Raw genomic sequence first — 72089 nt, 5'->3', positions numbered from 1 at the left:
CTTTATTCCTATTGTTTCCCTTAGTTGTACATTGTTGTATTTTGATTACATGTGAATTGTTAATACTTGTATTTTTTATTATAGTTTTTGTTTTTCTTACGCATTCACTAAGTTTGTGTTTCCTCCTGAACTTCATCTGTGTTGTTTTACTTGACACTTGTTCTTGGCGGTAGCCATATTGATTTGCTCCTCCTTTTGTGTGTGTTCTATCCAGTCAGGATAGAATAACGTTCATTTGTTGTGACTGGTAATTTTCCCTCATCTTCTATCAACTTCTTTATTTTTTGTAATTTAGATTTGATTGATTGAAGAATTATTGGTTGAATCGCCGGGTGGTAATATTTGTTTAGGTAACGATTTACATTTAAATTTATGATGAATTATAGAACCACTATTTGCCCGATTACTTGTTTTGATTTCGACGGGAAAGAGCGCGTGCCTAAAGTCTCCGGTCGGTTATTCTTCTATCCAAACCGTAGTTTGAATTCTACAATGGTTATTATTCTTTCCTTGCCTTGGTGATTATTATTCCTTTGTTATATCTTAATGTTTCTCCTTTGCTTTGAACTCTTTCTTTCATTTATCACACCATTGAGTTTTATTCCAACTATCTTATTTTATCAACTGAACTCTACTCATTTTATTCCTATCAATATTTACTTGTTTCTTACCGTTTGAACTGTTGTCACAATGTTGCTTCATCTCATAAGGTATATATATACAATATTCAGTCTATTAAATTTATTTACACCCTTGCTATACTATACGAATATGTCTTCAATATAACTTCCAATCAAACTCTTTCACGTAAGTGGTCTAAACCCATTAATTATGATTTTAAATATCACAGGTTGTAAGCAGCTGACGAGAACCAACGAAATAAAAATGAATTCATTCTATTCTACTAGAATGTTTGTTCTTGCTCTTTTCAAAATGATAAAGGGAACTATGTGTATGAAATTTCCACAGGTGTTCAATCACACACTCTTAACCGTTTTCCATAATATGATACCACGCTACTCAGTTTTCATTCAAATCATAAGTATTTATGTTTTCACTTGCTCTACAATGCAAGTGAATATGCATCGCACCCGTCACCATTAAGCTTCACATTTTCATGCCATTCTTTAAAATGATGGAGATTGATTAATTTGCTCAAAATCAAGCGTCAAAATTGCTCTAATTACGAAATGTGAAACGTCTGTTTATAAATATATTACGGCTTATAATCAAGATCGTCTTGCATCTGAAAATCAGCTTTGGAGAAAATGTCACCGCTCCCTATCGCAAAGCTACTCCGTGAATTTCGCTCCAATATCATCATTAAAATGTATACTTTATACTGTAAACTTGCGCTGTCTTCATTTTTCATGATGATTTCAATACGTCAAACTGTGTACAGTAACTTCACTGTTATGAAACGATAATCGAACTATTATGAAACAACATACGCATCTCAATAATGGTCACACACAGTCTTCACTGCCATCATTTGTAGCAGGTTTCAACTTCACTGTATTATACATCAACAAATATATGTCGACCGATTTAAAATTGTTTTCACTAGTTCTATTCTGAGATATCTGTGGACCTACTGCCATAAGGAACGTGAACATTTACTTCGTCGGATGGATCATATCCACTGAAGCCTTTATATTCTCTCATTGAACAATTTCTAATCATAATATGAAGGTGGAAATAGATGACCTGCAATAAAAAGTTTTGTGTTTTTCACACATCACATAGAATATCTTAAAAGAAACTTGAAAATAATTTTCATCGAATATCTATATGAGATATCCTATTCCATGTACAGATAACGATACTTTAAAATTCATGTTAATTCCTGTTATTTATGTGAGTGATAACACACAAGTTTTGAACATTACACATGTGTGGATGTTTCATGTCGTTGGTCAACCATTTGTCATTTGACATATTGCACAGATATATTTCAGTCTTCCTGTTTGAAATATAGCAGGAACACTACTATATTGATTATTCATGCTAGAAAGAGATATGTATTGATATAATCATCAACAAACGGATTCGTCCTTCACGATATCAATGTTTACATTCAATAACTCCTCCTGGCGTCCCTCCTGGGGCTACTGCCGGTTCCAAGCCCGGATGAAGGAGGAGGGTTGAGTATGGGGTTAGCGACCCCATCCCGTAGAAAACTAACTCGCTAAAAGACGCTAACTGGAAAAAAATCATTCAAATCTTTTAAACTCTGCCTCGGGAGTTAGAGGGTTTTCATTTAAATGAACTATGACGCCTCATGATGAAAGCTGAATTCCTTCGGAAGTCACGTGGCCGATGCCCCTTCTGACAACCAGAGTAACCATTTATTTGGGTACATAGAATGTTCGTACAATGTGGGAGACCTGGAGAGTCTTCCAAAGTGCTGCAGAAACGAGAAGATACAACCTAGAGGTGCTTGGGATCAGTGAAACATAATGGACGTAATTAGACAACAGCGAACAGCGTCAGAGGAGCTTCTGCTATACTCCGGCCATGAAAAAGAAAATGTCCTTTAATACACAAGACGTCGCATTGCTGCTGCCCAAACAAGCACAAAATGCACTAATAGGTTAGGAATCTCATAGACCAAGGATCATCAAAACCTCCCTCATAGCAAAGAAAGAGGGCATTCCAATGAACGTCATCCAATGGTATGCGCCTACCAACGACCACAATTAAGACGCTAAAGATCAATTCTACAATAGCCCACAGTCAATGATCGAGAAGTGTCCAACAAAGGACCTGACTGTTCTGATGGGAGATTTCAATGCCAAGGTTAGAATGGACAACATTGGATATAAATACATGATCGGACGACACGGACTAGGAGAAACGAACGAAAATGGTGAGAGATTTACAAAATTACGTGCCTTCAATAAACTGATCATAGGTGGCACTATATTCCCACATAAGCGCATTCACAAAGGCACATGAACTTCACCGGATCATACTACGCAAATCCAAATCGACCATATTCGCATCAACAAAAGTTCAGGAGGAAGATGGGAGACGTGAGAACCAAGAGGTGAGCTGGAATATCATCAGATCATCACTTCCTGCTCACCAAGATGAAAGTAAAACTCAAGAAGCACTGAACATTGGGGCGGACAATATCACAAAAGTTTGACACGGCTTTTCTTTGGCATACTGGCAAACTCAACAAATTGAAGATAGTCCTCAGCAATAAGTTTGATGGAGAGCAACTGGAAATGGATAAAAGAGGCAATCACTACAAAATGTCATGAGATTTCTGGTCACAAGAAGCACCATCACAAAGAATGGATCACTGTTGATAGACTGGATAAGATTCAAGGAAGGAGGAACAAGAAGGCGGTAATCAATACCAGCTGAAAAAAAGAAAAAGCCAAGGCACAAGCTGACTAACACATATAAGCGAACAATTGTTTTCAATTAGATCGTCATCAGGTTTTTCTCTAGTATACAAGAATATTTATACGAAAACGTAAGCCAATCAAGGCAATATGAGCCAATGATCACTATGAAATAGAATAAGTCTCTACACATAATGGGTGAAAGTACAAGTTCATAGTAGTAGGATGACAGGTGAACTCATAATAGTAAGAATAATAAAATACAATAACAAAACTCTTATCAAAAGTTAATCGTTGGCAACAGAAGGTCAAACAAACGTGGGTAAATAGACTAGGAATAGTCAACACAAAACATTAAAATCATTACGTAATAAGATGTGTGTAACTAATTAGATAGTAAAGAATACAAAGAGGCGAATAATTACAAACCAATAATCGATGTGGAAATAAGGTTGACGATAACACAAATAGAATAAAATAAATAAAGATAATAATAAAATTTAAATGATTAAAAGAAACAAGCTGACTACACAGAAGTAAACAAGCAAATGAAGAGGATCATCAGAATCGACAAACGTAAATATGTGAAAGATTTAGAATTGATGGCGGAAGAGGCTGCAAGAGAAGGAAACATGATACAACTGTATGACGCGACAAAGAAACTCTCTGGAAGTCACCGTCAACCAGAACGACCAGTGAAAAGCAAGGATGGCAGGGTAATCATCAACATTTATGTTATAAGTAGTATTATTGTTATTATTATTATTATTATTCACAAACATCTTATGGGTACATAAGTGTTGTGAAGAAACCATTTCGGGTTTCTTCAAAAAATGCAATAATACACAATTTTCAATAATGTTAGAATTACACTTGCCATATTTACAATTTTTTAGAGTAAATGGAGAAAATAAGGGAATAGAAATAAAAGAGACGTGAAATACACAATCAGTTTAATTGGCGTGTTTATGAGCATAAAACAAGAACAAACGACTATGTGTGTATCGTTAAATTAGTAAGAAAAAAATAATTAAGAAAAAACAACTTATTATCGCAGTAGGTTATGACGCTAGAATAAATGTTTGTGCAGTCACATAGTTTGGAGTTATGCGATGAATGTCTCAACTGAGTGCAATAATAATTAAGAATGATGCTATGAAAGTCACAATTAATTTCAAAGGACAGTCAGGAATTAAGATAAGAAGATATAAAATGAATATCTAATATGTCAGAGGAACAATAATGATATTAATAACAGTAATAATTATAGATACGAACATAAGCAGACTTCATATATCAAGATGAATAGAAATAAAATAAAATAGACGTGAAGAGATTTAAAGGTTTTATTTTGCTTGTCAGGCAGTTAAATAGATGACGGACCTTGTTTGTATAAATCATTATTGAATACATTGATATTCAAAAGGTGAAATAGTCCACTTTCGGAAAGAAAATCTTCAAGCAGAATTCTGAACCGGGTTGCAGTTTCACTGCAACGGAGGTTCACTGGAAGTCTGTTCCACATGGTTGAGTAGCGAATAAGGAAAAAATTCTCATGTAAGTTTGTGTGGGCTCTTCGAATCGCTAGAATATTCTTCTTATTGCGTAGATTGTTGGATGATATCATAAGGTATGAAGGGGTGGATACCGAAGAGTAGGAAATACCGTTAATAAGCCGGTAGATGTAGACAAGATTTAATTTGATACGTCTGATCCAAAGAGGTTCTAAGTTGAGTTGTTGACATTTTTGGTGATAGTCTTTGTTAGCAGAATACCCCAGAACAGCTTTGATGAACTTTCTTTGAACTCCTTCAATTTTAATCAGGTCATTATGTCTGCAATTACTGTAAACTAAAATACCATATTCAAGAATGGGTAAGATACATTTTCTGTATAGTAACAATCTCGATTCGATATTATTAACGTTTATCATTATCATTCCGATCAGCTTTCTAGCTTTGGATACTTGAGATATAATGTGCTCAAAAAAGTTCAGACTGTTGCTATACCTTAAACCCAGGTCACGAATAGTGTTGAAAGGTTTGAGTGTATGTGTGTGTACAGTCAGATGAAGAAAGTTTTAAAAGAAGAAGTTTGTGTGAGACACTGTCGAAAGCTTTACTGAAATTGAAGTAAAGAATTATCACTGACTGACCAACATCTCTTTTCTGGGTAATTTGATCAAAAAACTCTAGATGCGATGTGAAAAATGAGCGTTTAGTCATAAACCCGTGTTGGGATGGGCTGATCAGACTAGCCGAAAGTAAAAATGATAATTGCTGTTTGTGGATAATTTTTCCATGGTTCTTGAGAGCACGGATGTCAAATTAGTTGGTCAATAGTTAATAATATCACTACGTGGTCCTGTTTTGAATCTAGGGGTTATAAGGGTTGTTTTCCATACAGATGGATAGGTCCCATATTCCATGGATAGATTGAAAAGTTTCAAACAAAATAGTGGGAATTCTCTATTTCCATATTTCAAAAATGATGGAAGTATCACGTCAGGTCCACCATCATAAGACTTTTCCAGGGCAGCTATGGCCTGATTGATGTTGGAGGGTGTATAATCAATTTTCGACAGATGTCTGTATGTCAGCATTGGAAATGTAATGATGGAGTTTTCAGTTCCAGTTTTGTAGCACTGCGAGAAGTGCTTGCTGAATTGTTCGCATATAGTATTTCAGTCGTTAACAATGCTTCCGTTAACTATGATGAATTTAGTAGTGCCAAGGGAATTTGACTTTACACGGGATTTAAAAAGCCGAAGTATTGATAATCCTGGGCTTTTACTACGTACAGTTTTATTTTCTATATTCATAAAATACTTACGCTTAGATGAAGCATTTCTGTTGATTAATTTAAGTATACTCTGAAGTGCATACACATCATTCTGCTCGTAGTAGCGGCATTTTAATTTTCTCAGCTTTCTTTTAAAAGTATTTTGGCCCCTATTAGCATTATAAGCCACACGGCCAATAACTGGAGCAGTGCAGTCAAGACAATATATCAGGTTGTGGTATAGATTGGAAAGCGCAATGTCAACATTATCTGTGGTAAAATAAGTTTCCCATGGTAAACATTGAATGAGAGTTCCAGTCCGTTTCCATGTTTGTTGATCAAAATGTCTGCTTTGGTACATCAATGAAGCTTTACAGTTCAATTGTATGGCGTTTAAAAAGTGAATAATACTCAATACAACTCTATGGTCACTCATAAAAAACTCATGACTGGTATGCACTGAGATAGAGTCTATGTTGATTATGAACATTAAATCAAGTGTATTATTCCCCCTGGTTGGTTTTCAGACCTGTTAAACCCATCCACAAATTTCTAATGTTTCAACTAGCTTGTTATATCGACCTAGTACCGGAGTCAAGCCCCATGTAATTTTTGGCAGATTAAAATAACCTCCGATGATTTTAAAAGTATGCGGTTGGTGCGATGCAATGGAAAAGATGTTTGTTAGTGATCTATCAAACGTAGTATCCGCATGAGGTGATCTACATATGCATCCCACCAGTAAATAATTTTGGGATCCACAGTTTACAGTAACCCAAGTGGAGTCGTCTATAGCATCAAGGGATTTATCCTCAAATTTGCATGCTTGAATATCTGAACGGACATAGATAATTGTAACGCCTCCTATTCCATAACATCTCTCGGTTCTAAAGAAAACGTAGTTATCTGCACTCAAGGAATGATCGGATATAGATGAATTACACCACTTTTCCGTAATAAGTACAATGGTTGGATTTACAAGGAATAAAAGAGTTTTAAGATGAATAATTTTATTGGACAGAGAGCGTGCACTGAACGAAAGAATAAGAAACTCAGAGTTATCATAGTGAAGCAGGTTAGAGTATAAATCGCAATTGGTAGTTCCATGAATACTCGTAGTATTAGCGAAGGTAAAAGTTGTGTTGCAAGGGAAAATAGATTCAACCACTTTGTCATCATGTGGAATATGTTTACCGTTGCCGGCAGGAAAGCCGGCGGAATTACAACAAAAATCTTCTCATTGCTATTGGATACAACATCTGATAAACGCATAGTGTACATTTTGGGAGCCGGACCAAGAAGGCTATCAGTTCTATGTGTGCGGCCACGTGGCCAATTACAATTCAGATAACTATTTATACCTGACGTATGGGTAACGTGTTTAGGACGTTTATTTCCAAGGTTTGTGGTTGATTTTGGCTTCTTCATAAGTTGGAGAGGATTGTGTGCTGTTAAAAATACTTGCGATGATTTGCGAGGTTCGAATATATCAACGTTAAGTGCGTGGTCAGTTATATGAATGTTATGATTAGTTTTCCTGTTGTCCGTTGCACAGTTACTGTAACTGGGTGTTGCACTAACAGGGGTTTGGACTGTGTTATCCCATTCGTCATGAGCACAACTACTTCGGGTTGAGTCTAAGTCAACATTCTTAAGAGGATGGACACCACCTGCATCGGGATTACTTTCTTCTAGGTTTTGAACTTCAGAAGATTCAGAAGAGTTTTTCGGTGGCGGCATAATTGTAAAGCTAGACGTCCTCTTAGAACCGTACTTAACTTGACGACCATTAGGATTATGATGCGTTTGAGAGTTTGACGCTGGTGGTCTGTAGCTATCTCTTCCTGCTTTTCGCTGGCATGGCGTTTTATCCTTGAAAATCTGTTTTTGCCTCAATGAATTGGAGGAAGTTAAAAATTCACTGGCGTCTACAGATGAGTTGAATTTGAACAATATAGGTGAGTGCACACCAGGATGTCTTTTTTTAATCTTGTGCATACACCTGGTACGTGTGTCATATTGCTGGCTTTAAGCAGACTAGATTTGATATTTTTAAGGGCATGTTTATCCGGTATATCAAACACAATTGCATTGCTAGATCGTCTTATTCTTTCAAATACCTCTGATGCAACACGATCTAGGAAAATATTTATGTCATTAGTTTGATCTGGAGTCTCTGTGAGGTTGGGGTTGATGAGATATTAAGCGGATTGGAAATGTTCATTTCTACTTGCAACTCTTTTATAGCATCCTTATTGTTGCAGTTGCGATTATCATCACTGTTTACCAGCAGAGTTTTCAACATGTCTGGAATGGAGACAACTGGTAAAAGCTTCTCTACTTCCGGATGAACGGAGTGGCTCGTCTCGTTGAAACTGTCGGAAATCGTGTCAGTAGTGGTGTTAAATTGTGTCGTTATCCTACTTTTAGCTGGACGCTTAGAAGCAGAGGTCTTCATTTTATTTTGTGGCATGATAAGAAAGTGACGTATAGCAAGTGTATTGAACAGAATGTTGGAAATAGAAAGGGGTGAAAAAAAATCAATTCCGAGGGCTCAAGTTAGTCTAAAAATCGAAATTTATGTTTTAACCAAGAGTGAATGTATCGTGAGGATTAGTGGTGTCAAAAACAAAAGATGACAATGGCAGGATGATGGTAGTGGAGATGAAGTATTTATGTCAGTATCTGTGTGGAGGCAAAATAGAATATAAAGGAGCAAGTTGTATAAATTTTAACATATATATGAAACGAAAGATAGCTTTATATAGTGAAGTAACTCAGAAATGTCGATAATTAGTATCAAACAATCAAAGGGAGTACGGTATGTGATACATATATAAACTGAAAGTCCGTATTAAAAAAAAGGGAGGTGCAGAGATGAGTAGTTTAGAAGATTATTACCGTCTAAGATTAATAGGCTGCTTCATGAACAAAGATATGAAACAGCTTTTTGGAAAAAAAACATACTGTCCAAAAAAAAAACTATGACAGACTCACCGAATGGGACAGGTAATTTCGGAAATTAAATGATTTATAGTATCCAAATACGATTTAAATGATAGTTCATAAAATAGTGATTACAGTCCTTTAACATACACCGTTATAAATATTTCTTGATATTAGGTAGAGGTTTGAATAGATCGTGTAGATACATAAAGTACGTGGGTTAAAGCATCCAAATACGATATAACCATATATTCCTTAAGAAATAGAATACAGATATGAAATGCAAATGTTCGTCAAATATGATTATATATGGTTTCAAAGTGACAGAGTATAGTTTGATCGTATAGTCAAAATGAATATATGTAATTATATGATTATGAATTATTGTATAAATACGATCATAAATACCATACGTTAAACTCAGATCTTATCATATGGCATGACATTCCTAGTTTATATGTTAATAGATAAGAATTGAGTTATCTTCCATAATTCCAAGAACAAAAATCCATCCAGATCTGCGAGAATCCTAGAAAAAAGAAAAAGGAAGGCCTCGGCCTGCAAGTAACGTCCAGTCCGTAGCGCGCCAGCCCGTTTGCTTGATTAACAACGAAACAGGTGAGTAGAACACTTCGAAGAACTATTGAATCGACCCGCCACACCGAGCCCGCTCAACATCGAAGCTGCACCCACGCACGTCCCAATAGATGTTTGCCCGTCAACAATGGGAGAAATCAGCATGACCGTCAGGCATATCAAGAGTGGCAAAGCAGCAAGACTAGACAAAATTTCAGCAGAGGCACTGAAAGTAGATTTAGCGGTAACTGCAAGGATACTCCACATTCTCTTCAGTAAGGGTTGGGATAAAGAACAAGTACCAACAGACTGGAAAGAAGGACATCTGATCAAGATACCAAAAAAGGCCATCTCAGCAACTGTGATAACTACAGGAAACGTCTTCAACAGGGTATTGCTCAACGGAATGAAGGACCGCGTAGACGCCTAACTTCAAGACCAAAAGAGAGGATTCCGTAAGGAAACATCGTGTATAGACCAAATCGCAACTCTACAGATTATTGTGGAACAATCAATTGATCGGAATTCATCACTCTACATCAACTTCATTGACTACGAAAAGGCATTTGATAGCGTGGACAGAACAGCACTATGGAAGCTTCTTCGGCACTACGGCGTACATGAGAACATAGTCAGCACCATACAAAATTTCTGTGATGGATTAAACTACAAAATCGCGCATAGAGGACAGTTGACAAAAACGTTCGAGTTAAAGACCGGTGTTAGGCAAGGTTGTCTACTCTCACCCTTTCTCTTTCTCCTGATGATCGACTGGATAATGAAGACATCAACATCTGATGGGAAACGCGGGATACAGTGGACATCTAGGATGCAGTTAGACGATCTAGACTTCTCAGATGATCTGGTCTTTCTATCGCAATCGCAACAATAAATGCAGAAGAAGACGACCAGTGTAGCAGCAGCCTCAGCAGCATCAGGTCTCAATATACACAAAGGGAAAAGCAGGATTCTCCGATACGACAAAACATGCACCAATCCAATCACAATTGACGGAGAAGATTTGGAAGATGTAAAAACCTTTACATATTTGGGCAGCATCATTGATGAACACAGTGGATCTGATGCAGATGTGAAGGTGCAGATCGGCAAAGCAACAGCTGCAGAACATGTACAACTCAAAACAAATGTCAACCAACACCAAGGTCAGGATTTTCAACACAAATGTCAAGACAGTTCTACTGTATGCGGCTGAAACCTGGAGAACCACGAAAGCCATCATCCAGAAGATACAGGTGTTTATTAAGAGTTGTCTATGCAAAATACTATGGATCCGTTAGCCAGAAACTATTAGCAACAACCTACTGTGGCAGAGAACAAACTGGATCACAGAGGAGGAAGAAATCAGGAAGAAGTGCTGGAAGTGGATGGGACACACATTGAAGAAAGCACCCGACTGTATCACAAGACAAGCCCTCACATGGAATCCTCAAGGCCAAAGGAAAAGTGGGAGACGAAAGAACACATTACGCCGGGAAATGGAAATAGACACGAGAAAAATGAACAAGAATTGGATGGAAATAGAAAAGAAGGCCTAGGACAGAGTGGGTTGGAGAGTGGTGGTCGGCGGAGTATACTCCATTCGTAGTAACAGGCGTAAGTAAGTAACTAAGTAAGGTATCTTTTCGATTGACTGAACCAATATTCTCATTGAGATCAGTGACGAAGTAGAGATGGAAGACTGGTATAAAAAGTAGTGAAATTGAATGATTAACTGATCAGGAATGTGACTCTTGTAACGATAGAATAATAGCCACTTCAGTATCAATTAAGAGAAGACACCAAACAAAAAATGTTAGAACTAATGGTGATTTGCTGAAAAAAATAGAATGAAGACGTTTAGGTGAGGAAATGTTTCTTCTCAACAATATCAATTTTTGAAGTTGTACAAACCCATTTATAGGTAACAATTTTGTATGTAGTATTCTGTGGTAAAGTATAGTGCGTTGATTAAGTTATCGAAGATAGTCAAACTTGCTTGAGTGGAAGTCAATGAAAATGAAGCCGAACGAGCTATATACAAACTTTCATGAGTAAGGCGCTGTGAGTTGGAGGAGGAATTCAATCCATTCTCTATCTCAGTGAGACGCAGAATATGCAATGTAGACGAAATTGATGATGAACTGAATATAATCCGACAAACGCTTCTGAAATATTTTCTCCAACGCATGGGCATTGAAAGCAATCTGAAACCGTGATGTTAAGTCAGAATATCTCCCACTGTTGCAAAGAAAGTTCTGTTCTTGAATATTGAATTCAGGGGTGAAAGGGCATCTAAGACACCAAAGAACAAACGTACAAATCCTTGAAAAAAGTCTTTTCTAATACACAGCTCCAAACTGTTTTATCTACCATGAGAGTCATTCAGGGAAGTCTTAAGAATCATTCGCTACCTCTGGCCATCTCAATATTGATCAACAAGTTTGCTTACTCTCGTGAAGCAGTTTGTGGCTGTATCTGATGAACAAATATCCGAGCACCACTCTGTATGATTATCTAAAGGGATGAACAAATCAATCAACAACTCAGTTGTCAAACACAGTCGATTCAGTTCACATCTATCACGCGAACCTCAGTTCAAATTCCCTTACACAATAAATAGAACTGGCTCAAAAGGCTTTGGATGAGGCCGAAGCTATAGCAGGAGGAGAGGACTCACGTTTAATCTATTATTCGTCAACGGCCTTAGCACCCTATAGAATGATACAAATTAGAATTGCTGATTATTACTTTCGTCTTCCTCTTTACCTCCTTCTATTCATCATCATCTACTGAGTAGACAGTTATCTCCATCTTCTGTTCCATAGATTGTTGTTTTGAACACTGCCAATACTACTACACAACGTGGACTCTTTTTGACTGTTTGCTACGTCGACAAATGACGACACCTATTTTATTCAGCTTTCAAAGACTTAGGTTACCATTAAATAACACCCCTCCATTTATAAATTATTGCTTCAAATACTTGAAGGTTTTTGATTATCTCGACTATTCATATGCGCAACACAATTTCCTCTTGATTGATCCCCGCATAAATAAGCTTGATCATCTGCAATAATTCTGCAACACCCATCTCTTATATCACCCACTAATACATGCAAAAACATAATCTGGAAATACAATCGTGCAAATTCAGGAGTCGATATTGTCAAGAAGATAAGTTTCTTCATGAAACATGTTCATTAGTTTTATTGACAATTAGTGATATACAATGATACAGCAAAGCATGATTTCAGTTCCATAATGATTATCATCGATTGCTTGTTGATTTATCTATTTGTATTTCGTCTTCTCTACTTTGATCAAGCGGGCAATCATGTTTCACTTCTGTACTTCATTTGAAACCACAATGTATTTGGTAAGTAAAAGATATGGTTGGACGGATTTTGGAGATAACATCGGTCGACAGGAACACATTATTCTCGATGAACAGTCTTTACTTGGCTTGAACACATCATGTACTTCTAACGTCCTCCTAAATCTATTCGGGTAAGGGACTGTCACTTGACGATTCATTACTCAAGGTTACTTAGTTGAATATTGCACAAGATCATCGCATCTACCTCAATTCTATACATCTAATATGCGTTGTCTCACAAGAAATATTCTTTTGAAAAAAACACTGAAATAGTAGTGTAAAACATCTGAATATTTCTGATGACCTCAGTTGTTTGTAGAAATTTCAATGATTATACTTTCTCTTCATCTATCACCTCATTATATTTAATTATTCAAATCATATGGTATTGTCTATTGTGTCGTGGGCGTGATATGAAACTTTGTTAGAATAATGAATACTGCTTTCTAATTATGTGTTAATGTGACTGACAGTCATCTACATACACACAGAACAGAGATGAATGGAATTCTCATTTCACAAAACATTCCTGATTTTGTGAAAAGCAAGTAAATTGGAAACAAATATTTTGGCAGTCAATTCATAGTTAGTCTTGCTTCAGCTATGAATAAACACTGTAACCATTTACTATCTAAATTGAAGTGAGTTTAATGGTCGTTCTCTTCTAGAATCAGTTTGTTTTCACGTCCTCAATTTCTGAATTGATGGAACGTTAGTTAGTACCCACAATTCTATTCTATTAAGACAGTCTATAACATGCTAACACGGACTTTAAATTAGGACTGTATGGCAGGCATTGGGTGGAAAAAAGACAGGAGAAAATCATACAATAAAGGATATAGTTATTAGTTTTATTAACACTTTACTGTCTATATGCACTATCTGTTCTAATTAAACAGCTTTCCTCATTCCAAACATGACTTCCATTCCTTCATTTGAACTAACTTCACCTTGATCAGTATCACAACTCATTGTTCTCTATTACTGCATTCTCTCATCTGGAGCCACTGATCACATTTCACTGTAACAACGAGAGCTAGTATGAATTTGATCCAATAATTTATCATTCCTATGTCTGTCTCACTACAAAATGTTAAGCATTGTTTATCGTTCATATCCAAGTGCTTTGCTGCTCCTCGGTTTCTTATTTTCAGAATCTTGCTCTGAGGGCACCAACTATGGAACTAATGACATTTGGAACAAACTCGATGTACGCGGTTTTCCAACGTCATAGTTCACACCAAGTGCTCTACAAGTCTAATTTATAACACCTGCAAACTGAAGAAGTTGCGTTGCATAAATGATTAGCATGACCAACATCCTAACACAATTATGCCGAGATTGGATCTGGTGTGTAACGTGGAGGCCATGCCACTTTGGAAAATATTTTGTAGATTACTCAGTATATCTAAAGGAATGAACTGATCTTCACTTTTAAAGATTATATTTATTTAACAACCCTGCTTGAGATGCGTACGTACGTTTAGTCAAAATAACCGTTTCGCATCTCATCTGTTCAAATGCCTTATTAGTTATGACTTCTGAAAATCTACATAACACTTGAACCAGTATTCTTATCATTACTGTTGTCACCATTATTATGATGACTTAACAGTCGTGTCTGCAATTAGAGTTCATTGTATCTTTTAGTCAACCCTATGATTAACAAATTGAACTTGTTCACTGCGATTGATTGTCTACTGCATGTTCTGTCTTAATATAGAAGCAAACGTGCATGGTTTTGTGGAACAATTACAATTGATAAATCACTGAATGTTAGCCAACTTTTTATTTGTCTTATCTTTTAGTATTGATCAGATTTCAACGATGAATGAATTGTAAACATCTCTAAAGTACCAGAAGCTAGTTACGGGTCTAAATAGCTGGATGACTACCTGTCAGACTGTTTATTTGAATAGCACGAGTTTGAATATGTTTGGGAGCGTTAGACATTCATCACAATTTCAGATCGATTCAATATGTGATATGTATATTTGTCTGGAACTCATAATCCTTCCGTAGTTCTATGCATTGTTGTATGGCAAACATTTTATTGTAGGTAATAATTACATTATCCACAAACTCCTACACGTTCTTTTCGCATGGCTCGAGCTCATGACAAACATTCTCGCGCGCCATCGATTATCCTCAAATCATTGAGCCGGTATCTTATAGTGATAATGTCTAACTTCAACCAATATATGAAATTTTGCGTCTATCCTTCATTGTCTTATGTGAGTAACTGGCCCATACCTGACACACATCAACTACAATGATCACGGCATCCCAATCGAACTCAGAAAATTACCTCTTACTTTGATTGGCTCTTCTGAAATAAAACTCGACAAACTACGCAATCTTATACTAACTATTATGATTTCATCTGCAGATACCATGATTAGATTTATTATCATTTTTGCTAGTTCTACAAATTCTACCATTCGTGCCATAAATAAACCGCTTACCAGTAATGATCATAATACAACGAAGACAATTTAATTTTAAATGCGAAATCACAGTGTCTTCGTAAAATATGAAAACCGTACATGAAATACTTCATTCGTACATCTTCCGTCAGTTGTCCCTCATAAACTTCATCGTACCTTAGTTCTTTTTCGTTACAATTGCTCTTTAATATGTATATACGTTCTCTTCAACTCGATTTTCACATTATTCTGTTGCCAGACATTTTATTTTTGATTTGTATTAAACACTACTCATGTCAGCCAGCATAGGTAGTATACATCACAACAATACTACAACTTCTACTACTACAATGGAGCACGCTACTGATAAGATTCCTTACAAATAGTAGGAAGTGGAAAGCGACATCAAAGTTATCACCGGCCTTTGATTGTGAGTAGAGTTTTCGAATATCAAAAGCACGGTGTAGGCAGAACTCCTAGAGACCAGTCGTAAACCAAGTTCGGATCGCCAAAACATCACAAAGTGCAAATAGACTATGAGGCCTATGTTTATCTGTTATTCAGATGCCTTTTAATAACACTCAACATATATAAAACCTTTCCATATTGCTAACATTTGGACCATTACTACGACTGTAATGAACGAGAACGCAGGTGGGGACAACCAAGTGTATTTTGATACAACTTTACATAATTTCTTGGTAAATTCTTAGAACCATACAGTAACTTCTTCATTTGCAAAATGTGAACCAATTATCTCAGAATTTATAGTTCTTTCATCTCCATAACAATCAATCACTGTTCTCGTTCTCTTCTATTCAATTACTCCAACCTTCAGACTACAGGCATTTCACTTTCGATTGATTATACATAAAACTTATATCTGTCGACATCAGTAGCACACATCACGATGCTACTGCTTATAACAATCGTAAAACTACCAAAATCAATAGTCCCACTTATACTGTTACTACAACCACCACATCTACTGACACTACTAAAATTGGCGCTATCAATACTACTAAAACAAGTGCAATAATTAAAAGTAACAATGCTAATACTCTTACAACAACTCACACTACTACTACGACTATTAATAATAATACTACTGACGTTACCAGTAATATTACTACCATTACTAATACTTCTAATACTCATATCACTAAAAGCACTAACAAAACTAATGATATTACTACGCATTACAATACTTGCACCAATTGAACCACTACTGGAACTTCTACTACTATCAAAACTACCAATATAACATCTGTTATGAACGAAGACCTTGTTAGAGCAAAACATTTCATCATTTTAGAATGTTAAAGATTCCCATTGTGAAATTTAGAACAACACATATAAGCCTTAAAAATACTTAATAAAGACAAATAGACGGGATAGCCATGGGCTCGCCTCTAGGCCCGATTTTAGCTGATCTCTTCCTAGCAAAGCTAGAAAATGGATCTCTCAATGAGACTATTAAGAAACTTGATTTATATTGCCGATACATTGACGACACCTTCACCATCGTAGATCAAAACACTAGTGAAGAAGAACTCCTAGACCAATTCAACAGTGTTCACCCAGAGATCACTTTCACTGGTGAAAGCGAGCATGACAAGAAGCTGAACATCCTTGACGTCACATTAGGCAGACGAAGTGACGGCACACTAAGTTGAAGCGTGTATGGAAGAAACCCCTCTTCATGCCAATATACTCACTTCTGCAGTTTCACACTCATCCGTTACAAGAGAAATTTGGTCAGATGTCTCACCAGCAGAGCAAAAAAGATCTGTACAGTAGACACGATGTATACCCTAATAGTCGTTGTTGTACATAATTGAAAAGGTGAAGAAAAATGTCATAGCCACTTGTATACGACGTAATAGGTAATTGTATGTTCAATCGTGGAATAGATTGATTTCTTGTGTTCAATCTAGTCTATCAGTCACATTTGGGTTATGCTGAACGTGTAATGTGACAGTGACATGTGGTTTGTTCAGTTAAGTTACACAGTGTGTGGAATTATGATCTAATTTGTTATTGGTACCATTACAACAATAGACCGAATCCTTAAGTTGTGGGTATGTCATGATGTGACTGCCTAGTCTATATGATCTTACATGGAGTCACATCATTGTCTACTCTGACTAGTCGTATAATAACAATGCACGATCTAACGTTTGGCGCTTGTAAAGAACACATTTAGGCTAAATATAGAATAATATAATTACTATGATTAAAGACAAGTTATATAGAATAACCACTTCTGAAAGGTTGAGCCATACCGTGTGATTGCAGTCCTAAACATCAACGAGAAGACTCAACCAAACAAGACAAATGAATATTTGCAATATCCTTTCTCATAATTACGTGTGAGTGAGAATAATTATTAAATAAATAGTGTATAATGAAGTGATCATCAACTGGTAGAAAAACACCGAAGTGTTCTTCTTTTTCAAATCTGTCATCTTAGCAATGCTACGGTCGGACTGTTACTACTTTATTCAATCCACACTGTTTTTCAGTCTCACGTGAGTATACGCTCAACTAGTATGGTATTTTGACTGATCAGTTTATAACAATGATCGTTGTAAATTTCAAATAATATTTTCCCGTGGTGAGCCCACATCAAATTGAACATTCACAACGGATTCATTATTGATTGCAATGATCACAAAATCACATATACAGAATACTGCTCATTTCTAAACTAAATGCTGTAAAACTCTTAGAATATAATTCAGCTTTTATTCAATGAAAAAACAATTCACGTAAATATTACAAAAACGATTTCAGTTATTTAATCAACAGAATCGCCTCAGTCGATACGTTAACAAACAGAAAGTTGTATAAAACGTGTTCAAATAATTGAAACGGTTAACAAAATGTAAAGACGTTTTCGGATGAAATACAGAATGAAACAACTCGATCAAAATAATTAAAACAAACGATAAGACGTTTCTGTAAATCATGGTTTGCTCTTCTTTCTCTTATACATCCAAATAGCATAACCGATGCATATGACACAGAAAGCGACGACGACGACTACTGGTATCACGATATACAAGTAACGAGGTGTGTTATTATGTTTACTGTGTCCATTTGTTTCTGAAGTGGTGTTCTGAAAGAGAAACGAAACAGTAGCATTAATACTAAATATCAAATATTCACCGAACAAGGTTCAGTTTTTTGCAGTATTTTTCCGAAATTTCTCTTCAGCGTGAATTTCAGTGATTCTGCGCTTTAACAACTGGAGTCTACAAACTTTCACTATTTGTCCACACATAATATGCCATTTCCAACGGAATACGCTTCATCACTCAAACCGATTTCATCGGTGATTCATGGCAATTTACATTGACATACGCTTTCATATTGGATTTCTGAAGTCACTTTAAGCTCAGTGAGCTCAAAAATTATTATGACTCCATGCATTTGTGTTAAACAACGTTTCTGTTCATTGTTAGTTGTTACCATGAAATCAAAACGTATTCGTAGTAATAAAGTTTTCTTCCGAGTAATCGGATGTATAATGTGGAATATAGCAATGTTGCAAACAATCTATGAATCTGAACAATTACTTACTTTAACATCATAATCATCGCTGTTAATGCAGATATTAGCCTTTTCATACCAGATACATTTCACACTTGATGTTGTCGCATTTTGGCATTTTTCAATGGAATTGTGTATTGAACAACTTACTGTGACAAAAATTAGAGAGACGGCATTTCAAGTTATCAAACAAAAGACACGTGAATAACAAAACGTGTAACTGACATCAGTGTCATCATCAATCTATATCTTGTATACCGTTTCTGCATGTGTAAAGTGCACAATCAATTCGTGGGCTCACTGGCACTGACTATTTCGGAATCAGTGCACGAAAGTCAGCTGTTCTTATGCTGAAAACTGATTTTCAATGTTGTTGATTCAATGGGAAGACAAAGGAAGAGTGACTTTGTTTTTCAAATCATCATTGTGGCTTCCACAAGAACATTCTCCTCTACCTCTTATGTGATGGAAGTTTTCAAAATATATGGCCACGTTCTAGTCTGTTTAACGTCAGTTAGCACATCAGACTCATTGGATTAGTGAAAATAATATTTTGTTCGACAAATACTGAAGGCGATCTGAACACTAATGTATCGAGTCGTTCTTCCAGAATAGGAATGTTATTTCAATAGTCTAGCACATGGTGAACAGAAAAGTGTCGGCAGACACTCACTTTACACAATCATGAGAAAGGAAACAGTCTTATATTATGTAAATCGTCAGTAATTTTGTTACTGTACATATATATCGACTATGATAAATTGCAATTTGAAAGCGTGACTTGTCTACACCTTCGATTTATCGAACAAGCATGACAAAGCAGAGATTTTAGAAATGAAACTAATACCTTCAAGATGATCACAATAACATGTAGTGTTTCAATGATTTCAGTACCTCAAATAAATTGGATATCTTATATACTGAATGAAAAACTAACGAACACCTCCTCGATAATACACAATCTGTCAACAGAAGATAATCGCTTTCGAGCATTAAATCATCTCATCCATCGTTTCGTGGCGTGATTTCTATGTAAATTTGAAGAAAGTAAAGACTTCTGTACTAGTTCAAATTAAGTCCTTAATCATGTGGAATATCCAACAGCAAATCGACGTGTAATTATTAATAGCAAGGGAAGCGTCAACAGAGAAACAATACTGGATATCGTGAAATGGCTAAATAAAATTACACTTGGAATTTATGATATGATGAAACAGAAGTGATGTATTCAAGTGCGGAAATATTCAATGCTGATAAAATAATGTTGAACATACTTTCGATAGGTTTAGGCTTTGCTGACGTGTCACTTGTCATCAATTCTGCAGGAGTTGTTATTTCAGGTTCCCTCACATCTGTAAATTTGGTGAAAGTAAAGACTTCTGTAGTATTTTAAGTTGAGTGCTTACTCATTTGGAATATCCAACAGCAAATCGACGTGTAATTATTAATAGCAAGGGAAGCGTCAACAGAGAAACAATACTGGATATCGTGAAATGGCTAAATAAAATTACACTTGGAATTTATGATATGATGAAACAGAAGTGATGTATTCAAGTGCGGAAATATTCAATGCTGATAAAATAATGTTGAACATACTTTCGATAGGTTTAGGCTTTGCTGACGTGTCACTTGTCATCAATTCTGCAGGAGTTGTTATTTCAGGTTCCCTCACATCTGTAAATTTGGTGAAAGTAAAGACTTCTGTAGTATTTTAAGTTGAGTGCTTACTCATTTGGAATATCCAACAGCAAATCGACGTGTAATTATTAATAGCAAGGGAAGCGTCAACAGAGAAACAATACTGGATATCGTGAAATGGCTAAATAAAATTACACTTGGAATTTATAATATGATGAAACAGAAGTGATATATTCAAGTGCGGAAATATTCAATGCTGATTAAATAAGGTTTAACATACTCTCGATAGGTTCAAACTCCACTAATGTGTCACTTCTTATCCGATGTCCAGGAGTAGTTATTCTAGCTAATATCTGAACTGAAATACATTTTTTTAAAAACACTTAAAATTTTGATTTCCCGTGAATTAAATAACAATTGGTTTCATCATTTCATGTACCGTAAAATTAAGAATTAAACATTTTTGATTACAGATAGAGTGTTTTTCATACAAAATCCTCACAAAACATGCTCTACATCATTACTGATATGGAAAGCGGCCAGTGTTTAACTAGTAAATGAAAAATGATACAATTGAATTTCTGATTCAATTTAAAACATTCTCAGTGCAACATCTTCAAGAAACATGTTCAACTCGGTACAATTCTTTCGACATTTCAAATTACACATAGTCAACATTGAGATTTACTGTTCAAGACTAAGTAACATATTTCAACCGATCAATGTACACCGTTTGACCAAATATTTAGTGCATTGTCTCACATTTAATGACAAAACATTGTATCCCACCGAATCGCTTTCACTAAACGCTTATCTTGAAACTCAGCTTGATCTTAAGACAACACATGATCACTTCAGTATGGCATGAAGATTGAGCATTGTATAAAACAACTATCAGTTACACGTATCACTCTTTTGTTTCTGTTTGAGTAGTGATATGACTGAGGACTACAAGTGGGACTGTTTGTTCTGTGAGTGAATGAGCGGGTGAGTGAGCAAGTGAATAAATCAGTAGATATACGGTCTGTCAAATATTGTCGTTCATATATCGCTGTCTGGATCAGTCCGTCGTTAAATGTATGCGTAAGCATTCTCCAATAGCTATCCACAGTTTTACTGTAATGATATTCACACATCATTGTTCTATCACTCGGAATATTAGGTTAAGATAACGTCAGAAAGTGTGGATCACGAAATTCATTGTCTGTATAATTTATCACAAAACACTGAAACAGAACCATTACAAGTTCATCACAACAACGCAAATGGAATTTGTTACAGTGATAAGGATGACCGTTGTTGAATTAAAAACACATGTACTTTGATTTCAATACAGTGTTCCATTGTTCCAAGGACATTAGACATTTTCATTATTGGGTTTCACTAAGATTCTTTATCGGGTGTAACTACAAAAATTCCATTCAAGAATTGTCAACATATAATTGACGTTGAATATCGAGTATACAGTAATTTTTTGACAGTGATTTTACGAAACGTATTTCGACTTTATCCTTCACGATTATCCCCAACACTTTAAGTGCACTTTGATCGATTTGTCTTACATTCAAATCAACTAATCATTGTAGACTGTAATACAGCTATTGATGATAACTGTGAGCGAAAACTGCAAGTTACTATGTTGACATCCAGATGACCGTGTACGAATGGAAAGTAATATGACGTTAACAGAAAACTGTCGACATGGTTACTCTACATCAAAATACCAGCAGTAAATGTTACCTCCCAACTTTTTTCCGCACTGAATTGCACCTTGAATAGTAGAGGACAGTGGACTTCCATTTAGTTCAGTGGGGATCTGAAAAGTAGTATTGGAAGTATCAAACACTGACATTCAAAAACATTCACACTGTGAAACGATCAACAATTTAAACATTAAATCCATCAGAATATTCTGCAATGTACTTTACGAACAGCTTACCTCCAGAAGACGAAATAAATCTTGTCATAATATGACTGTTTTCGTGCTGTACTCTAAAGTACACTGTTTGTCCCTATCTGTCGCAAAGAGACATCATCGTTTCTTTTGATGACTCTTCAATTCTTATTATTCACTGTTTTTTGCAAGTGGTACATTAAAGTGTGTGTCATTAAATGATTAATAATAGTGTCACATAGTCCGTTTGCACATTACAAAAGTTGAACTCTTTCTGTCGTATTCAATGTATCTTGATACATTTGACATTAATGATACACAAGAAAGAGTGGGTTAATCTATAGTATTTGAAACAAAATTTTATTTCCATTCAATTGTACAACTCACGTTCTCATAATACAGGGATATCTTCCCACCGGAATGTATCACATTAGTTACCTTGGCTATAATACCTGCAAACAAAAGCCTATTGATATTTAGAATTCTTAGGGAATGATGATGAGCTTGTTACTGTTAGGTGTGACACTGTATATGCCTACTTACAAAAAATATCCAATTCAAGCAAACATATACCGTGTTATCTCAAATGTTTTCCTTCGTTGAATTCGTTATAAATAATATCAAGTGGACCTCATGCAAAACATACGAACACAACTTATTCAAAATGAATGTCAGCTGTTAAGTCTTCGGAACCCGAGAAGTATACAATTCTGCGCAATATTTTCTATCATTACTCCCAAATCAATCGACACTAAGAACACATGACTTGTGTAGTGGAGTGTTTGTTCACAAACGGAACTTCAGAATTTAATTACTCATTAAACACGTTTGTAAATCAATCAATCGACTGACTCCGACCATGACATTTACAAAGAACACAGATTTATTTGTTGAAGATGTGAAGTGAATAGTTTCAGACATATTGTACTGAGGATTTACTGATTTTATCGGGCAACAATTAAGAATGACTGTGTCGACGAATGTGGTCCGTGCAGAAAATGGCTTTGTGACGAACATACAACGCAATTTATTTGTTACAATAAACAGACTTCACATCAAGTTCCATTGAAGCCAGTCAACGATGATGAATCTGTGCATCAGTGTTTCCACATGTGAGATGGCATTGCAACTTCATTCATTCATTTATTACTCGTCAAGTCTAGTCTCTTTCAGTCTATGTTAACTGTTCTTCAAGTCATTATCATTGTGATTAATTGATCAATGGATTCCATGTGCAAGTCCACCCTCATTTTGCAGAAGCGTTATGTATTCCTACTTCTGTCAGTCATTGGGAAAAATTGAATTACTCAAACTGAACAGGCAGGTGTGAGCAAACACAATAAGTAGTTTTAAGTGTTAAGATTTCATATGATATCAAATGATCATTCAATGTTCGCTTACTTGTACCGCCAACCCGTATCTCATAATACCATTTGACAGCAATGAAATCATCTGAAAAAAATGAAAATCGAAAAGTGATTTGTATATCTGCATAATGAATATCTACCTCTTTTAATAAATATACATTCTAACAAAAAGTGTATTGGCAGACGAGTTATCACCTTCCTTCCTTCCTTCCGAGATTTGACTGAACTGGTACATTTAAGTGAACAATCATCGTTCGGTGATTGATTGTGTAAGGAAGGGCGTGTGTTTTAATGTCATTATTTTATAAACAGGATAATGTAAAAAGTGTTAAACATCCAATGGTCTACAGATAGCGACCAAGAGATATTTAACTTTCATGAATCAACTAAGTGTCAGAAAAGAGTTGGAAGACGTCAAGTATAATTTGACAGTTCATAAAGTCAATGACTCAAACTGACCTGTTGAACAACATTGCTTAGTGTTGCACGTGCGATCAATTTGATTCATTTAATCTAGAAAGACGTGTCGTGTCGATGAGACATCTTTCGCATTGTTGTTTAAATAAACTGGATAACAGCTCATTTTCACTCAGCAACCACATCGCTTAATTTATAATTTCTACTGAATCGATTTGTGTTTATTTTGTAGTGAATCCCTGTGTTTATTTGATATATGAACTTGACGGTAATGAATACGTGCTGTGAACACAGGTTCTGGTACCGAATCACAGAAACAATATAATCACTGTGAACTGGTCAGATTTCGTGTAATAATCAAGCTAAATACTGAACCATTTATGCACAACAAGTGTGTGAGAACAAACAAAAGAAAACATTATGGGATAATAGAAAAACTCACTGTTTTCTACCATCTCATTTTCAGGCAAAAGATCGCCGTAAACATTATTAAATATATATCCGATGTATTTTTCTCCGAATATTCTTATATAGCCTATGTTTAATGAAAACATACAATTTAATTGAAATTCTATAGTGGATGAATGAAATAGTTTGAAATGAACTGGAGACAAAAATGAATTTCATGAACTGTAGTTTGCTGTAGGACATCGAACGTTCGATAAGTTCAACAAGAAGAAAAGGAATCTATCAAAAGTTTTGAATGTTAGAAAAAGCAAAAAACTGATTCATTGAAGAAATTTTTTCAAACTTGATTCATGGAATGAATTGTGATTAAGAAAACTCAATAACAATTTTAAGTGAAAGAGAAAAAATTATCTTACCACCACGATGAATCTCAAATCTGGTGACGTTAATGCCGTAATATTTAAGCGAAAATTTCGCTTCAACATCCTGAAAGATGCAAACATAAGAATTAGTAGTTCCATTACAAAATGTAGTCAACTCACCTGATTAGTACTAAATTTTTTAAAATTGTCACTGACAATTGGATACGTCTGATATTGACTAATTTTTCGTGAGTAATAATAGTGATGAGACTGTGTATGTGCATTAGAATCTGACTGTATACTTACATATTTATACGAACCGTTTTCCGAAATCACATTTTCATATGTCGCTAATTCACGGTTTTCGCAGATATCCTGACAGTCGCAGAATTTGGAAAGTACGATGACCGATATCAACAGACTAAATAGAGAAGTATATCTAAAATGGTTGATATGAAGAAAACAATGTTATCTCGTTGAATCAGACTGAAATTCATATAGTACATACAATAACTTCGTGTGTTCGGTCAAAACTCACCTCATCTTTCCGTTCAAAATAGTATAATTATCTTACCAGTACTTGTTAGGTTTATATAGATTTTTCAGGTGTATGTTTGTTTCTTTCTGATTCTATGATTCAAAGTGACCATTGCAAAGATCTAATTTCATAAAATCATCTCTTCATTGTTAACCAATCATTTCGCTAGATGAACCCATTATTATCCAATATCTTTGTAGCTATCGAGGACATAGGCAGATATTTATCCACCATTGGTTGGAATTCCTGACCTCCATTGATGAAAATGCTTATGGATATGATTGGCAATACTTTATAATAAGTGATTGGTTTATTTGTAGTTCAAAATATATGCTCATGTGTTCACGAACAAACACTTTGTTACGTGCAATAATCTGTTAATTGGCTGTCAATGACGCATTAATTTGAATTGATTGGTTTAAATCAAAGTGGCACAAAATATTTCCATGGGATGTCAAAAACAACACTTTTACATTTGAACTTTATTTCGATTGAGAATATGAATCGAACAATGTTAGACTATTACTGAAAACCTGGAAGCGCTGAACGACTGTTTCATCCTAGTGTGAGACTCCCCGACAGTGGGCATTCACGATCCCGCACGCAGGATTCAAACACAGGATCTTCGGTCTAGCGCGTCAATGCTTAACCTCTAGACCACCTAGTTGGCACTTAACGGTGTCGGTCTCTAATTTCAACAAACTCACGACGATGTGCAACCACCCACCGTTGTCTGAGTTAGATACCTGTCTCTGGCTGGAAGGAATAGCTCGACTAGTCACGTTCGCTCACAAGAACTCTGAGAATTACCAGAAGAAGCTAGTTAACAGTGAGCAAATGATAATCATCAAGGTAGGGTTGTGGGATTGATAAGTTTTTCAAAGATATCAGAATCGACGTATGTTAGATAATGGTCCAGTGCTCTACGTTTCCAATGATAGGCTAATATTCATCGACACATGATTTCAATCGAGAGCTTAACAACACCATACTGCGAATATGGTTGCATATAATGATGATTCTAGAAGAAAACGACCATTAAACTCACTTCAATTTAGATAGTAAATGGTTACAGTGCATATTCATAGCTGAAACAAGACTAACTATGAATTGACTGCCAAAATATTTGTTTTCAATTTACTTGCTTTTCACAAAAGCAGGAACGTTTTGTAAAATGAGAATTCCGAGATGGTGGAGAAGATTTGTAGCTCAGGTGGATGATTTTGGTGGTGTTTAGTTCTCTGAGCTGGATGGTTTGGTCGTGGAGCTTTCATCGTTCTTCTGAACGACATCATCAGCACAAACTTCAGATAGAAGTGAAGTGTTCGAATTTCTCCATATGTGTTTCACAGCTTGTTCTGTGCACCTCGATGTTGATTGGTTCTTGTTGACCTTAAATTTATCATTGTTTACTTCTTTGTTTTGGTTGTGTCTCCCATTGGTTTGATTTTTGTTCCTATATTTATGCATGATTTTCCTGATTGGTTGATAAATTGGATTGATTTCAATATGTTTGTTGATTGCTGATTGCCCTGAGTGCCAAGCTTCTAAAAATTCTCTGGTGTTTTTGGAGTTTCCTCTGTCTAAGATTTCTACATTTTCCCAATCGAATGAATGTCCGTAGTTATCCACGTGTATTGATATAAGTGAAGAGATATCATGGCGTTTGACTGCTAATTGATGTTCATGTAGGCGTAGGTGGAGGGGGCGTCCGCTTTGTCCGATGTAGTGTTTGTCGCAGTTGGTACAATTTATTTTGTAGATGATGTTTGATTTGTTCTCCTTTGTTATTTCATCTTTTGGTTTGCATAGTATTGATTGTAATGATTTTGTTGGTTTGTGTGCCACACCTATCCCGAAGGTTTTCAGCAGTCTCGTTGTGGTTTCTGATATTCCTTGTATGTACGGTAGGGTGATCCTTTTGTTGATTTTTGTGCTTGATTTGGGTTGTGATGCTGTGTGCCGTTGGTGCTTTTTGATGAAGTTGATTGGGTAGCCATTCTTTTGAAATATGTCCCTCAGGTATTTCTCTTCATTTTTCCGTGCTGCCAGTGTGTTGCAGTGTGTCCTCGCCCTCTTGAACAATGTGTGTACGCAGTTGATTTTGTGAGCTCTTGGGTTGTTGCTGTTGTAATTGAGGATTTGATCTGTATGGGTCGGTTTCCTATATACTTGAGTTTCCAGTTTTCCTGTATCGGTTCTAGTGATTAATATATCCAAGAATGCTATTTGGTTGTTTGACTCTTGTTCCATTGTAAACTTGATGTCGTTGAAAACGTTATTGATCAGTTTGTATGTGTTTTCCAGTTCATCCATTTTGACGATGACAAAGGTGTCGTCTACGTAGCGAATCCAAATTTTTGGCTTGATCACTGGTAATATCGTGGCTTCTAATCTTTGCATCACTGCTTCTGCGATCAGTCCTGATATTGGTGATCCCATTGGTGTCCCTTTTGTTTGTTCGTAGATTTTGTTGTTGAATTGAAAATATGTTGTTAGGCATAAATCGATGAGTTCCAGTATACTTTTAATTTGAAGCGTCGTGTATTTGGTGAGATTTGTGTCGTTGTTGAGTAGCAGGGATATAGTTTCTTTTGCTAGCTGTGGTTCAATTGAGGTGAACAGTGCTGTTACGTCGAAGGATATCATGAGTTCGTCGTTGTTGATTTGAATATCCTTAATTTGGTCCAGGAATTGTGTTGGGGATTTGATGGAATGTTTGGCTGAATCTACTAGATGTCTCAGTATTCGTGAAATTTCTTTTGACAAATTGTATGTTGGCGTTCCGGGGAGTGCTACTATTGGACGTAGTGGGATGTTTGGTTTGTGTATTTTGGGTCTACCGTAGAAAGGTCAACAAGAACCAATCAACATCGAGGTGCAGAGAACAAGCTGTGAAACACATATGGAGAAATTCGAACACTTCACTTCTATCTGAAGTTTGTGCTGATGATGTCGTTCAGAAGAACGATGAAAGCTCCACGACCAAACCATCCAGCTCAGAGAACTAAACACCACCAAAATGAGAATTCCATTCATCTCTGTTGTGTGTGAGTAGATTACTGTCATTTACATAAACACATAATTAGAAACCTATATTCATTATTCTAACAAAGTTTCATATCACGCCCACGACACAATAGACAATACCATATGATTTGAATAATTAAATATAATGAGGTGATAGATGAAGAGAAAGTATAATCATTGAAATTTCTACAAACAACTGAGGTCATCAGAAATATTCAGATGTTTTACACTACTATTTCAGTGTTTTTTTCAAAAGAATATTTCTTGTGAGACAACGCATATTAGATGAGTAGAATTGAAGTAGATGCGATGATCATGTGCAATATTCAACTAAGTGATCTTGACTGAATCGTCAAGTGACAGTCTCTAACCCGATTATGTTTGGGTGGACGTTAGAAGTACATGATGTGTTCAAGCCAAGTAAAGACTGTTCATCGAGAATAATGTGTTCCTGTCGACCGATGATATCTTCTAAATCCGTCCAATCATATTTTTCAGTTACCAAACACATTGTGGTCTCAAATGAAGTACAGAAGTGAAACATGAATGCCCGCTTGATCGAAGTACAGAAGACGAAGTACAAATAGATAAACCAACAAGCAATCAATGATAATCATTATGGAACTGAAATCATGCTTCGCTGTATCATAGAATATCACTAATTGTCAAAAAAACTAATGAAGATGTTTCATGAAGATACTTATCTTCTTGACAATAAATTAAATTTTTGGTTGAGATCATCAACTGACTGATGTTAGACGACCAATGGAAACCTGGAAGCATTGAACAGCTGTTTCATCCCATTTGGAACTCCTCAGGAATGTTCATCCACGATCCCGCTAGCAGGAATCGAACACGCGGTCTTAAGTCTGGCGCGTGAACGCTTAGCCTCTAGACTAATGATCTGGTATCCAACGGTGTCAACATCTAAGATCAACTAATTCAATACTTGATATAATCTATTATTTATAATGTTTTAAAGTTTATTTTGTTTCTTTAATTGAATTAGCCGATGTAATTTAAAAAGTAGTAGATATGTACTTCAGTGTGCCTTGGATCTTGTCAACTTAACTAAAGATCAAACTCATAATCTATAGAAATGAACAAAACGTTTGTGAACATTAGGTAAACTTGAAATTAGCATCTACTATCGATCGGTAATAGATAAGAAATTATCCATAAACAATCGGAAGTCAACTCAGTTATTTTTAGTATAAAAATCATCAGTCCGAAACCTAGTAGAGTGACAAGTGAGTCCTAGTAATGAATTTCACACTGGATCAAAACAGCTAATCAATTAATGAATTCACGTGTAAAAGTAAACAATGGAAAGGTTTTAACCTAAGGTGGTGGTTGAAGGTAGTCAACAGAAAACCTTGGACCTAGGTTTTGTGCTAGTTGGCACTCGTTAGCATGGTATACCTGTAAATCAACATTAATATATAAAGCCTGAAAAAGCTCTAACTTCGTTGAAGTCATAAACTGGTCGATGTTAGGTCAAAATTGAAAACCTCCAATCACTGGACGGTCATTTCAACCTAGTATGAAACTCCTCAGCAGTGCACATCCACCATCCCGAACGCCAGAATCGAGCCCATAATCTTCAGTCTCGAAAGAGAATGCCTAACATCAAGATCACTAACTCACAATCCAACGACTTTAATGAACACCTTCAATCAGTCCACAATGAAGCGCGAACGTCTTCCATAACCTTTAGTCAGTAGCTGCCTCACATCTGACACGATTGAACCGCACTGGTTGAAACCTCTCACTAGAAGTCTTGAAATTTTCTCTCGAAGCTAGTCACTAGTGAGTACATGATGATTTTCAGTATCGGGTTGTAAAGACTGTTGAATACCATCAAAATCATGAACCGATCAACTTTAGACCACCATTTAAACCTGGATTTTAACTGTTTGCCTGTACAATCACTCCAGAATTTCAAGATTATTAGTTTTTAGTGATACGGAATTTTATTCATTTTGAAAAATATATTATCGGATATTAACTGATCGTTTAATGTGGTATAGTGTATTATTGTAGTCCTTACGACCAATGGAATTCTGATCAAATCATATTGTGATCAATAGGAGGTATATTATGATCGAAGGAAGAAATTTCAAGGTTCACAGATTTCATGACGGCGTATATCCGTCAAGAAAATATTTTTGTTTTCTGAGGGTGAATGATGCTCCACATGAAATGTGAACCCATATTATTGAGTGAATCAATCAGAAATGTTATCAACTGGGTGATTGTGTAATGGTTGCCCTATTTTGAAACGGAAATATTTTCAACTAACCAGATCCTCTTCCAGAGTTACTGCCGGTCCCAAGCCCGGGTAAAAGAGGAGGGTTGGGTATAGGGTTAGCTACCCCATCCCATGGAAAACTAACTTGCTAAAAAAACTCTAACCGGAAAAAATAATTCAAACCATTTAAACTCTGCCCTTGGAGTTAGAAGGTCTTCATTTAGAAGAACTATGACGTCTCGTGTTGATGGCCGACTTCCCTCGGAAGTCACACAACCGATGCACCTATTAACAACCAGCGTAACATGAATAGCGACTGGAAAGAACTTGAATGGATTGTCCTGGGTAGGGTTGGATGGAGAGTGCTGATGGGTGGCCTATGCTCCTCCACGAGGAGTAACAGGCGTTTGTATGTAAGTAACAGCTGATAGGAATACATGAAATAGAATTAATTCATTTTATTCTATAAGCTGTTTTGTTCTTGCTCTGTGTTATGATATTTTCAGTGATCGTACTCTAAGTAGTAAACAACATCATCTCATTCGGTCTGTAGTGACCTACTTTTACAGAGAGAACAAGATTAGTTTAGTGGAACCAATCTTCTCCACCATCTTATGTTAAATATTGATTTCAAATTCTTAGATTCGTTGAAAGCAAAAACTTATTACAATTGATGATTATCAGTATAGAGTTGTGAAGGTTGTTGAACTTTATGAACCGATCAATGTTAGATCAGCACTAAAAATCTGTAAGAATCGGATGACTGTTTCGTTCTAGTATAAGACTTGTCGTTAATGCTCGTCAACCCTGTAACGGGTGCTTATCTATAACAGTTCATGTAAAAATGATAAAGAAGAATCATGCGTTTAGAAAGGAAATTGTGTTTGTCTTGGTTTCTATGAATTAGATAACATAATAATGGTGATTCTATTGTCTCAAACAACACAGTCAATACCAGAAATTCAGTAATTAAGTAGACTTATTGAAATTGGTGTAATTAATTAAATAGAACTAATGAACATTTGATGATCAGAGATCAAATTTATATGTAATATACTCTTGTGGGCCAGGGTAATGTTACATTGGTTTTCAGGAGGACTATACACCATCTAGTCTTTCACTTGACAACCCATGTAGAATCCAAACTACGGTTTGGATGTTGAAAAATAACCAACCGAGGACCTTAGACACGCGCCTTTTCCCGTCGAAATCAAAACAAGTAATCGGGTAAATAGCGGCTCTAAACAAATATTATCACCCGGCTATTCAACCAATGATTGTTCAATCAATTAAATCAGTCACAACAAATGAACGTTATTCTATCCTGACTGGATAGATCACGCACAACAGGAGGAACAAATCAATATGGCTTCCGCCAAGAACAAGTGTCCAGTAAAACAACGCAGATGCAGTTCAGGAAGAAACACAAACTTAGTGAATGCGTAATAAAAACAAAAACTATAACAAAAAATACAAATATTAACAATTCAAATGTAATCAAAATACAACAATGTACAAATAATGTGATCAATAGGAATAAAGTACAAGTATATACATGGAGGGATTTTCACCAACACACAAAACATTCAAAATGGATCTTACAACCCATAAAGTGTAGCTCAATACCGTTTAACAGGAGAGGTAGACAACATGCAGGCTTAACCTGAGTAGTACAGTTCAATCACAGAGAACAAACCTCCATCAGAAAAATCTATTTCTATAATAGTCAATCCATTTAGATCATTCATTCAATTTTATAATCATCTAAAATCTTTTAGTACATGAATAAATCACTGATTCATTACTAGTCGACAGATTCATATTAGTCGTCATTTATTCAACCCTCTTTTCTTTTCTTTTTTTTGTTTTTTATCGAAACAGTTGAGTTACCAAATCGAACTATACCGGTAAGTAAGTCTTAACAACAACCACAACAACAACAACACAAAGAAAAGAAGAGAAAAAAAGCAGAAAAATGTGCTAACGGATCAACAATCGAATTCTAATGAATAAACCATAGAAGTAAATTCAACTTGGACAATATGTAGAAAAAAGAAAGAAAGAAAAAAGAGAAGAAATTGAGAAAAAAGAAAGAATTCTGGAGAAATCATTAAAAAAGAAAACAAAAAAGCAAAAACACAAAGATCTTTCAACAGAATTCACAATAAAAAGTTAATACCGGCTATCAGATATAGAATGCCGCTAATTCATATGCTCTTTTGTCTTTCAAGGGATGAAGAAGAATTATTGAATTTGTAAAAGATTTTGCTTTTCTTATTCAAATGTGGTTTATGGGATTTTCATGCTTGAAATTTTATCCAACAATACGAATACTACTAATAGTAATAGTTATACTACTAATATGGATAATAGTAATATACTACTACTACTACTACACTACTACTAATGAGCTATGTTCGAAGCGATTACGAATTCACCTAGTCTGGGAACGGAACAAAGACTCTGTGACCAAACACCAATAAGCAACTATTCTGACGCGTCCCAACTTTGCAAACTAGAGAGAGATGTCCAAATTCAAAATGGAGAAAATATTCCGCAAGCAGCCAGAACCACAAGCAATAACAATAGGCACAAAACAAACGTCTATATACAGCATATAGTTGTCCATGGGAAGCGTTACAAAATATCATACTAAAAAATATAACGAACGAATAGCGTTTAAGTTTCTCTCATGTGGGAAATATGACATGAAGATGAAAATGAGAGCTTTTGGCGCGAAAACAAGCCATTCAAATTTTTAAAATAAAATTACAAAAATAAAATATTTGTCAAGTGAGTTCTGTGGATCTAACAACCCCAGAACAAGAACACAAGTGGCAACGATCTGATATATTTGAGTACAAAATTACAGATCATCTTAGTCAAATCTGAGAACAGTACTTCATTTGCAAAATGTCAATCAATGGTCTCACACTTCATTGTACTTTCATTTCCACACCAATTATTTTCTCTTCTCATTGTCTTTCTTTCGATCTTCTTAGCCTTCTGCTGTTAGGTATTTTACTTTCGATTGATAATACATACTACTTATATTTATCGATATCAGTAGAACATAATGTGAAACGACTATATATTTTCCTATATATAAGAAATTGAAAATATAAATTCTCATCAATTAATTTCCTAACTTGTTTCAAAAGAGTAGACAAGCAGAGAAATTCACTGACATATACAGAGTATCCATTCAAGATTATCGTAACTTTATACTGTGATAGATAGTGCTACCTGTTATTGATATAAAGTGAGTATATCCAGTCAGGATTTATAATAATATGGTTATTATCAATCTAAATTTACCTATTTATAAAATAGGTGACCGTATGATCTGAACGGATCTTCAAATCTGAAGGTGATAATCGTCACATGCAGATATTGGCAATTAACTAACAAACTAGCAAATGTTCCGTTTTGATCTTGAAGTAAATTCCTCATGATATACTGATTCATCAGTATAGGGTTGACGAAATTATTAAGTTTTTGATTGAAATCATCAACTGATTGATGGTAGACCACCATTGAAGACCTGGAGGTACTGGACGGCTGTTTCGTCTTATCCCGCGAGTGGGATAATGAATGCGCACAGCTGAGGAGTCCCACAACGAAACGGTCGTCTGGTATTTTCAGGTTTTCAATGGCGGTCTAACATCAATCAATTCATGATCCCAATCAAATACTGGTATCAGTTAGCAAAGCAGAATCGATTATGAAATATTGGGTACATACCTTCCATTGTAACTTTTAAGGTCTCATTACACACAAGGTATATTCAAGGTGTTCGTTCGAGGTAGTTAAAAAGAAACTCCGAACCTAAGTTCCGTGCTATTTGACACTCAACAACAAATTATACCCGAAATCTTGAGAAATCTGATGTTTACCGACGAATTCGATGCTGTGTCACCCAGCTTCACAGCCAGAGATGGTAACACTGAGCTATCCGGGCCGCGAATGATCTCTTGTAGGGATGTAATGTATTCGCTATTGATTAATTACTGGCTAGTTACTAATGTCATATGTGTCAGATCAGTCTTAATGTTGACCGAATTTTATCGATTAAATTAAAATGTAGCCACTAATCTAGGTAACTCGACAACGTGTGCATCATTTTGATGGATGGAGATAGTCGATATCTCTGATTAAGCTTATGAGTAATCTTGGTCAGAATCCTGTCTTTGATTACAAAATTTGACGTAGTTCAACTGTGGCTAATTGCACGATCTAAAACAAGCGCTTCATTCACCTGAAGGGTTCGAAATAGAGTGAAACACACATACTAGATTTCTTTGCTAACTACAATCCAACGAACGTCAAGACAGTTCCACTGTATGGAGCTGAAACTTGCACAACTACCGCAACCGTAATCAGGAAGGTAAAAGTATTTAAAAATAGCTGTCAACGCAAGATACTCAACGTCCATTGGCCGGATATCATCAGTAACAGCCTTTTGTGTCAGAGAACAAACCAGCTTCCAGCTGAAGAGGAAATTAAGAAAAGACGATGGAAATGGATAGGACATACATCACGCAAATCGTCAAGCCGCAACAGGAGAAAAGCCCTAACTTTGAATCTTGAAGGAAGGCGAAAAACAGGAAGGCCAAAGAACACATTACGTCGGGAAATAAACGCCGATATGAGAAGAATGAATAACAACTGGAAGGAGCTGGAAAGGATTTCCCAGGACGGGGGTTTGATGGAGAATGCTGGTGGACGGCCTATGCTCCTTCACGAGGAGAAACAACCGCAAGTAAGCAAGTAAATAAGTACGTAAGTAAGTTAGCTTTTATGGACTATTAAATTGTATTGAAAAACATTTAACTTTCATTCATGTAGAAAACAATGTCAGTTGAATTAAACTGCAATAATAATTAAGATGAAATTTCAAATTACATGTGAACTATTTTACAATCTAATTTATTAGTTGAGTTCATGAATCAATTACAGCTAGATCACTATGGAAAACCTAGAAACACTGGATGGCAATTTCATCTCAGTATGAGACTCATCATCAATGCACATTAATGATCCCGCATGTAAGATTCGAATTCAGAACGTTCAGTCTCGCGTGTGAACGCTTAATCTCTAGATCATTGGTCCGTTGTCCAACTTTGGTAGTGTTTAATTTTAACCAATCCACAATTGTGCACCACCGTCCACCGTTGTCTTTAATGAGTAACTACCTCACAATCAATCAGGTTGAACTCCACTAGTCACTGCTTCTCACTATAACTTCAGAAAATATCACTTAGAGACAGTCATTAGTGACCGTGACGGAATCGTGGATACACACTGTTGAAAAGTCCCATGATAGGACAAAACGGTTATCCAGTGCTTCCAGGTTTTCAATGGTTATCTAGCTTGGATTGACTCGTAAATTCAACGCTTAAATCATTCTATAATTAAAGTAGGTTAGTAATTAAAGCTACCTGGAAACAATAAAATAATCAATAAAAAGTAGAACCTAATTAATATCAAGATAAAAATCAATAATAACGTAGACCAATAAAGGTATTTCAATCAATTATTTACTTCTTTTACATACATACATACCTTTAATATAAGTAATATATGGTAGGCAAATCACCTGCAAACAAATTGATAGAGCAGATATTTGAAAGATCCATCATCGATACAAGGCCGACTGCGATCAGTAAAGTTATCCAGAGTCGTCACAGAATGTAAGACGCACAGATGAAGCCGCACTCGATTGGTTCTGTTCTAATAAATGGACCCGTCTCCTTGCTGGTCAGGGATTCAAGACATGTATTCACTCTAGAATTAATTAAGTAGATTTATAGAAATTGGTTTAATTAATTAAACAAAACTAATGAACATTCGATGATCAGAGATCAAATTTATATATATATATATATCCTTGTTGACCAGGGTTATTTTACACTATCAAGACTTTCACGTTACAGCCAATACAGTACAGAGCTGGAACTTGGAGAGCTATTACAATCATCATCAAAAGGGTGCAAGTATTTATAAACATTTGTCTATACAAGATACTCAATCGAATAGGTAAAATCCTATGATTATCTGTTGAGTAAACGTTTTTTGCCACCAAACGCTCTGGTACGACCGAGAGTGAGGATAGTCAACTCTCTCTCTCTCTCACTCTCTCCAAATGCCCTCATATGGACACGTGTACAAAGCCACTACCAGGAATGTGCTACTCACTGTCTTCACACGAAAAGAGTGTTATTTACTCAATCGAGAGAACGAAAATTGAATGTTCGGCATTTAACCGAGTTGATGGACTCGAAGTGTCCACCTGGGGGAGTTGGAAAACCCTTCTTCCAAACCAGTGGTGCACATGGACTCCAGGATTGTGAAGGAACGAATGGCGTACGAACCAATTGTTGGTCAGTGGTTACCATGAAACTTCATCTCCTGACGTTGCTCAATTATCTTGTTGATCAGACCTTTAGGTCGAATACTCCAGGTGTCTCTCCCTATGTAAACTACATGGCTCGGCTTGGGTACCCGGGCAATACCACAGCACGCAAACACACGCACGAATCAAGTGACTTGTGCAGCACATATTTATGCTGTACCACCTTGTACTAATATTTGTATGTTGAAATAATAATAATTACTATGGTTTATCAATCAGTAGATATGTCATATATGTTCAATTGAACTCATAGTACAGTTGGTTGTAAGATCTAAAAAGCAACGGAGATCATTGATTCGTACAATTTACTCATTAAAAGATATGGAATTTTCTTTTTCTATGAAATCACCTAAAATGTTATCACAAAGATGAATGTAAAATAACTGAAACACAATTCAAACTATTGTGTAAATTCAATTCACTTGGTTATTGTTGTTTACTTGAGTCTTCCCATTGATGTATAGGACTGTAAATTGATCAGTCTCTTACTGGCATATATGCATCCTGTGAGGATTGCTTCAATATTCCCATTAAGCCATAAGCATTCAAAGCAAAAACGGATGATGGCTAATAGTGGAATTCAGTACGCATGTTTCGTCCTATTTGGAACTCGTCGGTTAGATGTACTTGAATCTCAGAGTTGATATTCGCTCTGAGACTTGAACGTAATACGTCATTGCATTGTCCACATAATGTCCTGAATTCCATTGCTATTCACTATCTATCTTTGTTTAGAATGTATAAATTAATTATCAGTTATATTATCTATACTGATCGATTACTAGGTATTAGCCAGTACAATATTTGTGTACCTTCTTTCTTTTGACAAACATTCTATAATGAATAAAATGTAGAATCATGCTTAAAGTTAAATGTACTGCGTTCATTTATTATTATTATTATATCAGGCAGTTGGATACAAGTGATTGGAAGTTATTACACCTTTGACAAGTATCAAATAGTGTGAAATATTGATCCAATAGTATCTTAACTATTGTCTCCATGTTTATTCACCATGGAAACACATTCCTCAATAGATGTATATATTTATATAGGTAAAATATGTTTAGCTCCATAGAATTATTTCAGAAGATAGTTGTATTGTCATAATAGTAATCTAATAAGTTCTTTCCTTTTTGTTGTATTCGGAAGAAAAAGTGCTAATGTTTGTTGCGGAATCTAACTTTAACAACCACAACAACAACAACGGACATTTTACAATTGCCCAAACGATATCAATAACCTGTTTCACACACACACACATACATACATATACACACTTCAGTCTACAGAAATATAATAATCGTTTAAATATTTCACTGATAAAAGAAAATGTTATCAATGATGTACACATTAATGATGCTAGAAATTGGTTATATAACCTAGAAGCAATATAAGAATAATTCACAATGGACTGATCATTGGATGGTGATCAATGCCATGTATGTCAGATCGTTCTTAGTGCAAATCGAATCCTATTGACCAAATTACAATGTGGACACTAATCTAGTTGACTCGATATAGCGTGCACTATGTTGAGATTAGATGGTTGGAGGTAGTAAATAAGAAAACCCAGGACCCGAGTTTCATGCTATTACGATGAAAAACCACCTACTTCAATATTTAATGTTGAAATAAATTTCAAGCTTATTATTAAATAAATGTAATCGGTATATCACAATACAAAAAAATGGGGGCTTATAGAGATTGTAATATGTTCACTAGTTGAATTTATGAGTTGATCTAAGCTAGGTCATCATTGAAAGCTTACAATCACTAAATATGTATCTATCTCAGACAATGAATAATGGTTACCCAAGATTATGGATTGATTGAAGTTAGAGACTAACTTCCTTCAATGCCAGATTATTGGTTTGAAGGTTAATTCTTCATGCATAAGACTGAAGATATTGAGTTCGGTTCTGTCTTTCTGGATGGTGGATGCGCACTACCGCGGAGTCTCGCACTAGGATGAAACTTCCGTCCAGTTTTTCCGGGTTTTCAGTGTTGATCCACCTGAGATCGACATACATTGGTGTCAGGAAGATGAATAATTAATTTGCTGAACATTAATGTAGATGAAATGCGTTTATCCTATAATCTAAAGATATGGTACGTGTCCCTGAGGAGACAAACAATTGCTATATTCACTTTTGCTTTTTATTCAGTCTCCAAGTTAATACATTCTAACTAGAAATGTGAATAAAGCATAAATAATTATTATCTTATCTTTATTTGAGACTAGTCAACAATAACCTCGAACATGATCAAACCTTTTATGATGTGTACTACTGTTGTCGATTGATATAAGTAGTATGTATCTTCAATATAAAACGAAATACCTAGTGGCAGAAGGTTAAGAAAATCGAAGAAAAGAGAACAAGAACAGAAATTGATTGTTGTAAAAACGAAGGGACAATAAAGCCCGACACGATTGATTGACATTTTGTAAATGAAGTGTTCATTGGATGGTTCTTAGATTTTACTAAGATGTTTTGTAATCTTATATTCAAATACACTTGATTGTTCCCCGCCTATGTTCTCTTTGACTACAATATAACTGCTCCTATAATAAGTGACCTGGTCATAAGAGCTATGATACAAATCATGAATTTGTTCCACTTGATTCAACGAAAATAAATATCAAAAGGATTCATGATTTCTTTCAACTCATGAAGCCACTGACAAGTGAATCGAGCCATATTGGTAGCTGTAGATTACCTCGTTGGGATCCGCTAGGCGATAGCAACCGATGGTTAGAGACCTTGAATTACACGGCTCTGGTGCATCCACTCTTTGTGTTCTTCCAAATCCTAATCTTCTGAATTATTCTCGTCCCTTTCTTTCTCATTCCAAATATATTTCACCAAGTTTTATTCCTTGAATAACATCTTCAAACTCTAGTCTTTCCCATTACTGCTTATATTCTTACTGCCTTCACCACTCTGAGATTTGAATCGATAATTGTATCTCTGTGCTAATATGGTATGGTAACTTGAACTAGTGTACATACATACGAAGTTCTACATTGTTGCTGACAAACTCTTCATTGTCTAACAACACCAGATAAAGCAATCATTCAGACGTGTTTAGAATTAACGTTTTATATCTGTTCCAGCTTTATATTTCAATGATACAGGAAATGGAAAAGGATAGAAACTTTGAATGATTTATAAATGGATTCTTATCTAGAATAAGAATAAAAACAAGAACAAAATAAAAAACTAGACAGTTTTATGAATATAAAATATGATCCATTTGTACAAACATTATCATAATCTATATGAATAACCGTATGGTGATTTTTTTCCCCGGTAACACCAGACAGAAATAGTTACATTTAGATGTTTTAACCAACCACTACCACCATCACCACCACCACCACAGCAACAACAACAACAACAACAAACACACGCATGCACATACATACACTAATTTACATTCAAAATAAAATGTTGGAATGATGAAATCAAGCATAAAACTACGGCTTATGGTTGATTAGTATTTTTAAAAAAACTGTTCTGTAGCTTATGTGTTTTACTTCACTTATCTTAATTTACGTCTTGACCTTTAAGTTGACTATTGAATGAATGTTAAGACAATTCGTTTTATTGTACGGGAGCTGAAACGTTGGAGAACTACTACAACTATTAACATAATAGTACAAATATTTATAAACTATTGTCTAAGCAAGATATCCAATATCCATTGACAAGATACCATCAGTTACAGCCTTTTGTGGGGGAGGAAAGAACAACTTCTAACTAAATAGAAAATTAGGAAAAGACCATGAAAATGGATAGGACATACATTGAAGAAATCATCAATCTGCATCATGAGGCAAGCGGAAAAGAGGAAGGCCAAAAAGAACACATTACGTCGGGAAATAGAATCAGATATGAAAAGAATGCATAAAAACTGGAAAGGATTGCCCAGGATAGGGTTGGAAGAAGAGTGCTAGTGGTCAACCTATGCTCGTTCACGAGGAGTAACAGGCGTAAGTAAGTAATTAAGTAAGAGATATACAACTATTTCCTATAATGGAATGATCACAGTGTAAATTGATTAGGCCGAAGACACAGAGTGAGTTGGAGAGTGGTTGGTGTATGCTCCATTATGTGTAGCAGGCGTAAGTAAGAAAATATCAACCACTATCCTTTGAAAATAATCAGATTAAATAATCAATATGAAATGTTCAATATTATCCAGAAGCAGCATATAAAACTGAAATAACTGAGTCAACTGGGAATTAGCCAGATAATAAGTTCATGTGATTGGGCAAGAAGTAGCTTTTAGGTATAGGATATACACCATTGCTGGTTTATTTTCTAAAGCATATATATATATGAATAAGTACAAACACATGTCGACTCAGTTAGTTAAGCTCGTGTATCGGTATCAGTATCAACTCTTAGGCATTGTATATCAAAACGGTCAGATTATAATTTGTGAACGAATCAATCAGATCTCAGATGATAGGTTTCGGATTTTAACGTGAAATTCATCCATTCACTTGACTAACTACTATTTCAGCATGATAACTGATGGCACTTCGTGATGAAAAACCCTAAATCTAGTCCATAACCCTTAACTATCAATTGTAAATCATAATTCTAATTCCTCATACTTGGTTTATAACATTTATTTAGTCTTAGTTACTAAGTAGACATTCTGAAGGTCAATTTGGTTTCGCTCAAATGTCATCCATAAATTATAGTGTCATCAAACTGGAAACAAACATCAGTAAAACCTTAATCGAAAGATTTGAATATCATAACAGAAAATTTATTGATTATTTCAACAGTTAAGATCATGAGACAATTGAAGCTAGACCACCATGGAAAACCTGGACTCATGATTTCAACTGTTGAAATTACTACAATCTCCACAAATACCCTTCTGATACTAGTTATTGATTATTCTTATTTCTTATAGAAAGAAAAATCATATTTCCCAATTATTGATTTTATTTGCAAAAAAAAATAATTTATGATTTTCTTACTGTGATCATCAATGAATATCTTACTATCATTGAAGTGAAATGATCGATTTATGCCCATTATTTCAATGCCCCGATCAAAATATGACGCAATGATATTGCCAATTAGAGAACAATGAGTTATCAACTGGAGTAATGATACATAAACCCATACGAGAAGTCTAGAGTATTTACCTATCCTTCTTTTTGCCTAGACCAGCTAGTGAAGTCTAGAACACTAATCTCAGCTTCTAAGATATGAATCATTATATTTCAAGCATACTGGGTTTACACACCAACCGGACAGACCACATCGTACCATAAAATAGGAAACAACATTTGTACAAGATCTGGTCAAATGTGGCTGTGAATGTAGAAGACTGTAATTAATAGACAGGGAATAAATCATCTCTAGATCAAAATAAAGCTTACAATAAGAGGAACAAGGATATGCATAGTATAGTTACATAACAATTATACAATAAAAGAATATATATATATCCTATTAGTCCAGAAATAGTTTCCAAAGGTTATCATTCATTATTCTCGTATGGATATATAAAAAAATTAGACAAATATTCTCCTAACCACTATACCAAAGTTATAAATGTAAGTTTATTATTGAAGCAGTTCAAAATGAGTACCGGTTATTGTAGTAAGAAGTGGTAACTGATGAAGTTTAAATGACTAATTATACTAGAGGATAGTCAAATTACATTATGAAATGATTGAAAATATAATTTAATACGTTTTGAAATCAACTCAGTAGTTCAATGATTGAACCGTTAAAATCTGAAGATTCTAACTTTGATCAGTAGAGAGATAGTTAGTCTTGTTTCCGGGTGAAACGACTCTTAGATACTCTTTTTTTTCTTGATTATATCCTATATGTGATGAAAACTAATACGAACATCATAAGTTCACTGATGTATAGAGTTATGTCCACAGAGTTTTGATGAACTCTAAAATAGGACTTACTACTTGACCAAGTGCTTTACGTTATACCAAGATTTGGATGGTGGTCGGAGGTAGTCAACAGGAAACGCTGGACCCAGGTTTCGTGCTACTTGGCACTCGTCAGCATGGTGTGTCCGTAATCTTGAGGGAACTGATGCTCCCTGATGGATTCGATCTCGTGTCACACAGCTTCACAGGCAGAGACGTTACCACTGAGCTATCCGGGCCGCGATCAACCTCCTGTAGGACTGAGATGTAATCGCAATTGGTTGATCACTGAGTGGTGACCAATATCATGCGTGTCAAATCCTTATTAGTGCAGATCGAATGCTATCGACCATGATGCACTGTAGCCACCAGTCTAGGTGACTCGACACTGCGTGCACTATTGTGAGATAATAAGGACTTGACACACAGAACATTGGTCACCACCCAGTGAACAATCAATTGTTACAACCAAGATTTACTAAGGATAATTATATCAAGTTTTATTCATTTGTTACGTACAAATCAAAATAAAGAACAATTAATCGTATTAAATATACCTTATTCTATGATAAATTATAATTTTAACCTTGAAATACATGTACTCAATAGTGCTGGGCTTTAGAAAGAATATTCAATGTATTATTGAGACTCATGATCAGTGAAATTCAATTATATTAGGTATATAGCTATTATCTTTTAAGTTCTAGGGTTATATATTTTGCCATCAAAAATAGATGGTGATTAGCGGTGGAATCCAGGACTCGCGTTTCGTTCTACTTCGGATTCGTCATTAGCTGTGAGATGCAGGTACATCCAATTGATGTGTCACAAGTAGAACAAAACACGCCTGCTGAATTCCACAGTTAGTCACTATCCATCCAAGTTTAAAATGCTTGTGAATTAAAGGAGTATAAAGGCAGTCCACTCAGTATGCACATATGCCAATAATAGACTCATCAATTGCAGTCCTAAACAACACTGGAAATATACAAGTAAGCAATACTATGTTGTATGTTTTATTGTGAATATCACATTTCAATGGTTATGATCATGGGTCAATTGAAGCTAGACCACCATGGAAAACCTGGAAGCACTGAACGGCTGTTTCGTCCTGTTGTCCACGACCTTTGGACGAATCTTAAGTGACCTTGGTAAATATTAGTCAATTAGAAAACAGTTAATATAGAGGTTAGAAAGAAGTTCCGAGGTTCTTAAATCATAATGCATACAATAGAGGAAGTTATCCATATGACTCCATAATAGCCGCAAACACTTTCAGCCTCGACCACATAGTTTCAATATTTTTTGTGTGTGCTCCGTATGTTGGATCCATAAAATGCCTCTTTTAGACGAAGACACGATGCACAAAATCATCTCTATGTAGGCATCGGTACGCCGGCTGTACATGTTCCCGTATAATTGGTATTATTGTTTTAGCCTGTGGGTTTCTAACACATTGGAATTGTTCCTTTGGAATTGACATATAGTATATTGCAACGAACTTTGAAGCATATTTATGGGAGTGCAACTTACTCAGTCTTCTTTATAACTAAGTTTTCTGTTGAATTTTCGCTGTTTGGCTAATTTTTCGCATATTTCATCGGCTATTCAGACTCCCTCAGATGACTCGTGTAGACTTGTCATTTTCACTGCTTTTATACATATACAATACTCATTCCACTGAACTGTCGTAGTTTTGCTAACATCTGTAAACGTTGCAGCCAGTGTGAATGGTGTGGTGAGACTATAATTTATGGATGATATTTGAGCGACACCAAACTAAGCTTGAGAGTGTTCACCTAATAACTGTAATCAAATGAGGGTTATAAACCTGTGTGGGGAATTAGAATTATGATTTACAATTGATGGTTAGGAGTTAGGAATTAGATTTCGGGTCTTCATCACTAACTGATATTAGCTATAAAGCCAAAACTCTATTTAGCCAAATGAATGAGTGAATTTCACGCCAAAATCCGAGACCTGTTACTTTATAACTGATTGGTTCGTCCATAAATTATAGTCTCACCAATGATGTTTTTATTATCCAGTTCGCAACAATTTTCATCATTTGCCTTAATCTCAATCTAGATCAAACGAAAAAAATTGCTGTTTTAGAAGTCTTCTTCCTGCAATATAAGTAACAGCGAAATACAATTGTAGTGAACAGAACATCCGTGGCAAAATCGAATGTATTTAACACAAAATTACAGGACTTGTTAATAAAATCTAACAATCATCAAGTAAATGCTTAATTTGCAAAATGCCTACCAGTTGTCTCAAAATGATTCAGGCTTCATTGTTCTTGCATTTTCAGACAAATCACATCCTGTTTCTCTTATTTACTGTTCGATCCTCTGGGCTCTCTGCTTCCAGACATTCTGATCACAATTAACATCATCTACTACTTATGTTAATATAAGTAACACGCCACACAACTTCATTACGGTTGTCTACACAAGGTCCGGCAGTCATCTGATTACCCCAATCACAAATGAAAATAACTTCTTAGCAATCCCATTTGTTGTAGCCGCTCAATTATAATATCTTCTTTAAAATCCTCTGTGAACTAATCGTACTAATATTGGCGCCTTCAACTTGAAACCTCTCAAACGCTCCTGATTGTCTCGTCCATAGTCTCGCCAATAAATAATAGTAATAATGCCTAATATGGTGAATAAACTAAAGAGTTCGACCCCTGATAAAGTGATGAATATATATATATATATATACTTATAATTAACTAATTTCATTAAAATGAATCATTTATGTGAAACCCATTTGTTTTCGTTTCTCTCTTACTCTCCCCCGCTCTCTCCTTCCCACTCTCTCACTCTCTCACTTCCACTCACCCCTACTCCCTCTCACTCCTACTCCCTCTCTCTCTTTCTATCATAGAACATGTTTATTTACATCTGCAATTGTTACATAACAGATGTAACTAGTTTGTTTGTTTTTATTCATTAGCACAACACATTGGAAATTGATTTATTTTGCGTGTGTGTGTGCACTTTTTTTTTATTTTTATTTTGTAAACATGAAAAATTAAAAAAAATAAAACAATAAACAGATTGATTCAATATGTTGGATGATTTTAACAAACAAGCAAAAAAAAGGAAAAAAAGAGAGAAAAATGTAAAAAAGAAAAAAGAAAAAGAGAAATAATCATAAATTATAATGTAATTTGAAATAATGAAAAAAAATTTGCTATAACCAAGGGATACCGATCGAATAGAGTAAACATATAAATGTATATTATTCATATACAAATAATGTTCCTTTTATTAAATTGTCAATCATAATGAGGATAATGAATTAAAAAAGAAGGATCGAAAGTAAGAGAAAGAGAGAAAGAAAAAAAAAGAAAAGAGAAAAGAAAGAAAAGAAAAGAGAGAGGTTGAATCGTTTTGCTTATATCTTTCCATTGAGCTTTAATACTACAAATAATGAGTTTGTTATTGGCATATGTGCATACTGTGTGTATTGCCTCGATATTGTCTTAATTCACAAGCTTTTATTAAACAATGATGGATAGTGGCTAGAATGAAACGTGCATCTTGGATTCCACTGCTAGAAACTATCCATCTTTGCTTATATATCTAGGCATACGCACAGTATGCACATATGCCAATAATAGATTGATCAATTGCAGTCTTAAACATCAATGGAAAGATAAAAGCAAAACAATACCAAGTGAATTTAAATTCGCTCCATTGCACAAGCAGGTGATTATCAGGACTCAGTAGCTGAGTGGATAACGTGATGGCGTTTGAAGCGTATGTCACTGAGTTCGACTCTCAGATTGAACATCAACTCTGAGGTGAAAGTACATACGGCTGACTAGTCCCAAATAGGACGAAACGCACATCAAACTGGATTCCATTGCTAGCCACTATCCATCTTTGTTTATAGAATCAGTAGACAGTTTATATTGTAATCACATTGAGGTTTTTATCCATTTTATTTATGTAAATTAATTTATAAGAGATTGAACTAATTCAAGTTCCAGGGTGAATATCAAATCTGAGATACAGATATATCCAGTTGATGAATCCCAAATAGGATTTAATGCATGTCGTGAATTCTACTGCTAGTTACTGTGATGTGTGTTACTTATATCCACATAAGTGGTATATAACGGTGTGTATCATTGGTTTGGAATCAGGGTTTTCTAACTCCCTTAGGTGGATCCTCCATATCCATCAACCCGGTAAAACCGCATGATATTCGCCTTTCGTCCGTTCCATTTCGTAAACAAGACCCATGTCACTAGAAGGAAGTGAATAGGACTTCCTGGTAGTAATTGTATATGCGTGGCCATGTGAGAGCATTTTTTCTTTCTGTATTTAATTGAAAAAAAGTTTCATTATTAACAGTAAGATGTTCAATGTGAGACTAGAACCCAGTATCGTTTGTTTCGAACGCCAATAAGTTATCCACTTAGCTACTGAAGATGCATATATACCAATAAGAGATTGACCAATTGCAGTACTAAACATTATGAAATGAATTGATTATTCTTCTTCTGTTTGATTCCATAATCTAATATTTAGATTAAAGAGTCCTTCATTAATTCATTTTTTCAAACAACAACAAACAAACGAAAACTGGCACACTGTTCAACCACCGGAGAATACTCACTATTATTATGTTATTACCATTGATTTTCATGTGTTAATTCAGTCTGTTATATGATATTTACCTAGTTGCTATGACCATTTTGTAATCAGTTAATCAATTTCTATTCTTACGTAACATTAATTCATTCTTTCTCAAAAAAAATAGAGACACTTTTTTTATTTTTCTAAACTAATTGTAATACCGGCGCCATATTTCTTTAACAGACCCCATTAAATCAATCGATTAGAATGAACAGATTTTCTTTTTTTGTTGTTTTTGGTACATTTTAACTATAAACTATAGTTATACTATAGAAGAATGATGAGCTATTTGAACAGATTAATGAAAATAATATTCATCAAAGATATCTAATGAATTAACAACCTGTTATGATTAGTATGAGATACCATTGGATACCAGCTCAATGGTCTCGAGGTCCTGGATTTGAGTTTCGCTGAGCGGGATCTTGGATATGCACTGCTGAAGAGTCCCAAACTATGAAGAAACGGCAGTTCAGAATAACCGAATTGATTGGTCTGTTTGTTGGTTGGAGGTAGTCAACAGGAAAGGCTGGACCTAGTTTTTGTAATACTTGGCACTTGTTAGCAACATGTATCTGTTATCTCAGTCCGACAGGAGATCAGTCGCGGCCCGGATAACTCAGTGGTAAAGTCTCTGACTGTGTAGCTGGGTTACATGGGACAGAGTTCGTCAGGTATCATCAGTTCCCTCAAGAATACAGGTACAGCTTATTGGTAATATATTTCGTTGCTGACTAATTAGGTTTGATCACCATTTTACGTCATTTGTTATACTCACAAAATATGTTATTTTCAACAGAATTTTTCATACATCATTTCAGATAAAGATACTGAGTAGCACAAGTAAACTGAAACAACCTGTACATTTATGGATTAAATCAGATATCAATCATCAAATTATTGAAAAAGCTATGCATTCTGATTAGAATAGTAATAGATCCCTACTACTGAATTGATTCACTTCAAGTCTGTGTCTCATTATCATTTCCTGTTGCATAACGCCCATATCGGCTTACAACACAATAATCAACATAAATAATATTCAGTGTTAGAATACATGTCACCATACCTCATTACTCCACTATCATCTGTGTTCATGTGATGATGATTCATTTGAAGGATCTATGTGGGATTACACGTTTATTTGTGTGTAGGTGTGTGTGTGCCAGAGTGGTAGGGTAAACTAATGTGGGATGACGTTATTTATCGTTTCTACAAATAACACCATCCATCCTACACATCAACATTCAACACAAATTTGTGTGATGGAAAATTCCCACAAACCACCCTTCTATCTTGGTGCACTTAGTGCAAACTTAATTCATCACAATCATGCGTACTTCTGTCTCCGATATTAATTACCTCCTTCTTTCCTATATCACTAACAGAATTACTATGACCATTTGTAACTGTTAATGACTTTGTTGTAACGTCATCCATGTCAACATCACGTTACATTTGAACAAAGATACTTCAATTTGTCCAAAGAAATACAAGTTACATAATGTTTGTTTACATTTTATTAAGTAACTATAAGGTCATATTTGTGTTTTCAACTAACAACCTAATGTAAGTAATTTATAAGATGACCATCAGTAATAGATTAGTCTATAATTAATGTTGATTATTGATATTAAGTGTTGTGACTATAAACAGTTAATGATTAGAGACTGGTTTTGTAAAGTAGAATGTGAGTACTCGAATTTTCTTCTGATTTACATTGCATTACTTGCTTACCTACTTACTTACTTACTTCCTTACTTACACACTTACTTACTTACTTACTTACAAAACACGCGTCTGTTGGATTTCACCACTAGCCACTATCCATCTTTGCTTAAAGTTAATTACTATTATAACTTTTCGTAAAATATACAGACAAACACTTCATCTCCGTTATCCATCATGTGACTCTAAATCATAATTGTCAAGAGTTTTTCACCCATCGAGATACATATTTTAAAGAGACATTTGTTAGAGAGCCTAGTTCAAACACTTTACTCAATCTCAATGGTTGAGGTCAGGAGTCATTTGAAGCTAGACCACCATGAAAAACCTGGAAGCACACGACGGCCATCTGGTCCTATTGTGGGAATCCTTCGTGACAGTGTGCATCCACGATCCCACCTCGCAACATTCGAACACAGGACCTATCGGTCTCGCGCCAAGCGCTTAACCAACTAGACCACTGAGCCGGCATCCAATGGTAATAATGTCTAACTTCAACCAATCCACGAAGTTGTGCCACCCTATATCATTGTCTTCAGTGAGCTGATATCTGACAACAGACCTGGTTGAGCTCCACTGGTAACGGCTTCTCATTATAACTCCATACGAGGACGAAACCACCGTCCTGTGCTTTCAGATTTTCCATGGTGGTCTAGCTTCAATTGACTCATGATTTCAATCTGTGAAATATACTTCTATTAACAGTAGAATGGTGATAGGAAGATTATGTACTTTTAAAATTAATAGAAGATAAGTGAAATGTTTGTAGGTATTTGTTTATACTAATAATATTCAATCAATCAATAGTATAGTTCATTATAACCATTATATAAACATAAATATGTAGTAGACATAATCATCTATTCATTCCTTTTAGTACATTTAACCTTAATTGATTGTTTATTTATTTACTTAATATGAAGTACGATATAATGTTGTTTACATCTAAATAGATTTCTACAGTTGAAATGGATCAATTGAAAATTGAATGATTTGATTATGTAATGTGTTCAATGAAATAAACAAATTATGTATATGATTAAAGAGTGTATAAACTTAGATCAAATAAGAGAACACCAATCCAGTCACACTTGATAGCGAAACTCTGGAAGATGTAGAATCCTTCACATACCTGGGAAGCATAATCGATGAACAAGGAAGATCAGATGTAGACGTAAAGGTGAGGATTGGCAAAGCAATAACCACATTCCTACAACTGAAGAACATATACAACTCAAAACAACTCTCAACTAATATCTTTAAAAAGAACGTCAAGATAGTTCTACTGTACGGAGCTGAAACTTGCATAACTACTACAACCATCATCAAGAACGTACAAGTATTTATAAATAGTTGTCAAAGCAAGATACTTAACTTCCATCGGTCGCATACCATCAACAACAGCCTCCTGTGGGAGAGGACAAACCAGCTTTCAGTTGAAGAGGATATTAGGAAAACAAGATGGGAATTGATAGAACATAAATTATGCAAATCATCAAACTATATCACGAGACAAGCCCTAACTTGAACTCATGAAAGGAAACGGAAAAGTGGAAGGCCAAAGAACACATTACGTTGAGAAATAAAATGAGATATGAAAAGGATGAATAACAACTGCAAAGAGCAAGGTTTGATGGAGAATGCTGGTGAGCGGCCAATACTCGTTCACGAGAAGTAACAGGCGCAAGTAAGCAAGTAGATCAAGTGAAATCGACTACACACAATACGGAAGTAACACACACACTTATTTAGATCTGTTAATACTACTCGAGTAGGAGCATAGCTTGCTCACCAGCATTCTTCATCCAACTCCGTCCTCGGCTATTGTCTCCAGTTCTTTGCGCTTGTTGTTGATCCTTTTTAAGTCTGCTTCCAATTCCCAACGCAGTGTGTTCTTTCGTCTGCGCTTTTTCCGTTTCCCTTCACGATTTCAAGTTATGTGCTTGCTTCATGGTGCAGTTTATTGATTTCTTCAATGTGTGTCTTATCCACTTTCAACGTTTTTTCCCAATTTCCTCTTCAATTAGAAGCTGGTTTGTCCTCTCACACAGTAGGCTATTACTGATGGTATCCGAACCACGAACTTTCAGTTTCTTACGTAGATAATTGTTTAGAAATACTTGTACATTTTTGATGATGGTTGTAGTAGTTCTCTACATTTCAGCACTATATATTAGGACTGTCTTACTGTTTGTATTGAAGATTCTAATTTTGATATGGGTGGACAGTTGTTTTGGGAATGCGGTCCTTACTTCGCCAATCCTCGTCTTTACGTCTGCGACAAGAGTAGACAATTTTCACAGTGAAAATGAAATTACCAAGCCATTTCTATAATGCAAATATATGATCCTTATTGCAATCTTTCTTTTATACATTATCACCTCTGAATTAACTACTTTTATGAATCCGGTGTTCATCTCGTTGTGTTAATGAGTTGTGCTAACTTGAACCGATGCATATATGTGCCTTGTCCTACGTTGTAACTGACTGACTGACTGGCAAATCACACTATAGTCTAACATGATCCCTTAAAATAGTAATAATCTATCTTATCTTGTATAGTATACCATTATCAATAGTTCATAATGGATGTTCTTTCTTAAAAATCGATTGTTATGACTATTCCATGTAAGAAATAATCACTAAATATAAACAATGGAATGATAAAGAAAATCTGGTCATAACAAATACGCCAATCATCTCTATTCATTAATATATAGATGTATCTTCTTTCCTAATTGATAATTGAATATTGAATTTGATTCATGTCACCAACAGTAGTTCTATTTATCATTAATAGTCAATTAAAAGATTTACAAAATGTAGTATGCAAATAGCAATATGAAGTCAAATGATTGACTTATGAATTCTATGATCATAGTCCATGTAACGTGAAAAGTAAATGATTTTAATAAAGTAAGATGAACATTTACAAATTACAATGTTATATTACAAGTAAAGATGGATAATGGCTAGTAGTAGAATTTAGCAGGATGCGTGCTTCGTCCTATGTAGGACTCGTCAGTTGCATTTATCTGCATTTCAGAGTTGAGATTCGAATCATTTATAGCCCGCCTTAAACACTATCGCGTTGTTCGCTCAGCTACTGAGTCTTGATAGCCACTTACGTGTGCAATGGGATGAAGTTTTAAGTTTACCTGATGTTGTTTACTTGTATCTTCAGACTATTATTTAGGAATGCAATCGATCAGTCTCTTGTTTGTATCTTTCCTTATCAAGCTTGTAAATTACGGCAATGTCGATACTTTCCGCAGAAAGATGCACATATACCAACAGGAAACTAATCAATTGCAGTCTTAAATAACAATAAAGACACCCAATAATAAATAACAAGTGAACTTATGTTTTATTCGATCAATCCCATGCAGTACAAGAACATGACAAGATTATGTAAATTATTTTACGGTTATCCTAGTATGAAAGATTCTAGAATTAGAAATGTATTATAGTACTTTATGCATTCTCCTAATATAAAATACAATCCGTGAATAATATAATGAAGTAGAGGTTAGATAAGAATTAACAATGAACCGATCATTATGTTGACAACCATCGTACTGAACGAGAACACAAGTGGAAACAAACAAATATATTTGAATACAACATTACGGAATCTCTGAGTAAAATCAAAGACTCACCCACTTACTTATTTACTTACGCTTGTTACTCCTCGTGAAGGAGCATAGACCGCTCATTAACACTTGCTATCCAACCCTGACCTAGACAATCAGAAAACTATACAGTAAATAGTTCATTTACAAAATGTCAATCAATCGTCTGAAACTTCAGTGTTCTTTCATTCCTACACCAATCACTCTCCATTCTCGTTCCCTTTTCTTCGATCTTCTTAACCTTTTGCCTCTAAGTGTTTCACTGTCGACTGGTGATACATACTACTTATATCTGTCGATATCAGTAGCATAAACCGCCGTATCAATAACAATTGCAAACTGTATTACCTCACCTTAATACCATCATTATTACTTTTATTAGTTTGATACAATTTATATACTAATCTTTGTTGTTCTTTTCTTTTCTAATGCAACAATCATATTGACCTTGTATAAAGGTTATGACATAGTTAAAACGTTGAAGGATTATAAACAAGAATGCTTAGTCATGAAATGCCTTATCACTATTCCCTGTAGTATGTGTGAACACAAAACAAAGAAAAAGATTCTGTTACTTTCAAAAATTACAAAACGCGAGTACACTTAAATAAAAGTACATTTTCATCTCTAGTCTTAATTAATTATCAATAATCATAAGTATTTGATGTAGATATTAGAATGAATTCAATGTTAAGGACATGAATTGATTATTGAATAGGGACTGATGTCATGTTTATCTAGTCCTTAATATTAATTATTCACCTTTCTATGGTCAATAATCAGATATTATCAGAAGGGGATTATTTGTAGATATGATAGTAATTTTAATAGTTAAAGATATGAGTCAGTTCAAGTTAGACCACCATAGAAAACCTGGAAGCACTGGACGACCGTTTCGTCCTAGTATGGGACTCCTTAGCAGTGCACATCCATGATCCCTCACCCCGCGAGATTCGAACCCAGGACCTATCAGTCTCGCACCGGGCGCTTAACCGACTAGACCACTGAGACAGCACCCAACGGTGTTTATGTTTAACTTCAATCAATCGATGAAGTTGCGCCACTATACACCATTGTCTTCAGTGGGTTGGTTAAACGTCTAGGGCGAGACAGATAGGTCCTGGGTTCGAATCTGCAGGGAAAGAACAAGGTGTTATAAATTTTAAGCTCTCGCTAGTTGTCATTCGGGAATGAGTCTAAAGAGGAGGGGAGGATTATACTTTCTGTTGGACTAAAGGCTACGTTACTTAGTGTCACTTACTTACTTAATTACGCCTGTTACCCCCAATGGAGCATAGGCCGCACACCAGCATTCTCCAACCCACTCTGTCCTGGGCCTTCTTTTCTAATTCCATCCAATTCTCGTTCATTTTTCTCCTGTCTATCTCCATTTCTCGGCGTATTGTGTTCTTTGGTCTTCCTCTTTTCCTTTAGTCTTGAGGATTCCATGTGAGAGCTTGCCTTGTGATACAGTTGGGTGCTTTCTTCAATGTGTGTCCTCTCTACTTCCAGCGCTTCCTCCTGATTTCTTCCTCCGCTGGGATGTGGTTTGTTCTCTCCCACAGTAGGTTGTTGCTAATAGTGTCCGGCCAACTTGGTGTCACAGCTGGACATATTATCAGCAAACTATATGAAACTCTACTTAAAATGAGCACTTAGTGAGTTTTAACCGATGTTATGTTTATCCAGTTCTTAATGCTGAACTTATCAATATTCTCGAATGATCTTGAGATGGTGGAGAAAATTCATAGCTCATGTGTGCGCACCCACGATCACACTCCACAAGATTCGAACTCAGGACCCATCAGTCTCGCTCGCGAACGCTAAGCCATGAGAACACTGAGCTGATCGGCATCCAGTAGTGTTAATGTCTAACTTCAACCAATCTACGAAATTAAGCGACATATCCACCATTGTCTTCAGTGTGTTACTAACTCACAACAGACCTCGTTGCACTCCACTGGTCACTGCTTCTCATTAAAACTGATGAGTTCTATAATGAGATCAAACGGCGGTTTAGTGCTTCCAGGTTTTTCATGGTGGTTTCACTTCAATTGACTCATGATTTCAACTATTAAAATTACTATAATATCTACAATCAAACCCCTTCTGATAAAATAAATGTTAACTTTCGTTGTTTGTTTGTTTGTTTGTTTTTATTGCTGCATTTCATTTAACCATTTTAAAAAAAGTATAAGAATAATCTACGGTCAATAGTTTTATCAGTAGATCACTTCATCAGTTACATAAATTTCCTATAAAATTTAGGTTAACATGTAAATGATAAAGTAACACACTGCATGGTAACAAATGAATTCATTTCCATGTTTACATATATATAAAGAGAGTGAGAGAGTTCGAATTCACTCAACTAACCAGATAAATAAAAGGCAAACAAGAAGATTATGTAATATCTAACGCATAATCAATACGCATAATGAAGTTCAACAAGGTGTTATGAAGACAGTTAGCCTCGAACTATTTACCAATGAGATAAAAAAATAGGGTCATTCCATTTACTCAATACTTTGAAGTGAAGATGAGAGTTTATTGACAAGATGAATTATTCTTTGTAACATTTAGTCTATAGATCATTTCCACAAGAACTTAAATGAAATTATTCTTTTCCTATGGATTGATCACTGGATGGTGATCAATGTCATGTATATCAGGTCGTTCTTATTACACATCGAATACTGTCGATCAAGTTGCAATGTAGTCACTAGTCTAGGTGACTCGACATTGTGTGCACTATGTTGACATAAGATGTTGATTGGAGGTGGTCCACAGATAACCTTGGACTCGTGTTTCATGCTGCTTGGCACTCGTCAGTAAGGTGTAACTGTAATCTTGAGGGAACTGATGCTCCCTATCAGATTCAATCCCATGTCAACCAGCTTCACAGTCAGAGATGTTATCACTGAGCTATCCATGTCGCGACTGACCGCCTGTAGGAATGAGATGTATTTACAATTGATTGCTCATTGGGTGATAATCAATATCATGTATGTCAAATCCTTCTTAATGCAGATCGAATCATATTGATAACGTTATTCTGCATAATCGAAATCAGAAAAAAAGTCGAGTATTTATATTCTACTTTATAAAACCTGTCTTTAATCATTAACTATTTATAGTCACAACACTCGATATCAATAATCAACATTAATTATAGACTAATATATTACTGATGGTCATCTTATAAATTACTTACATTAGGTTGTTAGTTGAAAACACAAATATGACCTTATAGTTACTTAATAAAATGTAAACAAACATTATGTAACTTGTATTTCTTTGGACAAATTGAAGTATCTTTGTTCAAATGTAACGTGATGTTGACATGGATGACGTTACAACAAAGTCATTAACAGATACAAATGGTCATAGTAATTCTGTTAGTGATATAGGAAAGAAGGAGGTAATTAATATCGGAAACAGAAGTACGCATGATTGTGATGAATTAAGTTTGCACTAAGTGCACCAAGATAGAAGGGTGGTTTGTGGGAATTTTCCATCACACAAATTTGTGTTGAATGTTGATGTGTAGGATGGATGGTGTTATTTGTAGAAACGATAAATAACGTCATCCCACATTAGTTTACCCTACCACTCTGGCACACACACACCTACACACAAATAAACGTGTAATCCCACATAGATCCTTCAAATGAATCATCATCACATGAACACAGATGATAGTGGAGTAATGAGGTATGGTGACATGTATTCTAACACTGAATATTATTTATGCTGATTATTGTGTTGTAAGCCGATATGGGCGTTATGCAACAGGAAATCATAATGAGACACAGAATTGAAGTGAATCAATTCAGTAGTAGGTATCTATTACTATTCTAATCAACATATAAAATTTATTCCAAAACTCTCCAAAATTAAGTGACTGATATCAGAGTCCCGAAATGATTACACCAAATCTATAACTTCTTTTAGTGTATATAGTCTAAGCGACATACTTATTTGAAGATATATGGGAAGAAGTAAACTGTAGTATTAAAGACCATTCATCTGGAATATCACAAATATCAAATAACAGTTAAAGTCTTTAACTAAGCTCTGGACGAATAGATACTACCAGTTAACTGTAAAGAAGACAGTTCAATTGATACTTGAATAAATATGGAGAATATTAGGATAAGATAATCAATCGTAAGTGAATTGAATTATAAACATTATAATGTTTCAGGAATAATCAATGCTGAACTAACGATGACGATAAACTATACTCACAGTTACATTTGGAAGTGGACCAAAGTTGTTTCATTCAACTATGTATATCGATTAGCATGTATCAAGCAGAATATTGACATTAGTATAATAAGGAGTAATATATATTAAGTAGTTGAGATTATAAATCAATTGAAGCTAGACAACCATGAAAAACCTGGATCTAACTGCAATTGACTCATGATGTCAACCATTGAAATTACTACACCCCTTCCGATATGTTAAGTAGTTTAAATATCAGATATCTGATTAATACAAGCCAATTGATTACCACTTTAAGATACATCCAAATATGTGATAGATAATTAAACCACCTGAAACTTGGGTTATAAGCAGTACAGTTAACAACTTTACTTCCCCATGTTAGTAGGACTTGTTTTATTCTATCTCTAATCAATCGTCAATTCTCTATGGAACCATTTTTTATTATGAAGGAACTAAAAGTCTTGAGATATGACGTATCATATTGAAATGTTCCGAAAAACAAATGTTGAAACTACTATTTTATGTTTGATAGTTTCTGTCAGATCTATAGATGATCTAAATGTAAGAATTACGATTATATATATGAACTTAATGAAATGAATTTCAACAATCTATTTGATGAACCTGTTAGTCATATTTTATACGACTATCGTTGATGTTTTCAATATTATGGAGCGGACAGTATTGGGTTCTAGCCCCAGAGTGAACATCAACTCTGGGATGCAGTTACATCCAACTGACGAGTCCCAAATAGGTTTAAATGTGTGTTGTCCTCAAATGCCTTGGTACAGCCGAGAGTAAGAAGATTCAGCTCTCCCTCTTCAAATACGCTCACATGACCACACGTATACAGCCACGGTTGTGGAAATAAGAGAGTTATTAGGAGGTGTAGGAAGGATTTGAATGGTTTGATGTGCATTTAGGGATAACATTTTCTTCATCCAAATTTCCAGAGTTTGAAATTCTACCGAGAGATTCACTTGTTGACTTAGAATATGCAGATGACATAGTCCTATTCGGTGAAGACGCTGACAAAATGCAGAGTCTTCTGACCACTCTAAGCAACAATCCATGCATGTTCGGGATGCGATTCTCTCCCTCGAAATGCAAAATGTTGCTTCAGGATCGGGTTACATCGACACCCGAACTAGTGATAGGGAGTGAAGTAGTTGGCGTGTCGACCGCTTCACTTATCTTGGAAGTCTCATCAGCCCTTGTGTTCTGGTTTGTGACGAAATCTCAGCACGGATACAAAAGGCTCGACTAGCTTTCGCCAACTTGCGTCATTTATGGCGTAGACGAGATATCCGTCTATCAACCAAAGGACGTGTTTACTGTGCAGCAGTTCGTTTCGTCCTACATTATGGCAGTGTAACATGGCCGGTAAGAGTAGAGGATATACGTAGGTTACTAGTATTCGATCATAGGTGTCTTCGAAATATTGCTCGTATATCCTGGGACCACCGAGTAAGTAACGCAGTTCTTAAGAAACGGTTACTAAGTAAGGATGGCAAATCAATTTATAAAGTAGTGAAACTTCATGAGTTGAGATGGCTGGGACACGTGTTACGTATGCCCAATCACAGTCTTCCTCGACGTGCGATGTTTTGTGGTGTAAGAGTAGGTTGAAAAAAGGTAGGAGCGGCCAGACCCAAACATGGCACAAATTCATGAAGTCATTTATAAGTGGACTGAGCTATATTGGTAGGTGTAGACTACCTGATCGGGGACCACAAGATGATAGAATCCGATGGTTGAAGACCCTTAATGGCATGGCTCGAAATCGTTTGCAACGATGCAGGTGCATCCACTCTTTGTGTTCTCCCGAATTCTAATCTTTTGAATTCTTCACATCCCTTATCTTTTCTCTTTCCAAATTTATTTCACTAGGTTATACTCCTTGAATAACACCTTCAAACCCTAATCTTTTCGATTACTGCTTATACTCTTACTACCCCTACCACTAAGGGATTTGAATCAACAGTTGTATATATGTGCTAATGTGGTAGGCAACTCGAAGTAATGTACGCACGTACGAAGTTCTAAGTTGTGACTGACTGAATGATACTGCCACTGTCATGAAAGCTTTACTCACTGTCTTCTCACGACCGGGGTGTTTTTCATGGAAATCAGAGAACGAAGAACGAATGTCCGGCGCTTTAACCGAGTTCGTGGATAAAAGGGATCCACCTAAGGGGAGTATTAAAACCCTCATTCCAAACCAATCGCGGATATTGGCTCCAGGATCCTGAAGGAACCAATGGTATATGAACCAATTATTAGTCACTGTTTACCATAGGACTGCATCTCCTGACGTTGCACCACTGGTTTTTGAATTCGACCATTAGGTTAAAAGATCAGGGTATGACTTCCTGAGAAAACCACCTGCTCCTGCTTGGTCACCGGGAAGCATCAAAGCCCACACACACCAAGTGACTTGTGTGGTGCATATGTATTCGGTGCCCCCTTGTACCAATATTGATGTGTTCAAATAATAAGTAATAATATCTTATAAGATGGCCTTAACTATTGTTAATGCATAAAATTTTCGTTTCGATAATGTCGTAAAAGTATCATACATTACTTCTAAGTTTTTCTCTACTATATATACAATCAATGTGCAGTATGCTGCCTTCAGACAAAGACTATATGTAAAATAAAGATGATATTTCCGTAAAGACAGATTATTACGGTATCGAATTCCAACTTTATGACATAATGTGTATGAATTTTATAATTAACATCACCACTTGTTCTCAGTAAAATAACCATTAAATACCAAGAAAGTGTTTGAAATTAATTTCATCTTATTAACGGACTTGACAACGCCAATCCACAACCCTATCTGGGATCGGACTTACGATCTTTGGGCTTCTTAGATCACCGAGCTAACATCTAAATTTTTACTACTATAACTTCAGTTTTGAGGGTATCATATAATTATAGACTGATAACTATTTGAATAGAACTTTGCTACAATTAGTCACTGGCCAAACAAATCAATTTATTCACAATGAAATCCATAATCCTAGAATTCCCACAAGAGCTCGATACATAACACTGAAAGTATTCCCACAAACTTTTAAACCTGATCGATATAATTCGATTAACACCATGGGTTAGACAATATGAAATCGATTACCACAAATGTGTACAGAATTCAAAATATTAACAAATGGAAGTGTATATTTAAAGTTTTTAAAGGTAGTTATTATTGTGAAGCTGAAGGTCTCATATGAGACTGGAGGTTCGCAATTGGTATTGTGGATGGTTCGGCATTACTTTGGTAAGTTTTGCTGACTGTTCATGCACAAAATTGGTTTGTTGCCTAACAGGTTTCATTTATACTGGTGGTCACTTTTCAGTGTTCTCAAGGGCTATTGTTATTGGGACATTGTAAGGCATGTTGCCATTGCTAACATTTATGAGTTTGACTGTCGTGCAAGCAGAATAGGTCAACTTTGGTCTATTCATGCTGTGCATAATTGATTCACGCAATCATTGATCGGAATAAATATACATGTAACGTGAATGTATGTATGGATGGTGCGAATGGTCCACCAGGGTGCATGGTACCTGTCTGGTTGTGGCACAGGATTGAGCTGTACTATTCAGATTGTAGCGCTAAAGCTTATGTGGTGTCTGGTTCTCATGTGAAGTGGGATTGAACTGTACTGCTCGGATTATAAAGTCTAAACCTGGGTAACATCTGGTTCTCTTGAAAGTGAGATTGAGCTGTACTGCTCTGGTTAAGCCTGGGCAGTGTCTGCCTCTCCTATTGAACGGAATTGAACTTGAATGTTTCGTGTTGTCACATGAAAGTCTGGATGGTGTCCAGTTCTCTTGAAAGCCAATCTATAATTACCCTGGCCTACAAAGGTATATTATATAACTGTGAAATAATTACAATTTTACCTAAGAATTGAAATGATGCAACATTCACATCTCTACATTATAATCAATAATTCATATTATTATTTTAGTAAATCAGACTGTTTAAAGTAAAATGGTAATTTGTTGAGATTTTGTCACTTTCACTCTCTACTCCCCCCCTCCTCTATTTAATACTTTTTCTTTTAGTTTGTTCTATATTGTTAAGTAACATGTAAATTGATAAGAAACTAAGTGAGATTATAACAACAACAAAAAAACTTTTTAAAACATACATCACGTTTTTCTGATGCTGCTGCTGAAGAAGAATAAGAAGAAGAAGAAACATACAAACAAACGAACGAAATCACTTTAAATAAAATGATATAAATTTTAAAATGAACAAACCATTAACCATTGAATACGCTTCAAACTGTCATTCTAAATTGTTGTTGCCATGGTGACCAGTAATTAACTACTTACAAGGGAGAGAGAGAAAGAGAGAGAGATTCAATCGAATCAATAAAAAGTAATGTACTAACTAGACAGCGGGAGTACAAATTTTCTCATTAGTTATATGTCAATTATTCATCAGTTGACCATTTTTTTTGTTTTTCTTTTCTGTTAAGTAGATGAAATAAGAATAATACAATGTACAATTTACTATAAAAGAAATAGACGCCATTAAGTATTCATTTAAATGTGAACTAATATATTAATTATGCAATAAATGTGACTAGATTAAGTTAATACCATCTCTGTATTGAGTTCGAGTCCCAGTGTAAACATCAACATTGGGATACAGGTATATCTAGTGGATGAATCCCTAATAAGACGAAACCATAATCCATCTTTATTTGTTTAATTTTCATTGATACATTAACCAAGAATTTATATGGTACTACAAAACTTTGAAATTATATTTACACTTTAAGATTTAAGTATAAGATCACACTTCTTTGAATAATTTTAATAGTTCAGATCCTGAGTCAATTGAAGTCGCACCACCATGGTAAACTAGGAAGCATTGGACAGCCGTTTCGTCCCATTGTAGTAATCCTCAAGAATGCGCACCCATGATCCCACCTAGCAACATTCGAACTCAGGACCCATCAGTCACACGACAGGCGCTTAACGTATAGACCAGTGACTCGGCATCCAACTGTGTTAATGTCTAACTTCAACTTATCCACGAAATTCAGTGACACATCCACCATTTTCTTCAGGGAATTACTATTTCACGGCTGACCCTGTGGAACTCCACTTGTCACTGCTTCTCACTAGAACTCCAGGAAATACCTCTTGAAACCATTGACTAATGAGCATATATTGATTCATATCAGAAGGGGTTTTGTGGATATTATGATAATTTTATTAGATGAGATCATGAGTCCTTCATGAATACTTGATATTCAACAGATTACAAGATTACTAAATTACTGATACTTCTATTAATACTTTCTCAAGATAATGTTTATACTCACTTGGTGTTGTTGTTTACTTGAATCTTCCCAATGATGTTTAGGATTACAATTGATCAATCTCTTATTGGCAGATGTGCATACTTTGCGGACTGTCTCGATATTACCTTAATTCAAAAGTATTATAAGCAAAGATGGATAACAATTGACGGTGGAATCAAGTTTGCAGCACGTTTCGTCTTATTTGGCATTCGTCAGCTAGATATGCCTCCATCTCAGAATTGATATTCACTCTAGGACTCGAACCCAGTAACGTTCGCTTCAAGGAACATTGTGTTATCCAGTTAGCTATTGAGTTCACTGATAGACATTATCGATCTCTGCTTACAACTTTTATGATTCTTTCAGTCTATTAGCATTAGAAGTGACATGATAATATCATTAGATTTCATTGTCAAAGTAATTATGCTTTATAACCCTAACTAATTGTCAATTGGTAGATGAAGACTACTTGGTTGGGCTACGTGCTTGGTCCTACGTTGTAATTGACTGACTGACTGACTGAATTGTCAATGAATACACATGTGAATTAGTATGTTTTTTATCTTTCACATTCTAACTTGGTGACATCCAAATAACCATTAATAAATTCCTATATCAACTATCGCATCACAAAGCAATTGATTACCTGCAATCTTAAAAGAAAAAGACCAAAGAACACTACACGTCGGGAAATAGAAGCAGATATTAAAAGAATGGATAATAACTATCAACACCTAGAAAGGATTGTCTAAGACAGAGTTATTTAGAGAATGCTAATGAACCGCTTCTGCTCCTTCATAAGGGATAACAAGCATAAGTAAGTAAGTTCCTACAATCATTATTTATTTATTTATTTTTTGAAAAAGACAACATCAGAAAATTCAAAAATCAGGTCAATTGTAAGCATATTTTCTAACAATTAGCTCAATACTCTCTGCTTGAACAACCACAACCACAACAACAACAACAATCAACATGTTACGTCTTACAATTAGTTTGATCCAATTCTCTATTCACAGTTACCATTTAACATGATCTTTAACTTTAATATGTGAATCAAGTAACTAGTCTAATCATAATTCACCGACTATTTCATCTCTCTATATTGAATGTTTCACAATCAGTAAACAATAAAACAGTCTAATAATCATGTCAATGAGAAATATCAACTATGTAACTGGGTATATCAGGTTCTATGAAATGTAATTAACTATACAATTACTTTTCATGTAAAAGTAAATGTCAAATAAAGTGTGTGTGTGTGTGAATGTTGTGCATGGGTTTGTGTGCGTGTGTGTGTTTATAATTCAGATTATTCATATAAAGATAAATGGTAGTTATACAATAACTAATAGATCAACAATAGATAATGATTACTAAATGAAATCAAGAACAATCTGAAATAATAATGTAACATTACCGTTTCTTTCCTCACTGTTATGTTCATGCATAAATATTGGTACAAAAGGGGGTATCAAATAGATATGTATCATATAAGTTAGTTGATTTGTAAGTGGGAAGAGCCACAGCTTGATTCTTTGACCTAAAGGTTTAATGCACAGAACATTGAAGCAATGTAAGCAGATGCAGTTTCATGGAAACTGGTAACCAACAATTGATTCAAAAGCCAATTGTTCCATCAGGATCATGGAGCTCATATATACGATTGGTTTGGAATGAGAGTTTTCAACTAACATTAGCGAGCTGCTGTGGAGTCTCATACTAGAACGAAACGGTCGTCTAATTCTTTCAAGTTTCCATCAGTGGTCTAGCTTAGATCAACTCGTCAAGTCAACTGTCAAATATATATTGATCATAAATCTGTTCTCTCATACTAATCTATTACAAATCATTTACACTGGATATATTATACACAATATCATAAAATTACTGATTCATGATATAATGATCTAGATTGGAAACTTTAGTTAATCTACCATGTTATTTATTAACAACTTATTCCTATCAGTGGCAGTTGAACATAACTAATCAATTGGCATTGTTTACTTGAATCTTCCGATTGATATTTTGCCCTGCGATTGATCAGTCTGTGATTGGCATATGTGCATACAGAGTGGACTGCCTCGATATTACCTTAATTCACCAGCTTTTATAAGCAATAATTGTTGATGGCTAACAGTGGAATCTAGTTTGACGCATGTTTCGTCCCATTTGGGACTCGTTAGCTGGATGTACCTGCATCTCAGTCGGACCCAGTAACGTTCGCATCAAACGTCATCGCATTATCCATATTTTATTACTCACTAGCTAAGTCGAAATGTACCATGAATAGTAGTATATTTAGATATTTCCCTTCTAACTGATTTCAATTTTTCCATGATACAATTCAATGAAACAATAAATTAGATAAATCTCTATTCAATAATCATATTAATTCCTTATTAGATTGAAAATACTTGAATAAGAGCTATTCAACATTAACTCAATTATCTAATAGATATCAATCTACCTTATAAATTAAGAAATAATGAAATTCGGATCGCACTGAAAGCATCAACATCAAAGTAATGTAGGTAAAACTTGTTTGTCATTTCAGTGATAAAAATGTGGTGTATGCTACTTATTCCTGTCGACATACGTAGTATGTGACGCCAATCAATAGAGAAATGCATGACAACAGTAGGCTTTGAAGATCGGCTTGAAGAAAACAGAAATGGAAATAGATAAGAATTATGATTTTGAAGAGTCATATAGAATGTGAAGGACAAATAAATGGTTAGTCTGGTTGTCAGAAGGGGCATCGGCATCTTGACTTCCGAAGGAAGTCGCTTTTATCATGAAGCCTCTTCTAGATGAAGACCTTCTAACATCCAGGGCAGAGTTTAAGTGGTTTGAATAATTTTTTTCTGGTTTGTGTTTTTTAGCGAGTTAGTTTTCTACGGGATGGGATCGCTAACCTCATACCCAACCCTCCTGCGGAGGGACTCCAGGCGGAGTTTCTTATCATTGTTATTAACATTACTATGCATAAAATAATCACTTAATCAATCGAATTCTAACTTTTCTTCCCATCATATCACTTACTTACTTACTCAATCACTCACTCGCTCGCTTACTTACTTACTTAAGCCTGTTACTACCAGTGGAGTACAGACCGCAGACGAGCATTCTTCAACCCACTCTTTTCTGAACCTTCCTTTCTAGTTCCATCCAATCGTTGTTCATTCCTCTAATGTCTGTCTCTATTTATACTTGTTCATTACCAAGCATACACCTTTTAAAACATGAATTACATTAAAAGTCCTATCATGATTATTGTACATTTCTAGATGGAAATTCTGAAAGTTTTATGATAAAGTAATGAGTAGTATACTTTAATTATATTGAGACTATAGAAATAATCCTAATGAATGATCAGTGATTATCCTCTTATTATTATTATCCTTGAAAAAATATATAATTCAGTTGTGTCCATGTGGTTTCATGTTTATGTTTTGCTGAAGATCAATTATTTTACTAGAAAATTTCTTAAAGAATTTCCTAAATTTTCTTATGATTAGAGTAAATTTTGATACTACTGAAATGTATCTTCAGTTGTAAATGTTCATCGAGTGAGATGGCTAGACCGTGTGGTTGTATACACTTGATGAAATATTCTAATTAACGGCTGCGAAACATGGCCATTAAGAGTAGAAGATACTCATAAGCGACTAGTATTTGACCACAGATATCTTAAAAATGTTGCTCACATCTGCTGGAATCAGCGGATAAGTAATAGTGAGGTTAGACGCAGGGTATTACAGAATAATGATAAATCAATTGGTGAGATTGTAAATCTTCATCGAGTGAGATGGTTGGGCCACGTGTTACGTATGCCTGAACACTGATTACAACGACGCCCGACGGTGACTAGTTTAAAGGATGGTTGGAAAGCAGTTAGGAGCGGCCGAACCAACACGTGGCACCAGTGCTTGAAGTCACAAACCTCTCGCCTCAGCCATGATGGCAGATGCAGACTACTTGGTTGGTGTTCTCGTTACTATCCTGACCAATGATTGGAGACTCTTGGTGACATGGCTGAGAATCGATCACAATGGCGTCAGTGTAAACACTTTCTGTCTTCCCTTATACCATAAGATTATAATTGCTTTATATCTTTCTTTCTATGAATTAACTCTTTCTTTCTGTACAATGTCCTTATATGAAATCATTCTTTTATATATTTCCACCATTGAATTAACTACTTTTATGAATTTGGTGTTCACGTTGTTGTGCTAATGAGGTATGGTAACTTGGATCGATGCATATATATGCCTGGTCCTACATTTTAGTAGACTGTCTAATTGACTGAAATGTATCAAATAAATATAAGTGTACACAAGTATATAGTTGGTAAACATGGACCTCTAGATAGTTTTCTTGTTTCTATTTACACTTCATTTCTTGATCATTTAAAAGTTACCCCTAACATGAACTGATCATGTTTAATTATCATAGTCAACACGATTCTCATTAATGAACAGATCAATTTACAATCAATCATATTTTCTGGTTTCAATCCATGTTTACATAATCATCTTTTAACTTCCTTCGTTGAATATTTAAACAGTTCAGTGCGTTAATCTTGAATATCATGGTCATCCAGTGCTTCTAGGTTTTCAACAGTTGTCTAAAATCGATCGGTTTATGGTATCAATTAAATAAACCGATTATTCTTAATTAGTGATTGGGAATTTGGATCTTATGACACAAAATCAATTTATTCCAGTATTCACTTTTCATTCACACATATCACACATATTTGATTTACATTCACCGTTGTTTATATTCTGAACTACTGGAAGTTGCAGCACATGGAATAGATAGATGATTATGAGATTGGTGTATTAATGTTTTATTCCTTCATGTAGGTTACTATTATTCCAATAACAGACTTCTTTAAAGTTTTGCTACAGTAATTTTGAGATTTGTTATATATAAAATGAGAAATCAGTTGATAGGGTTCATACACTTGTATTGTTTCAATGAATCATCATATATGTTGAACACTCCCTCCCCTCAGGCTACGTTTAACTCGACAGTAGTTAGAATAGTAGAATTTGAGGAGTAACCAAATCAAACCCTGACATCAATAATTGAAATTATTAACTGATAGATTAAGTCATGTTATTAAATGTGAAATTCTGATTTGGATAGTGTCTAACATCACCATTGGATGCCGGCTCAGTGGTTCAGTAGGTTAAGCGTTCGCGCGAGAGGCTGAAGACCATGGGTTCGAAACCCGCTAGTGGGATCGTGGATGCGCACTGCTGAGGAGTCCCACAATAGGACGAAACGGCCATCCAGTGCTTCCAGATTTCCAAAGGTGGTCTAACATCAATCGGTTCATGATCTCAATCAAAAAACTTAGTAATCTCTACAACCCCTATACTAGTACTATCATTTTGATAGATCTCTTTCTCACTGTACTTATATATTGTGTGGTGACTGATACCGATGAACTACTGTATCAAACAGAATACAGTTTATAACTAACTACCTGTCAAAATAATCTAAAAGCTCTACCATTTAACTACATTTGATGAATCTTAGTTGTCATCTACAAAACTACAAAATTATGTCATTCATTCAATGGAAACACTACTTCAGTTTCATGTGTCTCAGACGTAGTGTCAGTTGCTATGTTAAGTTCATATAACTTATTCAAGCTTTTGGACAGGACAATTTATTCATTCTTCTGAAGTAGTCACATTTTAACCTTTTCAGTTATTTGCTTATCAGTCTTGACTGTTTCTATGTAAGTGTATGTATGTGCCCTTCTTATCTCATTCATCAGATGTCTGTAGTTTATTTTTGTGTCATTATCAAGATCGATTCACGCTTAACTAAATCGAGTTGGTTTACTCGTCCTCTCCAGTGTACATTATTTCGTTTCGCTCTCTTCTCTTCTCTTCGTTTCGTTTCTTTGCTCTTTCGTTTGAACCAACGACTATACAAAATATACGTACTCCAAAATCCTTTCTTGCTAATTGATCACTGGGTGGTGATCAACCAATTGTAAATACATATCATTCTGATAGGAGGTCAGTCGTGGTCCAGATAACTCAGTTGTAAAGTCTGACCGTGAAGCTGAATGACACGGGATTAAATCCGTCAGGGAGCATCAGTCCCCTCAAGATTACAGGTACATCTTACTGACGAGTGCCAAGTAGCACGAAACCTGAGTGCAGGGTTACGTGTTGACTACCTCCAACCACCATCTTATCCTTTCACGTATTTCTCTTATTTTAATTCTGTTATTCACTAACGCAATTTAAGTCGATGATTATACATGAGGGTTGTCAGGATGTATAGTCCTATCACAATCATCGTACGATCCAATTGGAGTCAGATCATCAGCCATAACAAATCCAATAATAACCATTACAGTTTTACTGATATTTTTTTGAAAAAATATTGATTATTGTGTGGTTTGTCATTAAATTATTGATTAGTATACTCAACTATTTTTATCATTTATAATGCGACCTGTTTTATTACATAACACCATGTAATCAATATTGATTGTTTTTTTCTTTTTGTTGATTGATATTAATGAACTTATAAGTAGTATATGAGATCAGTAGTTAGGTTGGTTTTTATGAATGAATTTCTAGGATACCTAAGATACTGATAGATATAAGTAACAGTATTGTATCCTAATGAGAATAATAAATGGTAACTTTTAAGATTCATTTGTAGACTAATATTTTGGGTATATTTGGTTAAGTAACTAAACTATGCATATTCATATTCCTCTTATTGTAAGCTTCCTTTTGATCCATAGATGATTATTATACGATTTACCCTTTTTGATTTATGCCCAGTCTATTCATTACAGTCTCCTATATTCACAACCACATTTGGCTAGTTCTTGTACAAATGTTTCCTGTTTTATGGTACGATGTGGTCTGTTTGTTTCGTATATAAACCCAGTATGTTTGAAATATAATGATTCATATCGTGGACGCTGATAATGGTGTTCTGGACTTAACAGGCAATGTTAGGCAGGGAGAAGGACCGATAAGTGGTCTAGACTGTTCATACTTAATTTATGCGTCATTCGCACGGTCGATAAATCACTATTCTCTAATATTGATAGAACACAGGGCATAAGTTATAACAAACAGATTATTGAGAGTTATTGAACTTTGATTATAGACTATGAACTAGTTTACAACCAGTTTAAAACGTTATAGAAGTGCCAACGAATGAACAAACAAAACCTTTCGGTCTTATAGCTATTAAGAAATGTGTCAGAATTTCATGACTTATATTATGCCACATCAGTATAGATAAACAGCAATATGTGGCCATCATCCTGTGCCAGAGATGAGTAACTCTTTCAATTACAATGTGGTAGACTTCATAAGTAAACTTCATGAAATCCATTTTAAAGGGTAATCACTGATGAACACAAGAATACTATTACTCTTAATGGCACATAGACGGTCGACCAGCATTCTTCAACCCACTCTATCCTGAGCCTTCCTTTCTAGTTCTATCCAATTGTTGTTCGTTCTTCTCACGTCCGTCTCCGATTCTCGGCGTAATGTGTTCTTTGGTCTTCCTCTCTTTCTTTGGCCTTGAGGAATCCAAGTCACAATTATATATCATAATACAATTGATGCTTAAAACAAATATTTGATCAGATCTAATTTGCGAATTAATTTCAATTGATTGACCACTGAGTGATGGTCAATGTGACATTCGTCAAATCCTTTAGTAATGCTGATCGAATCAAATCAGTCAAGTTGCAATGTAGCCACTAGTCTAAGTGATTAGACAACGCATGCATATTGATGAAATACTAGGCGATTGGAGGTAGTCGACAGGAAACTCTAGACCCAAATGTTGCAGTTTGGCAGTCGTCAACAATGTGTACCGATATTGATCATGGAAATTATGTTACTTGGAAGGTTTGAACCCATATCACAGTCTTTGACGTTACCACTGAGCTGTACAAGCTACCACCTATCGTCCTCAAAACATAACCTAGGTCCACTGTGTTCTGTTGACTTTCTCTAATCACCAACCATCACAACATAGTGCATGGAATATCGGGTCATTTAGAATAATAGCCATACTGCAAATTGTCTAACAGAATTCAATCAGTACCAAGGGCTTGACATACACGATTTCGGTCACTATTCATCGAATAATCAGTTCTAAATATTTAGTGTTACAGAGGATAAATCAAGGTCCAAATAGTTCAGTGATAACGTCTTAGAATGTGAAGCTTGTAGTGTCAGTTATTATGCCAAGCCCATATACCTTATTTTAGCTTTCGGACATCCCATTCTATTCATTTTACTTGAGCCATATTTTGACCTTGTTAATTATTCGCTTGTCAGTCTTGACTGTTTTTATATGAGCGTATATGTGTGTGCCCTTCTTATTCCATTAATAATCACATGTCTGTATCTTTATTTTGTCTGACTATAAATATTGACTAACGCTTGACTAAAGTGGAGTTGGCTTCCCAGCCATCTTCCATACGTGTCATTTTGCTTTGCTGTGTTTCATTCACTTCATGTACGAAATATATGTATTCTCAAATCAATTCTCGTTATTCGACTTATTTAATTCCGTTATTGGATAACGCGATCTAAGTCGAGGATGATATACGAGAATAAGCGATAGCAAACATTCGTACGCTCTAAATTGGAGTCAGATCCACGGGCCGCCACAAGCCTGATGATATAGAAGTGAATCCTTCAGAGGTCATCAGCTCCCTTCACATTGTTGACGAGTGCTAGTCACTACAAAACTCAGATCTAGAGTTTTCTTTCGATGACGTTTAAGCACCTGATTACTATTGTCATATTTTAATTGTCTTTTGAACAAAACTCAATCACATTAACCATATTACCTGTTTAATTTTACTCCATTCTTCAATAAGATACTGATGGTTTTGCATTCATTCATCCTGTTCTCATCAATCATATGATAGATCATATTTCAGGGTTTTTTTCTGATCCAGATTTTACATCTGTTTATTAAAACAAATTTTAAATTAATCAGTATTAATTATTCATTTATCATATGTTGATCACATTTAGATAAGATGTATTCATTCACTAAGTGTTGTTTGATGGTATATAGGTACATCCAGTTGACGAAGCATAAATAGGACGAAACACCCATCTTGAATTCCACCGCTAACCAGTATCGATCTTTGCTTATAGAGATGTATTCATGTTCAGTTTTGTTTTGTTGTTGAAAAACTATTTACTTCATTGAAAT

At 35.3% G+C, this 72089-nt stretch overlaps 1 protein-coding gene across 1 annotated transcript; it reads right to left on the bottom strand.

Moving 5' to 3' along the window:
- Positions 1-17850: 17850 nt before the first annotated feature.
- MS3_00009758 (uncharacterized protein) lies at positions 17851-27027 on the bottom strand. Its single transcript, XM_051218158.1, has 11 exons — positions 26714-27027; positions 25409-25523; positions 25283-25372; positions 25157-25226; positions 24775-24867; positions 23950-24000; positions 22936-23000; positions 22395-22470; positions 20935-21012; positions 20291-20368; positions 17851-19165 (listed from the first exon to the last, which is right to left on the bottom strand). Exons 5-11 carry the CDS (start codon positions 24785-24787, stop codon positions 19023-19025), a joined length of 504 nt encoding a protein of 167 aa, XP_051064603.1. The 5' UTR covers positions 24788-24867; positions 25157-25226; positions 25283-25372; positions 25409-25523; positions 26714-27027; the 3' UTR covers positions 17851-19022.
- Between the last annotated feature and the right edge of the window lie 45062 nt (positions 27028-72089).

This window comes from Schistosoma haematobium, chromosome 7 (genome assembly GCF_000699445.3).
Source record: "Schistosoma haematobium chromosome 7, whole genome shotgun sequence".
Lineage (NCBI taxonomy): Eukaryota > Metazoa > Platyhelminthes > Trematoda > Strigeidida > Schistosomatidae > Schistosoma > Schistosoma haematobium.
The sequence above is the reverse complement of the archived record's forward strand: the minus strand, read 5'-3'. Positions and strand labels throughout refer to the sequence as shown.

Excerpts from the sequence above, each read along its gene's own strand:
- MS3_00009758 (XM_051218158.1), bottom strand. Across the intron at positions 23,001-23,949 it reads GATACGGGTTGGCGGTACAA|GTATTATAGCCAAGGTAACT; the intron begins GTAAGCGAACAT and ends TTTTGTTTGCAG. Across the intron at positions 21,013-22,394 it reads GTGCGGAAAAAAGTTGGGAG|TTCAGATATTAGCTAGAATA; the intron begins GTAACATTTACT and ends AATGTATTTCAG.